At 38.1% G+C, this 72,089-nt stretch overlaps 2 long non-coding RNA genes across 2 annotated transcripts; one reads left to right on the top strand and one right to left on the bottom strand.

Annotated features, from left to right (window-relative positions):
* The first annotated feature begins 24,660 nt into the window (after positions 1–24,660).
* On the top strand, positions 24,661–52,435 carry LOC123866513. The gene is made up of 3 exons (XR_006796212.1): positions 24,661–24,676; positions 27,057–27,061; positions 52,340–52,435. It is a non-coding gene; the product is annotated as an uncharacterized LOC123866513 (long non-coding RNA).
* LOC123866507 lies at positions 25,756–38,054 on the bottom strand. The gene is made up of 4 exons (XR_006796206.1): positions 37,919–38,054; positions 36,011–36,020; positions 29,933–29,937; positions 25,756–25,766 (listed from the first exon to the last, which is right to left on the bottom strand). It is a non-coding gene; the product is annotated as an uncharacterized LOC123866507 (long non-coding RNA).
* Positions 52,436–72,089: the final 19,654 nt, after the last annotated feature.

A 72,089-nucleotide genomic window follows, 5' to 3' on the forward strand; every position in this document is an offset into this window, starting at 1 on the left:
ATCACCCGGTAAATACGAGTGACTCACGCAGAGTGAATAGAACATTGCTAGTACCCTGGGAAGGTGAAAACCTGCGTACTTCAAATGCTCAATGCTCAGACTATCGTGCCCAGGCGACTTTCCTCGTGTCATTTTTTGAATTACCTCTGACACTTGCTTGGTAGAAAAACGCAGTAACTCGTGGTCACGATTTATCCGAGCATCGCACATTCGAGTCGAGGGCCCCAGTGGCGATGATACCCTAAAGTGATCCCTAAACATATTGGCTATTTCCTTCTGCGTGCTACAACCCGCGACACTGACTGGAAGGCTCGGCCGAACGTTCAAATTGTTTGTCGACTTCCAGAATCTGGAGAAATCTTTAGCCGATCTGTGTGAAGCAATTATATCCATTTTTATTTGGTCCTGATGGTTTTGACACCACCTTAATCGACTTCTAAATATTTTACGGCTGTCACACATCTCGTCCCAAATTCTTCCAGACCCCGGTTTGTTATATGACAACCACGTTTGATACTTTGACCGAGCCTCACAGTGCGCGGCGCGTATGTACTTGTTCCATCCAACTATCGGACCCTTTTTGCAACACTTATTACCCCTGTAAGTTTCAGTCGCGGCATCAGACAGTACTTTCACTATTTCTTTGTACATATTTTCTAACCCTTGTCTGTGTTTAAGATCCGTACACATTTTACCTCCACACGACACAAAAATCTCAGGGAAACAAATAGTTCTAAGCTTACTGTTACAATAGTCGTAATACCTCTTAATCTGCTCTTCTGATCTATGACCCCATGTGATTTTATTATATAAGTCATCTCCAGAATATATTTTTGGCACGATTAAACTTAGATCACACTCTACTAAGAGCGGTAAGTGGTCCGACCAATAGGTATCATGACGTACGCTAACATTCAAAACAGTCTGCCAGGCTGACCGTGTTACTATACAGTGGTCCAACCATCTTAAACTACCATTTATATCACTTATGTAGGTAAATGTATTTGAGTTCACGCCCAGCTTTTCTACATCCGCACATAACCATGACTGTTCCTTACAAAAGTCGCAAAGCTCGCTCCAGAATGGCTGGTGGGGGTGGGAATTAAAGTCACCTAACATATAGATACATTCAACCTCATTATTTTCGATTACTGCCTTAATTTGACTTAAGCAGTCGGTAAATTCCACTAAATTTTCATTCTTATCTGTTGGCATATAAATACTAAAAATAATTATACTTCTGTTATTTGACAACACAGCCTTAATAGCACTTATTCTTACGCTATCACAGTTTATTACTGTCACCGACTTGAAAATACCTTTTTTCCACAAGATGGCCACTCCACCGTGGGGCCTCCCAGTCAAACCGTCAGATAAATCTACTGCAGACTTCCCCGTATAGTCAAAATCCTTGTGAACCGTACCTAGTAACGGCAGATCATACTGTAGAAGCCAGGTCTCCTGTATGGCTACGACATCCGCATACGTACATAAATCCCTTACACCACCTATCGACCGTTTTAGCGACTTACAATTAAAACTAACCATCTTACACACTTTTTTGTCCATTGTAAAATCTAATCTAACCTCACTAATCTATAAAAGGTATACGAGTAGCTACTTTTAATATTACTTTACTAGAGCGAGGGATTATTTGTTATTACTCGATTCAGAGCGTTGCTGCCTACCTGTATTATTAAACAATACATACCGCCTAAAACAGATACCTTCTGGCCAGATATTACTATTCATGAAGACATGTAATTTATTTCTCGGTACAGTCAACTTATACGAGTTATAATCCCTCTCTCTCTTGCAGCTAATTTTCTCTAATACTACTGTTTCACTCGTCTTATTTCTAATGTACTCTATAATATCACTCTCAACGGTTTGTTTACAGACGTTAGATATATACAATGGCACTAAGTTCGGCGCAGATTTGAATTTTAAATCCTGACTCGCATTCCCTACCTCACTAACAAACCTACTTCTCACTAAGGGCTTTTTTCTCTGAACTGTGATCCAATCACCACCTAAATCGCCTACTATTTGGTTGCAATCCGTACTTGCGCGTACGACATCCGCCATTGAGCGTTGTAGTCTACCCTGTCGGCTATTCGTGTCCACCTCCGACGACGTCGTCTCGGCTACTCGACTCGAGGCGCACGCGTTCGGCACAGGTTCGGTCTCCGATCGCGCCTGTGCTGTTATCCCATTCTCGCACGGTTGCATATTCGAGACAGAACATCCTTCAACGGTCTTAACCGGTTTTGCGTTCGAAACAGCAGTATGGGCCTTCACGTGTCGTTGCATTACTGTCTCGCTCTCACTATGCTGGGTAAGCGTGATAGCGCTCTCTTTAGTGCAGTTGGCCTCTACGAGCGGGGTCATTGAACTTTCCGTGCGGCCTTGTGCACCTGTATTTCTGGGCGATAAGGATATGTTGTTGTACTCTTCACTCCTATTGTCTCCATCACTGAGTTCAACCGACTCACTGTTAACATGACGTAATCCCATCGGTCCACTGTCATTGTTAAAACTATTTCTTAGGAATGCCCCACGCCTTCTATTCACATAATCGACGGATTTTTCTCGTGTAAGAACTAATGTTTCTTGCAGTTGCTTCTGCGTAACATACTCACTTTTAATCTCCCGCAGGTCTTCTCTAATTAAGTTCAAGTCTCTTAACAAACGAGTAACGTCAATATGGTCGAACGTTACCGGTGGCAACCGATGCAGCTCTCTTGCCACGAAAATAGGTAGTCGCTCCGGGTCTGTCGCGTCCGTCTGCTTAAGTAGATCAATAATATCTTCCAGGTACTTCTCAGACTTCTCCTCGTTTTTTCTTGTCCTCAACCTTTTGATTGGTACTGCTTCAAAAAGAAGTTTCTTCGCCGTTCGAATTTCCTCCAGAGTGAAAGCTGTACTGCTGATCCTAATGAGGGTGTCTTCATCGATGACCTTCAATTTGTTCCATAAATACGCCAGAACCTCCGAAATCAGAATACGACACCCCGAACATAACACAACATCAGACGCCATTGCCTTCCACTACTCGAAATTACGTGTCAACGACCTCACGCTAGCGCGGTCAGCTGACGACTGTAGTAATAACTACTATCTTTTAATAAATAAATAAATAAATATTTTCTTTCAGAGCATATACAAAATATACATTTAGGTGAGATAGTGGTCAAATGAAATCAAATAAAACAACAAGGGCCATTTAGTAGACCGATCTAGAAGCAACTACGAAGGTTATTTGAGTACACCAGGCAGAGTGACGTGTTACATTGTTAATCACGAGCCGAAGCCTCGGCGTAATTAAACTAGAGCACAGAGACATGCTAATTGTAGCCGGCTCGTGTACTTGTTAAATTACAAACTGCTTGCCGTCAAACGAATGCCGAGGCCTAAATACACGGTGTCTAACGACAGGTGGAGATGGCAATCGAGGTATGAGGCTGGTTCTTCTACCGTTGGTGTCCCAAGGTACTAGAATAGCGACCTCGCACGAAAAGCACAGTGTTAGAAGACCTCCCCCAATAGGTGGACAGAATATGACTTTAAATGATTCGCACGGAGTCGCTGAATTCAGGTGGCTCAAGGCCGTGGTGTGTGGAGGTCAGCAGCAGTGGGCGCCACTGAGATACGCAATTAGATCTGTTATTTGGTGTATTTATGAGCTATTATATCTATCTCCTTCATAATTTTATACGCATCTATAAAGCGACACTCCTTAGATTCAGGCTCTTTAGTTTTTAATATTTACTCAGTACTCTGCCATTACCCGGCCTTATAACAGCATTTCAAGGCTTTGTTCTGAGTCTCAGATGCCAATACAATTACGCCGAGTCCTTTCTTTAAGCCTTCGCTTCGTATCTTCGCTGATTCCATCACTTCACTTCTCTGTGTTTTCCTTTCTACAGGAATTATTATTTCATATTTCTCGAGAAGAGAGTAATAAAATTTCAGTACCTATTGTTAGATATAAAGTAATATTTTTGCGAATACTTTAATGATATTTTCAAAATTTGATTTGCTCGGAAAAGGTCTGTTTGGAGGAATTAAATTCCCGCTCTGTGGAAAGACTTTTTCAATTCGTTTTATGAAAAATATTATTTTGCAAGGGTGCTGTCAACAACCTTTTTGTAATAAAGGTAGGTAAGTACCTACTACGAAAAAGAAGCGTTACAAACTAAAATTTTTGTGGGTCACAACTCATTTTAAATGACTTCAAAAAAAGGAAGAGGTTCTCAATTCGTCGGAATCTTTTTTTTTTTAGCTAACACCAGTTGATATCCAGTATCCTTCTAATTTTGTCAGGTATTTGTTTGTAACTGAATAGGTGACAAAACATTATCTGCATAGTTCTTGAAGAAGCTAGGGAAACAATATTTTACTATTCATGTTTATCATTCTTTAAAAAACTTTTGGAATAATAACAAGAGCCTGGTCAAATACCGGGGCAGTTTGGGACAAAGAAGCTTAGGAGCTTACATTGTTTTGTACGAATGTTTAAAAAAAATCGCGGTATTTAATGAAACCTCACAGATTTTTAATTTCCCTGTCCATTGTTTTATTAACACAAAGCGTTCACATTCTACTGACTGTTTTACGCGTGAATTCTCAGTACACGGGAAAACCCATTTCAAATCGGTATGTACCATAGACTATATTCATGTAGAGATATCTAGCTATTTATTCCAAATCCATGATATACAAATTGTGTTTGTGGAAATTGCTGAAAAGCTTTTTATTTCAATTTTAGTTGAGTAACAACACAATTGGAAACTGCAAGAGAATAAAAATGAATTTAATATCGTAATCATCGAGACATGAAGGATGGACTTTGCTCACAATAAAAGTACAACCACATCAATAATAATACCTTTGTTTGTTTACGGATATTTTGATTTTTCGAATATTCCAACGAATGCTTTTACATTCTGGTTTAAATTTTAACGTGCAGTCGCAAAACTTTTCAAGCATCAAAAATAATATGGATAGTGGATACTGAATGTTAAAAATCACTGATGTTTACGAATATAAATAAGTATCTACGGATTTTTTAAATGTTTTATTTTTCTACCAATTCAAAAGGCATGCATTTAAATGATCGTTTTAATTTTCAAGACGGTCATTTTTTCAATGATTGATCCTCTTTTTTAATGTTTGATCTTCTTTCTTTGAATTTTTTTTCCTTTAAAAATCATACGTTTTAATTTTTGCACGAAATTCGGCACAGAATACCTTGCATCCTGGGCTGGGGGCGGGCTACTACAGGACGGGATCCTACTTTTTGTCCTGGAAAATCAAAAGTTCCCACGGGATTTTCGAAATCCTAAATCCACACAATCTAGCTCCAGCGTAAACCACGTGGGTTTATCTGCTAGAGACCTATCCTAAACTATGCCTACATAATTATACTGAATTTACTATTCTATATTTCTACATACTAATACATAATTGGAAATACTATACATACTATCTCATGTGTTATTCGATTCATAGCAACTCGGTCTTTTATTTCCATAACATGTCACATTCTCGCATCAAGTAAATGTATTCTCCATCTATTTTCCTCGAAGTGAACTAGGTAAGTGTATTGGAGTGTATTTTCGCGCGTTTTCCTTTGAGGCGGGCTTGATTGCGACAAATGTGTACTTATCGCGACGTTATGAAGACTGGCAGTGATTTATGGGACCCTGTTTGTTCTTTCGTTTTTTCGTATTAGGGTAAAATAATCAGTTTGAATGATTTATTCACGTACAGATCAAACAACTGACTCTAACAGGGCTCTCTCCGTCACTTACTACATACTATCGTAGTTCCAATTTCATTTAAATATTAAGCAACCAAAGTCCGTGAAATTTTGCAGAAATGTTTTAGAAACTAATATCTGTGCCTGTGGTGTTTTAGATTTTTCTAAAAATATGTAGTTTTAAAATTACAGGGGCTCAAATATTTGTATGTGAATTTTTAAGACCGCGTAACTTAGAAACCGAATATTTTAACAGAAATCTGGAAAATCACAGGCATAGATATTAGTTTCTAGAATATGTCTGCAAAATTTCATGGACTTTGGTTGGTTAATATTCAAATGAAACTGGAACTATGTTTGTATGGAGCGAGTGACGAAGAGACCCCTCTTAAAAACGTGAGATTTTGCGTGTACGTTCTAAATCTTTAAAAAGAGTTTTCTTAAATTGTAGCTGAGCAAAGCTGAAGCAGGTTACGTAGTTGCTTCTTAAAAGCACTTCATAATAATAGTAGTTTGATTTACTGGCATATATTATGGTCGTCTTCCTGCATCGTTCCCTCAATTTTGAGAATCTTGGCTCCCCTTCGATGCAACCTTTGCTACGATGTTCCTCCATAATTGCTCTTTATATCAATCCACGCGGCAAAAAAATAAATTATGGTACAGAAACAATAATAACTAATAAGTCGGGGTATTTTGGAAACCTCTTAAATTACTTCTTTATAATATTTCTTTTGGCACTCCCGTTACGAATAAAACAAATAAATAAAATAAATAATAAATAAATAAACTTTTATTTCAGGCCATTAGACCCATAATTTTGTTAGTATGACAAATCACTTAAACTATGTTAGTAGGTACTTATTTCTAGCTATAAAACATCTCGGGAAGCTAATCTTGCCTAAATAGAAGCGAATGTCATTCATGTAATGTAGCAAAGTGAATAAAATGAAACGTAGAAACACATTTCTAATGTAGAGCAATAAAACTGAATGGGCGTAAAAGTAGCTCGCGGGAAGTCGAGCGAATATTCCTCACTGAAAGGAACGTTCTAGAACAAAATGTACGATACAGTGTCATAAGGGCAACGAGAACAAATTATATGCGGTAGTATACACATCTATTTTTATGTGGGTTATATTATTATACCCCTACCACATAAAACGTTATGCAAGGTTTGAGCTATAATGTTACACAAAAATGCCAAAATATTGCTCAATTCCACACACAACCATGCCTTAATAGCGCTTTTTGTTTTGTATACTTTTAATAAAACCATGTAGGCAAATCAAAGGAGTATTATTTCCTTCGAAGAGCTTTCTCTATTTGTAGCGGAAAATTCAAAAGAAAATTCACGTCGTCGAGTTCGTCGTCGTCCGTTCAAGGACAAACCAACAAACAAACAATCAAACATATACACCACCCGCCCTCCCACTGCTAAACATGCAGGGAAAGCCAGCCACCAAGAAAGCAATTAATCTTCCAGAATAAAAAGTAACCTATGTCCGTCCCGGGATATAAGCTAACCCTGTACCTTTCACCAGAATTGGTTAACTGTTGGGTCTTGAAAAGGTAGCAGACAGAAAGACAGACACACTTTCGCATTTATAATATTTGTATGGATTAAGGCTTTGATTCCTTACACATCATAAATCGCCACGTTCTTACGTCTCAATATGGCGGCCGTCACGGAATCTTCGCCATTAAGCGGCCGAGGGCACAGTGAGGGGGGATTACGAGCGAGGCCCGAACGCGCGACCCAACCCTCCGTTGAGACGAGCGTTTTATGGAGATCCGCAATTTATGGCACGGAAACACGTATGACTTTATCATCGTACAAATTACTTTGATCGTGTTTTAACTTTTAAGTTAGAATATCACCATCATCGTCGTGATCACCCCGTCGTCGGCTCACTACGGAGCACGGGTCTCTTCCCAGAATGAGAAGGGCTTAGGCCAAAGTCTACCACCCTGGCCTATTGCATATTGGCATATGGAGAACTTTCAAGCATGCAGGTTACTTTTCGATATTTTTCTTCGCCGGTAAAGCAAGTGATATTTAAGTAAGTTACAGGTGCGTACTCAGAATTGAAGCCACAAGGCTATTGCCATTCATATCAATGTTTTCAAAGGTGTGGAAGTCTGCCAATCCACATTGGCTCTGCGTGGCAGACTATGGCCGAACCTTTCTCATTTTGAGAGGAGACCCGTACTCAGTAGTGTGCCGGGCGATGGGATGATCTTAATAATTATGTATTTTCAGCTAGCGACCACTCGCAGGAATTTCTTTTTATTTGTAAAGCACAAATTATTATTTGTTCTGTGTGATATTACCTGCATAGAGAAAAGCTGATTTCAATAAATGTAATTGATGCTACAGTTTAATGGTAGCTACGTATTAATGATATATCGCATTTCATGAATGAGTAAGCAGTAAGCTGTAATAACTGCTCAGTTGGCAATATCATCAAATGTGCTAATCGAGTTAAACTAACATTAAACTAGAATAATAAATAATTAGTCAGTAGTTTTATTTAATTTATATTATGAAAGTCCTATATGATGCCCACGGCTTCGCCAACGTTTATATAGATTTTTTGAAATCCCGTGGGAACTTTATATTTTTCGGAATAAAAAGTAGCTTCCTGGGATGAAACAGATTTTTTTAGGAAGTGTTAGGTACATTTAAAACTTTTTTTCTTATTTCGTTAATATTGTCCGGATGAAAAACTAACTAAAACTATTAGATTCCTTATGGTACTAAGACTATTACTGTAACTGGTACTTTTTACGAGTTTTAGATAGTTTAGGACCAGAATAAGAATCACACGCTAGATATGAGTGCCGAGAGTTTAATTTTCTCGGCCATAAAATAATTTTCGTCGGCGCAAATTATTAAATAATCTATTTTCATAATACCAAGAAAATCTGTGTACGATTTTCACAAATTGAAACCGAGGAATTTTCTTCGTGCTCGCATAACAAAAAGTTTCGAATGGAAAATATCACATAATCATAAAATTTTATAAAGCCAAGCAAAGAATGCGAGTGGATTATACAACAGGAGTTGTAAAATTAAACTCAAAATTGCATTTTGAGCTAGAAAGGAGAGAATACCCCGACAAGAAAGTTAAGAAGCAATTTTGTTAAGCTAAGATGGTATTTTCTTTATAAAAATGCAACATAACGATGCTAATTTGGCTGTATACAGGACTCCAACGGAACTAAATTCAGTAAATTATGCTGCAACCTAGCTTAGTACAATGTAAAAGGGTGGCATTAAATTTTTGTATGAAAATATTTTTTCTTTATTAGTAGGTACCTACCCATTTTACCACATTGATTTTCGCTAAAAGAACCTGCATGCCATTCTTGAATGGTTTTAGCGAGCACAGGCGAGTCACCTGATGTTAAGTGTTTGCCGTCACCCATGAACATTGCAGTACCAGAGGAACCGCAGAATGTTTTTTATTTAGTAGGTATTTGGCTGAAATTTTGAGTTATAGGTAGCTGTCCTCTCACTCATTAACTATAGAAACTTGATGGATACTCCATACTCCATATCCCTCTGTCCTATCCGCGAGGCATGTGAAGAGATATTTTACCTTAGTTTTCACTCTTAGTTTTCACTATAGAGACTTCCTATAAATTCCTACAAAGCAATCTGTTACTGAGAGTGTTTTATCAAAGGAGCCACAAAATCTGAATGAAGCCAATATCGTATGTATAGGCCCGAGGGGTTGCGATAAAATATAAAAAGGTCCGGAAAGCTGATAGTTGTGAATATTTGACACCACGACATACGGGGGAGATGCGGGGATAACTTACAGGAAGCGTCTTACTTACGACAACATGGGAAAACATTTAAATAATATCCATGGCCAAATGCGAAAACGTATCCTCATACCTACCTACATAAGAGCGGCTTTAGTACCGATTTTTGACTTATTCATTACTAGATGATACCCGCGACTTCGTCTGCGTGGTTTTTTAAAAAACCCCGTGGGAATTCCTTGATTATCCAGGATAAAAATCCTGTATCAATTTCCGGGACGCAAGCTACCTCTGCGCCAAGTTTGATATTAAATCGGTTAAACGGATAGGCATTTAAGAATGCCGTGGGAACGTTTTGATTTTCCGAGATAAAAAAGGCATATGTCTGTCCCTGGGATGTAAGCTAACTTTGTACTAAATTTCTTTAAAATCGGTTAAACTGCTGGTTAGTAAAAAGCTAGCAGACAGAAGACAGACAGACAGACACACGTTCGCATTTCTAATATTAGAATGGACCTAGCTATGCATATAAAAAGACCTGTCCTTGCTGCTGACTCATCTATCAACGCACAGCCTAAACCGCTGGGGTTACGTACCGTACCTACCTGCTTGAAATTTTGACCATAGGTTCCTTGTATTATGACATAGATGCCTACTTAGAGATTTTTGGAACTCTGGAAGTGAAAGTCCGCCAGTTTTCAAGTTATTTATACAAACTTACAACATGGGGTTATTCAAGGGCTGGACCAACCTGAAAGGCCGGCAACGTATCGGCCGCAGCTCTGGTGCTGCAAATGTGCGGCGGTAATCACTTAACATCAGGTGACCCACCTGCTCGTTTGCTCCCTATTTTACTATTTGAAAAAACTTCCCTTTATTATGCAGATAAAAAATAAGGGCGGATTTATTGAACGTCCCCGGGGAGCAAAGACTCGGAGGGTCGCTAGTGACAACTAAACTATGCGCAAAAGGAAATATTGACATAAACAATGTAGGCTTCCCCGCTGATGTAATAATCTAACCTTTTTTAGTGTAAGTGCTTTAGTAAATTCTTGATCGTGCCGATAAAGTGGCCTTGTAGAACGGAATTCGGTTCCACTATAAAACTGATATTAAAAGGGTACAGGGGCTCGTATACTATTTATTTTATGAGGTCATAAAATAAACAGCCAATGTATTTTCATGTATTGAGGTCACACGTGCCACGCTGGGTTGCGCCAAAAGCAAATTTTTAAGTGGAGTTAGGATGGGACCACACTAGCGCAGAATTGTCAAAGTGCACCGATTAGGTATGCCGATTATATTATGTAAACGTATTTTTTTTTGGGTAGCAAAATACCCGCGTATTTAACATTTCCCCGCATGTTTTTGCTCGTGTTTCTCTATCTACCTTGCTAAGGGAGCGTATAATATTTTTGTCAGTTTATCATTTCACGCTAAACTAACATTTGTCGAATGAGGTTTGGTTAGCATTGCTGGTGGTTTGGCTACAAGTCCATAATCCATAACATAAAGTATCTCTTGCTTTAACGGTAAATAAAAATATCGTAAAGAAACCTGCATACCTGAGAAATCTCTATTAGGTCTCAAAGGAGCGCAATTGGCTAGCGTAGTGAACTATGGCCCTTCTCAGTTTAATAAAGGACCCTTGTTCATTAACATGCCAGTAATAAATTAAGAGGATGATAATTTGAAAGGAGTAGACGAGAAGTCAGGTTTTAATACGTTTTGAACTTTACCTTGTTTGTTCTGAATAAAGCGGTATAAACTTAGAGTTGTAACATGGATAAAATACCAATATTAACACTAGTTATGTTAGGGCGAAAAAATATTCCAAAACTTAACAGACGAAGTAGGTATTAGCTTGTAATAACAGCTTTAACATGTACAAAACATTGAAATAACAAAATAGCGTAAACACAGCACACTTAATGCGATCTCGCCTTACAATTGTGTGTTTTTCCCCGTTTTCCTGTAATTCCATTTATTTCGACGCAAGATCAGAGTGTCATGATTGACGACTACAACAAAGGATCTATTTTCCCCATAATCGAGTTTCAAGCCTCCGAGGTATTTTCCAAAATTGCTTACTTATGATTCGGAAATATTGGATAAAAGCAGCCGATACTTAGTGGAAGATATAGAAAAAACAACAAGCATAATTCGCTGTAATCCGTCAAAACAAGCAAACCTCTGTGTACCTCTAGGTATGTATGTGTTTGGTAAGTATTTATAAACAAAAGTTCAAATCTACTAAAACACACTCAACGTACGTTCCACTCACCACTCAACACCGGAACATCCTCACGCCATCTGCATCCGTACAAATTAAAATCGATTCATTAGTTTAGGAACTACGATGCCACAGACAGATACACACGTCAAACTTATAACGGCCCTCTTTTTGGGTCTGGGGTTTTAAAACCGGTTAAACATCAACCTATCGCCGCGACGTCCACTTCTGAGCACGGCTCTCCTCTCAGAATGAGAAGCGTTTGGCCGTAGTCTACCACGCTGGAAAAGTTCAAACTGGCAGGCTTCACATGACGTATCTCTCTCAGGCATGTAGGTTTCCTCGCGATGTTTTCTTTCACCCCTAAACAAATTATACTAATTAGTTGCTCAAAACGGACATAGCTCCGAAAAGTTAGTAAAACTCCGACGGCTTAGGCTTTCACCACTTTTATTTGTATTAGTATGGATTAGTCTTCCCTCCCGATAGATGAAGCAATCCATTAGCGTTCTGTGCACTAGCGGTTCTACGATTTTCAACTAATTGTATGCTTATTAGAGCTACGCTAAACCCGAGCCCGCGGGCGGCTGTCTACAGCGAGGAAATTGGTTTATTCCAAACCACTACGATATGGAATATTAGATCGGATGTTTGGAATTACTCATTGGAATAGTGAATATTCATTATGTACACACGTCGTTGGTCGACGCTCATCCCGAATCTATGTTATTATGTATATAAAATTACGCCTTTAGCACAACTACGGTATGGCCGTGGATAGGTTCATAAGTTTTACTCTTTTTTTTCCGACTGCGGCAAAGCCAAAAAGAAGGGTTATGACTTTAGCAGTCTATGTATGTATGTACGTATGTGTGTATGTATGTGTGTATGTTTGTAACCAGATTCTGTGTGTTCCACCGTAGTGCCTAAACTACTGGGCCGATTTTGATGAATGAGATGTCAATCGATTTGTCGTACAGGTCCGGGTGACATAGGCTACATTTTAAACGAAAAAATTTAACTAACGGATGTTACATGAAAAAAGTGGGGTCTCCAAAAATTTTTTTTTGTTATTGTATCGAGTGGGATGTCAAATGAAAGAGGAAAAAAATCTGAGTTCATAAATGTAAATGTACTACAACATTAAAATATACCAAGTGACAGAAAAACAATTTTACTATAATATTTCAGCGTTTATTAACAGAGCTCTCTCCGTCACTTACTCCATACAATCGTAGTTCCCATTTCATTTGAATATTAAGCAACCAAAGTCCATGAAATTTTGCAGACATAGTCTAGAAACTAATATCTGTGTCTGTGGTGTTTTAGATTTTTCTAAAAATATGTAGTTTTAAAATTACAGGGGTTCAAAGATTTGTATTTTTCTTTAAAAAAAGGCCCAACTTTGTGCTCGTTTTTCTAGACAACGAAGCAATTTAATGAAATTTGGAAAAACCACAGACCTAGAAAATTTAATGAATATCATGCAGTAAAAAAATTATCGTTATATATTTTATATTGTTATAATTATGTTGGAACTACGAAAACCAGAAATTACACCCAGAAATCTTGAAAATTTCGTGCTGTCTCGATTTCTGCAAGAGGGGTGGTGAGGTGCGGGGGACGACCAACCCCCGACGGTGACGGGGGGCGGAAACTGACAGTCTAAACTGGTCTAAACACACGGGCCACATTTAAACTACACCCGACTCTAAACTTGTCGATAGGTCTAACTAAATACACTGGTACATTTCAACTTGCGTTAGACGTATGCGTTACCTACTCAGACGTTGCCTGTAGATAAAAATATGTCTCATGTTTGCTGGCAATAGCGCATGCATCAAACCCTGCAAGTTGCACCTATTCCTCACCCAATACGCAATTCCTCACGCAATACGCACAGCTTTAATATTATAATTTTTGACAATGTATACTATATGTAATGCCATATCACAGGTCACTCTCTGATTTATTGCTAACAATTTACTTCCAAATCAATTCCAAATGCAAAGAAATCTAAGTGTGTTCAATTCACACTGCCCAATACCAGGACCTTAAATGACATAAATTCATTGATTAATAATCATATGTTGAAAATAAAGGAGAACCCCGTGTTTCTCGGTATAATGTTAGATGCAAAGCTTCTATGGAACACCCACATATCAACACTTGATGGTAAACTCAACTCTGCTGTTTACACTGTTAGAAAAATTCGACAGGTACTGACGTGGAAACTGCAAAATTTGTATATTTTGCCTATATTCACTGTATTATGTCTTACGGACTCTTGCTATGAGATAAAGCGATAGATATTGAGAAAAAAATGTATTACAGAAAAGGACAGGACGTGCAATTTATAATTTAAAACCGCGCGCTGCCATACAATAAAAATATAAGGAAATAAGTACCTTATTTATTATCTTATAGTAGCTTTTAAATATATTTACAACTAGCTAATGCCCACAGCTTTGCTCGCGTGGATTTAGGTTTTTGAAAATCCCGATCCTTTCATTTCCCAGAACAAAAGTTGCCTCTCCGTAATAGCCCGTCCCCGGGATGCAACTTGTTTCTGTATCACGTAAGAACATTTAAACGGATGATCCTTTTCAAATCCCGAGGGATCACCAGGATTTAGGAATGCAATTTCTTACAGCATCAGGGTTGAGGTCAACGACAAAGTATTTACTTGGTATAGATACCTTCAATATCAATTAATAATCGACACTTTTTAAATCCCATTAGCTTTAGTAGTCAGGTCCCCTGCAACATCAGGATTGAGGAGTTGGAATCCAAATTTTTTATTGAACAATGTCGCAAACTTTCTTTATCGATTAAAAAAACTAGCCAAAATTACGCAGTTAGGTTACCTGCCAAATTTCATGGTTTTGAGTCAACGGGAAGTACCCTAGAGGTTTTCTTGACACACTCGACAGACAGAGAGATAGACAACAAAGTGATCCTATAAGAGTTCTGTTTTTCGTTTTGAGGTACGAAACCCTAGAAACGTAGGAACGGCATTCCGAACCAGTGGTAAATTTTTCTGACCAAAAAACACTTTGAAGTTTACCTAAAAGTTTACAGGAATAAAAATTTATCATTGTACTCCATTCCATTTCATTCTATTCCATTCTGTTCAAAGATAAATAGATTATAAAAATATTTGTCACCGAAACAATAATTTACGATACATCAACCAATATCAATTTTACTGATGACAATCTGACTATTACCAAAGTGAACGACTACTATAATATCTATTATATACGACTAACATAATATGTATTATAAATTGTGTGCCGTTTGCATTCTCACTAAGTTCTCATTAAGTTTGTTTTATTTGGTTAAACTTTCTGGCATTTATATTGTTATGACGTTTAATTGGCAAACAGTCTGTTTATTGGCTGAAACTCAAAAATTCAGCCAATCACAACAAATAAAATATTTTAATAATGATTGATGCAGCTTTCTGTAATCGAAAACAAAATATTTGACATTAACTTGAATGTGACAGTGATTTCCGAGTAGGGTTGCCAGAGGCCCCGTATTTTACTGGTTACTGGTTGGTATTTCAGGATACAGAAACCCGTAATTATGAAAATAAAATATGGGGCAAATAAAACTAAATATTTTTAGGGTTCCGTACCTCAAAAGCAAAAAGGAAATAGGATCAATTCGCTGTCTGTCTGTCTGTCCGTCTGTCTGTCTTTCCGTCTGTCCGTCTGTCTGTCTGTCCATCTGTCCGTCTGTCCGTCTCTTCGTCTGTCATGTGTTCATGAACAAATATTAGTATTTTCAATTTTCAAAGTAACTAAATATTAAATCAAGTAGGTTATTATATGAAAGGACTTTACCAGTACATTCTAAGACAGATTTTTATTTATTTTTATGCATATTTTTTTTAATGCATAACAGTTTTGATTTCTTGTGTAAAATGTCGAAAAAAAATACCCGAATACGGAACCCTCGGTGCGTGAGTCTGACTCGCACTTGGCCGGTTTTTTACAAATTCAGCCGGGCTGGCTTGCGAAACCAAACGCTGACGTTATGTCCAGTAGAAAGAATACATATTTTCCTTGTGCGACAATGCGTAGAATAATACCTGCGTAGCCGAAACCCACTCGATTTTGATCATGGCCGTAGCCAAAGAGGCGGAGGTTGGTTTTAGGATCTAAGCCTTTTTTTATACAAGTTAGCCCTTGACTTTAATCCCTCCTAGTGGTAATAGTGCAGTCTAATTTCTTGGCCGGTAGGGCCATACTAACCATATAACTAGCCATGACCCACCAGACCAGAAATTTAGAAATGGCCACTGCGTCTGGGAGACCGTCAAAAACCTAAACCTAAAATAATACTTACACTATTTCTTGCATTTGCTTACCAATTTTTTTTGGAAATATATCAAACATTTCGCGCTCGCTTCACTCGCGTTTTGAATTTGTATTACTTGGTGTATGCCCCGCAATTTCGTCTGCATGAATTTAGGTTTTTAAAAATTCCGTGGGAGATTTTCCGGGATAAAAGCTTATGTTCGTTTCTGGGGTGCAAGTTACCTCTGAATAGTAAGTATCAAAATTTTGGTAAAGAAGTATCTTGCTATGGCTAAACTCGTTTCCCTTTCACTTATTTTTTTCTGTATTGAACCAAAAACACTTACGCTCACTGCGCTGCTCTTTTTCATTGTTGTATTTTATTCCACTATCAAATTGAAAGGCGAAATTCAACTAACCAGGTAATTAGCCCATAAAGTTGAGCGAACGTATTTTTCCTCATGACAGGATTCAGTTCCGGCCCTGATAAAACCTCTCCCGAAATCAATTCCTGGCTACGGCCATGGTATTGATACTTTGAAGGTGGAATTACAAGTTAAATGTAATTTTAAGTTAACATGCAAAGATTGTATGCATGAAATGTATAACATTTTATTTTACAAAATGAAGAGTTTTTAAAAACTACTGAAATAAATAAATAATCTTTTATTTAAAACCACATTGTAAACACAGTTCACCGATCAAGACCCGGCAACATACAGAGAAAAAATACAAAACATACAAATAAACTGAAATACCTAAATAAGCTTTCAGAGAGAACCACCGCCTATTTCTTCAAATACAATAATAAACAATACAATAATACAACAATATATAAGAAACAATGTCTCCCGTAAACAAATCTAAACCCCGTATTTTTGATGGTGGTAGCCTGTAAATCTAAAAGAGGCAGGTGGCAACCCTACACCTACCCTACACCTAGACAGAATGAAAAATTTGTTTTCATTACTCGGCAGGCCTACTGCCAAAGTTTGACAGAAAGTGTGGCGGTAGTTGTGACCTCTGATTGGCCGACTCTCTTTCACTATTTGCTAAAATTGATGATTGCAACAACAATTTTTGCTTTTTTGTAATCTAAAACAGAACACGGACGTCAAACAGGTTGACTAATTGCAATCATTTCTGACCGGCTAACATTGTTCCGCTAGTGGCTCAAACTCACTGTCGCAGCAAGAACATGGTAAATTCAGCCAATCACAGCAATTTGAATTGGTTATCACAAATGTACCGATCTAGGAACCGAGAATGCACGAACCAGGGCAAATAGAGATAAGAACAATAATATCATACGTAGGAAATCGACGGGGGCTCGTTGACAAGTATCCTCTTAACTTGATTGCAGTCGGGTTTTAGTTTTCAACTTTATTTTTTATTCAGATACAAGTGATAATTAGTATTTGTTATAATATCCGTATATCGAAGATGTTTCTCCTTTAGCCTGTTATAACAAATAATGAAGGTGTCGAAATCTGTACCTCAAGATAAATAAATAAGTGAAAACAATATTATTATTAGCGCGGAACTGAAGTCTATTGAGCAGCTTACGACGTCTCATAAATGTTAATTACCTGCCTCAAGGAATAATAACTGAACATTATGAAACTAAGAAAAGCTTTATTATTGGATAGAATCAGGCGTTACTTTGCGGAAGTTCATATTTAGCAAGAAACAGTTAAAAATTATTTTGCTATAATCCGTCAACAGAAAAAATCTGTATGGTCAAACATGCAGTTTGCAAGCTAGTTAGCAAGCTAAGCACCGCTTACCTCCCCAACCAAGCAATAAAGCCAAGTTCCCAAGCAAGCACTGCCACCACCACTCACATGCACCACCACACAAGACTTTTCCACTACTCTCGACGCACGTTTCGCCCCGACACCGGAGCATCCTCAGGAGATTTCGACTTTACAATGTTGTATTGTCTAGTATTGTCCGAATAAGAGGCGGACGTCTATCACGGTCTTTGAAACGTATAGTAATTATTCTGTATTAGATAAAGTAAATCTCCTCCCAAAATTGTTTAACCCGATATCTCGACCAAGTAACAAACATCTCGAGTATTATTCGTTTAATTGTCCCGGGTCGTGATGTTGTAAGTGAATTTGTAAGTAGGCTCCATCCCGGCAGCATGTTACCCGGATTAATTACAAGCCGCCATCTTGGGAGGAACCCGGCTAAGTATGAGAAATGTCTTCGGAATTGGAGCATTCATGAATTTAATACCCAATTTTATGGTTGTAAATTGTAATAACATCACTAACTTACTTCCCTTACTACCTAAATTAGAATCTACACGTTTTCCAAGAAACACTCTTCTCTATCTTTAATCCATACTAATATTATAAATGCGAAAGTGTGTCTGTCTGTCTGCTACGTTTTCATGGCCCAACCGCTGAACCGATTTTAATGTAATTTGGTACAGACTTGGGATACATCCCGGGGAAGGACATAGGCTACTTTTTATCCCGGAAAATTAAAGAGTTCCTACGGGGTCAAAAAAACCGAAATCCACGCGGGCATCTTCTAGTAAGTACTTATTTAATTTCTAATTCTATTATTTTATTTTTGTATCAAGATGCTATAAATGTTATCATTTTCCCTATTTTCATGACAAAAATAGAAATACCCGTCCCAAATTCGACCCATTAACATTGTTAAGAATTCAGGGCAAAAACCTTCATATTTAGGCAAGAAATACGGCGAACCTAATTGTGATATACACAGAATTGTAAAACCCGCTCCCCGGGGTCTCAGAGAATACGACGCGAAATGTTCGCTGTGGTCTCCAACGTAAGCCCCGTGTTTATTTTGGAACGGAAAATTGGACTTATTCCTGCGTCTACAGTAAAATCTTACATTACGAATACGAAATTAGTACCCACTGAGGCAACAAGATATTTCTTTTTTTTTTCAAAAAAGGTTAGGTACGTGAAGAGCGCTGCTAGCCCAGTGGTTAAAACGTCGACCTTCCATTGCCTTCTACACCTGCATACGTGAGAGATCTCCATAATGTTCTCAAAGGCGTGTGAAGTCTGTCAATCCACACTTGGACAGCGTGTTGGACTACAGCTTTAATCGTAAGACCCTAGACCCACCGAATACAAGGCCGACGATTTAACTACCACGTTATCTCCGCTGTTGTGAATACACGATCGACAAAATACAATGGTCCGCGACCGCAGCTCTGAATGAGCGATGCATTCATTATCGGAACGAATTAAATGGTCGACCAATGCTGAACGATAGTATTTTAAAGGCTTAACATGGCACAGCCGAGTTTCGGGTAAAAAATAATGAGATTCATCGTCCTAACCATCGGGAACTGACATACGTCCAATGGTGGATGTAGGTCGATTGTAAGGATTTCCACACGCCATGGTCTTGCGCTACCAGAGTCCAGGGGCTTGATGTCGCCTGTTCACCCAATGGGGGTCTTCCGACACTGCGTCTTCCGGTGCGATAGCCATTCCAGCACCTTGTGGTCTGTCCACCTAGTGGAAGTTAAAAAGGTCCTTTCTAGATGGACAGATGACATCAAACGAGTCGCAGCTGGCCGCTGGATGGCGGCGGCGCAGTACCGTGGTGTGCGGAAGTCCCAACAAGAGTCCTAGCCCAGCGGTGGGCATCTATCGGTTGACGATGATGATAATGGTGAAGAGGTGTGTCCGCTGTTAAGACGTAGATTTAGCAATTATTTAAAACTAGATGATGCCTGCGAGTTCGTCCGCGTGGATTTAGGTTTTTAAAATCTTACTCTGTACGAAATTTCGTCAAAATCAGTTAAACGTTGGGCCGAGAAAAGCTAGCAGACAGACAGACAGAGATACTTTCCCATTTACAATATAAAGTGAGTAAGTATGGATAAATACATTTTCATGAAACAACAGACAGTTATGAATTGAATAAAACAGTTAGTTAACCGAGAGTTGTTCTCTTGTGTATTTACTGGTAGGTACTGGTAACTGTATTAATTTGTTTTGTTTATAATAAACCTCGGATTAGCAGCTTGTTGTCTGGATTTTGTGGATTTCTATTATTATAGTATTTTAAAAGCAGCCCCAAAGGGTTTGTATGCTTACGTAGTCTGTTTATAGCGTAATTTACCAGAAACTTGCAGTAACAAGTCTTAGTTAATATTTTCCACCACCACGCTGCACAAATTCCGGTTCACATACCTTTAAGAATACTATAGAGAGCTCTATGGCATGCAGTTTTTCTCACGTTTTTCATGTATTATAATGATTAATAAAAAAAAAAGAATTATAAAGTCTACGACGAGACATAATAATAATTACTAGTAAGGCAAGCTAGTATTCCTAATATGAGCAGGTAACGTATTAATCATTCATGCAGTTCTAGATAGGCAGACAATACCTATTTGATAAACATTGACATTAGGTAATATTTGATCCCCATTAATTAATCAGAAGAGAACATCGTCAATATGGAATAGGGTCATGTAGCATTATGTAGTTTGATGTACTGGAATATAGGCATTATTTATGAGTTGGATTCGAGCGGACTCCAAATTCCGATCAATTAAATACGAGAGCCGCGAGTGAGTGATTGATTACTGTGTCCCACATCCACTTATCACCGACCTTGGGGGTCGAAATAGAGTACATACCTACCTAATCGTTATTTTATAACAACATTTTTTTCATCCACCCATCCTGAAAGCATCCATCTTTATTTATCCTTATTTATTGAAAGTTTCCATCCTTATGTCGTCGACATTCCATCTACACGCACGAAACGTTTTGCGTCATCATTCCTCATACGCATGGTTTAGAATACTCTTCTGCAATCTGTGTTTCCTACTAATTACAATCCGGGTATCTTTAAAACAAGAGTGAATAGGCATCTTCTAGGTAAACGCGTCACGTCTTTGGCCACCAGTAATACCGGTTTTCCACGGTGCGTTATATTGGGGACGGTCGCGGACCAGCCCATATCGACGCTCGATAGAAAAATATGGTCCGTGGTAGCACAAACATGTCGTCGAACCTTGTGCGCGGTGCGTGTTAATCCACAGAATCACGCACCGTGGGAAACCAGTATTACAATCAAGATTTCATCTTAATCATGATAATTTCTAGTTAAATGAAAGTAGCAAACGATTGTAAGTGCGAAAAAATCACTGGTGACACAAATATCTCATGTGAATTATACACTGTGAAGAAAAATAACAGTTTAACCAAATGAAAATGATTTAAAGATAGCAGTCATTGCCCATCGCTAGTTGATAGTGTATTACTTATTGTATTTCTTTCATAAGCATGGATCTCACTACTTTCTGGTGTTCGGGTTATTTAATCTGCCGCGACGACAAAAGACGCTGTCGCCGATATTACGGGGAATAAGCCTTGGATATGGTTTCAATATCTATTCTGCTACGAGTATTCCGTGCCTCAGAAGATCTATACTATCTAATACGAGAACATAATTACTTTTGCTATGTTAGAGCAAAAGAACGAAAGCTTCTTATCTAGTACATTTCCAGAACTTTTTTATTCCATTATGTTGCGGTACATTAAGGGTCAATGCCCTATGTAGGTTACACACATTCTTATTTAAAAATAAAAGTTTGAAAAAAAGAAAAAAAACCTTCACTCAGATAATAACCTACACCCTACAACGCCATAATTATCGCGATAATCAACGCGTTAAACTGAGTGGCCACTCTTGAACGGTTAACGTCTTAATTCGGTTAAAATGTAGGTACAGACTCTAAAATGGCACTTAAATGGTAATTTTTAGTTACTGGATTGAATAGTTCATTAAACAAGTAATTGCTGAGTCCTGAAATATGAACGATGAACAGCACTAATGAGATGTTTCAGAAGGAAACCGAACAAGTGAGCTAATTAAACCGTTACACGATTTTTGTTAACTAATGTTTGTATATTTTTGCTGAAATGTGATGGTTCGACTAATGGTGTGTTCAAAAAAGTTGTGGATTTGGTGGATACGGCCAAAGCAACAAACATCCGGCGGAGTTTGTTGTGGGCTTTCTCTTCTTCTACTAGGAACGATGAAATCTGAAGCATGCTCGTAGGTGTCCACCCCGCACCAAGATCTATGTAGGCTACGTAGGAAGTTAGTCTGTGTCGCTTCGCGTATGTGCCACGCACAGCATATGGATTTGTCTTCACTGGTCTTCACTTTTTAAAATATAATTATATTATATGAACCCACCATAATCCCATAGTCGCTGATCGTTCCTCCCTGTGTTGGGGACAATACACAGAGAAACTTCCAGCTTTTATAAAATAGCGAAGGTCTGGCGCACGCTGGCTCTTAGTCCAGTTACATAACATTTAGTACCAGTCTAGTGCTACAGTGATTTTGTTAATCGCGGCAGTTCGCCGACCGCTAACGAGGCCCCATCGAGGGCTCATTATTTGCGAGATTAGGCTTTCGACTCCAATTATCCACATAGTTTAATGTGTATTACGCTAGTTCCATTTTCATCATTATCATCATGATCAACCCATCGCCGCCTCACTACCGAGCACGGGTCTCTTCTCAGAATGAGAAGGATTTTGCCACAGTCTACCACGCTGGCCAAGTGAGAATGCGCAGATTTCACTTACCTTTGAAAACATTATGAAGAAATCATCGATGTGGAATGTTGAGATGATGATCTTTTTTTTATTCAGATACAAATAAGCCCTTGACTTCAATCTCACCTGGTAGTAAGTGATGATGCAGTCTAAGTTGGAAGCGAGCTAACCTGGAAGAGGTATGGCAGTTTTTTATTTAACCCATATCCCTTGACACGGCTTTGCCGGTAGGATAGTAATTAGCCACGGCCGAAGCCTCCCACCAGAAAATGTTATCTTTGAAACCGGTTAAAGATGGCTACGCACGTAGGAAGTATAGAAAAGTTAAGAATCCCAATGAAAAAATACTGAATGGCGCTAAATGACTACGCAAGCCTGTGGATAAAACAAGGCCTTATAAAAAGAAGTCAGTAAGCAGCAAAATGACGTGGCTTTACAAGCAAAAGGCAGTAACCGGCAATTAGCCAGCGTAAATAGGTGAAACGTTTGTACTTACTAGTTTAGTATTCAGTGCGAACGCCGGCCGACGCACAGCGCTAATTGAATTTGCATTTCATTGTGTTAGTTTTACTCTTTTTAGCTTAGTTTAATTACTATTAGAATTAAAAAAAAGAATCCTACTAATTAATATTATACTATTAATATTGTAAAATATACGAAACCCTTTCTTACTAGTCACTGAATCCTCCTCAACCTAATTTCCTGGTAGAGATCACTTTATAGCGATAAGGCCGCTAATAAAATAATAAAAAAAGGTTTTTTGTTAGGTTGTCCTTTAATCACGCTGTAACGAATGCCTATACTTAGGTACTTATCATCGTCTTTTTGCATCAATACAGTTAAAATTCTAAATAGTGACCTGGGTTACTTTTTATCTCCGAAAATCAAAGAGTCCTCACGAAAACTACATACATGCGGACGAAGTCGCGGGCATCATAATATACCAGTAGTATTCAATTAGTTTAAGTTCAATTAAACTATTTTTTTTAATATTTAAAAAAGTAGTTCCCAGGATAAAGTAGTTACCGATTACGATGGAAAGGCAATTTTTTAAAATTCGCAGTAAAATCGGCGGAAAAATGGCAATAAGTGAAAAAATTCAAAATGCACGCCATATGTATCGTGTACGCTGAAAAGCTGAAAATATATTACTTGTGCCAAATTAAGTTATGCCCGGTCAGTACCTACCTGCAGTAATAAAATTGACTGCGCTATGTATGCTCTGGAAATTTTAATTAATTTCAGTTGTAAAAATATATTTTTCTCAGAAAATATTTTTTGGAACATAAAACGATATTAAAAATATTTTTTATTATTTTAATTCAATCAAACTGGCTAGGGGCTCAGACTGCGAATAAATTGAGCTTGTCAGGCTGTTATTATTTATTATCATCAACATCAACCCATCGCCGGGTAACTACTGAGCACGACTCTCCTCTCAGAATGAGAAGGGTTTTGACCATAGACATACACAAGACTAACAGTGACAGATTAACGGTGTTACAAAAAATGAAACGTAAATGTGTGCGTGAAATAGAGTTGTCCTGACTTTAGCATTTGTATTATCGATAGTCTTACTGGCGAAATCATAGGACACTAATGAGTTAGTTTAACGAAGTGAAGTAAAAAGCATCTTATAATCTTAAAAATCAAATACATTTCAAATACACAAATAGTAACAAAGCTAAAGCTAGGTAACAGATTATTATTTATTAATGAAATGACTTTAATATTTTATATAAATAATTTATTAATGAATTCTGAGATACTTATAGTTATTTTAACCCCTTATAACATTTTTTATTGATATTTCGATAGAAAACTATTAAAAGACGTTTTAAAAAAATCTTTTTTTTGAGAAATAGAGCAATTTTTGGGATTTTCATATAAATTACCGGAATTTGTTGGTTTTCTACCTTTATTTTTTTAAAGGGTGCAAGTAAATTTGATTTGATTAATTACAATAACACTCTGATATAATGTCTAAGTGACAAGTTAATAAAAATAAATAGTATATATGGCGCTCAATTCATAGCTAATGACCTCCCCGATAAGCACTTAAATACAGTAATGTACGGGTTACCCTTAACCCTGTATATGAAATCTAAGTCACGCTAAATAAAATAAAAATTAGTGAAAATATTTATTTCGTTCTTTTCTTTTATTGGAAAGTACCTAGTGTTTTATATTGTATTTTACATACATCACATTAAACCTATCACATCAAACCTACCGGTAGACACGATTATCGACTATCGATACTTGTGACGTTATTACTTTGTCAATCCCTATCGTAAACAAACGTTTTTAAATTTTACACAAAATATCCAAAAATTCTTCATTTAGCAATGTAATTTGATGATAAGTCTTAAGGGAAACCTATCATCTAAGCTTCCAATAGCTATTTTGCCTAATTTTCAAACAACAAATGATGAAATAATGATTATAAACAATTAGTATAAATAATCAGTAATTACCTGTGAAACGTGTATTTACGCGGATTATAACGTCTTGTAACGTCACATTCGCTCACTGAACAAGACACCATGGTGGCAGGACATAGATTTTACGTTTTAATCGTAAAATTATTTAGTAAATGCAAAAAATCACCTCGACTTGGAACAGGCCGAACTCTTACGGACCGATACTCACGTAAACAATGACTTATCGGCATCTTGTTTCGCTATCTCGCTTTCGCTCGCGGCAGTGTATCTTATCTAACTACTCTCGCTCCCTCGCTTTGTCAGTCTTTGAGCGTAGCGAAAAATCGTATGTCTATGGTTTTGACCATGAGTCCACCACATCGACACATTGGCAGACTTCACACAACTTTGAGAACATTATGGATAGTTGTCAAGCATGCAGGTTTCTTCATGATGTTTTTCTGCACCGTTAAAGGAAGTGATATTTAATTGCTTAATACGCACAACTCCCAAAAGTTAGTGTTGCGTGCCTGGCATCGAACCCCGACCCACTAGGAGGCCAACGTCTTAACCACTAGGCTTTTACCACTTCAAGGAACTTTGTAAAAAAAATTGTAATATTCTCTGACTAAGAAAAGCAGCCTCACGATACTGCCACCAGTGCGCGATCGGTATAAACTAGTTGCTACATTGCCTCGACCGAGGCAGAATACGTGCCTCGGTCGAGGCTCGTCTACACAGGTGCAAATCTACACCTCGCATTTCTGGCACACTCGTGACAGATATGCAGCCAGAAATCTAGTCACCTTTGTGTTAACAAATCGATAGAGCTCCTGTACAGTACTGATACACACCGAATCAATGACAGTTTTGTAATACTGTAGAGGCATGCTCAAAGGGAGGTCTTCCTTTGAGGCGGTCGAGCGTTTATTACTTCCACACAACCTACAGCCTCTCAAAGCCATACCCCTGTTATGAACAATACTGACTCAGCTTTCCTTGATCACTAGAGCAAACTTAAGGCCGAACCTACATTCCTTAGACGCTTCTCCATACTAACGTATTTTACCGAGTGATGTATTGTTTTCTAGATCTGAAACTAACGGACTAAGAGCCAGCGCGTGCCAGAGCTTCGTTATTTTATAAAAGCTGAATGTTTCTCTGCATATTGTCCCCAGCACAGGGAAGAACGATCAGCAACTATGAACTTTGGATCGTGGTGGCTTTCTTTAACATCTATGCCACACAATAATAAATAAAGTAAAATTATATCTTTAGAGAAAAAAGCAATAAATAAATGATTATTATTTATGTAAGGAACGCCTTTTAGTTTGTGAAAAAAGCAATAAATGAAAAACTCTTAAATTACATAGAATAAATTCCTCTGATCCATAAAGAAGAACATTTTCGGATATAAACATACTTATTCCATAAAATAAGCTAAGACCTAACGGGAAATATATTTCGTTTCAAAAGCTCGAATATTTACGACACCCCGTTTCCGTTTTATACAAGCATCAATTGAGGTAGCTCGATAGAGGTAGGGAGGTAGCGGTAGTGCTTTAGATATCCGTAGAGATTGTCGGTATGGGTACCTACTGTCGCTACATAACTGTCGTTTCTAGAGACATTACAGTCTCTTTATTGTAGAATTCTCTTTATTTAAAGTGACACCTTCACGAACAAGAGTATCTATGACTTCATATAAAGAAAAGCATTTTAGAGTATACTTTAGTTTTCCTTTGTTTGTTTTAAAAATATACAAATCGTAGAAATCTTCTCTAAGAAACGCGTAAGCGACGCGATTTGCGTGGCGCTTTAGGGCTTCTGGAAATAGGTTTCAGCCGCAACAGGGCATGTTATTGTCAGTTCGGGATAACAAGTTCGTATGGGCGTATAGTGCGCCTCTTACGCATTTCAGTGAGAAGCTAATTATTTAAATTTTAAGTAAAGTTAGGTAAACTGAAGTAGAGGTACAGAATTCCATGTCATCAGCTTGTATGCGTCCACTGCTAGACATGGGCCTTTTCAAGAGAGCGCCACCGAATACGCTCCTCCGCCTTCCTCATCCACCCGCTTCCCGCTCCCTTCTTCAGGTCATCGGTCCAACGGGCTGGAGGTCGTCCCACACTGCACTTACCTGTACGCGGTCTCCACTTCAGAACACGTCTGCCCCATCGGCAGTCGGTTCTGCAACAGACATGGCCTGGCCATTCCCACTTGCAAGCTATGTCAGTCGCTTTTGTTCTTCCCTGACTTTGACTTTGATTTATCTCTCGTGTCAAAAGCAATAGATATCTCTGATATAATACCTACATAGTAAAGATAAAATTGCTTCAAGAAAGAGAAGAATTTTCCAGCAGCTACATTTAAAAGAATCCCCTAATAAATAAAACTATTCGATGAAATGGAGTACCTAGCTAGCTAGTGAAAAAGTAGAAAGTTTTCCTCGTACTAACAAGGCTGGATTTTTTCGCCACAATTCGTTTCGGTTTCAAGAAAGCTTCAATTCGAGGTAATTCTGATACTTTTTCAGATAGCCGGGAGATGGGCTCCACAGACTAAAGAAACTGGATAGACAGATAACGGCCACCAATAAATGAAACCACCCACTACTGTGCACAGATCTCTTCTCGGAATGAGAAGGCTTTAAGCATTATCCATCACGCTGGCCAAGTTAGCAGACTTCACACACCTTTGAAAACATTATGGAGAACGCTCAGGCATGCATGTTTTCTCCCAATGTTTTCCTTCACCGTTAAAACAAGTGATTTAATTGCTTGAAAAGCACATAACTCCGAAAAGTTAGAGGTTCCGAATCGAACACCCGACCCCATTGGAAAGCCGACGTTTTAACCACTAGGCTTACCATCGCGTTTTGAAGTCGATGTCGAGTAGGAAGCTGAAATATACGGTCAAAATGTATTAGATTTCACAACAGACATGAAAGCTAACCTATGAAAGCTAACAGACATGAATAGGCACCTTCTAGGTAAACGCGTCCCATCTTAGACCACATCATCACTTTCCATCAGGTGTGATTGTGGTCAAGCGCTTGCCTATAGTGAATAAAAAAAAAAGCTATGATTATGTAACTATTGAAATGAGATTACTTTCATTTAAAAAGTTCCATACAATTTTATCTTGATGCTGACGTAATCAGAATACAGATCTAGGTTCCCAAACAGACGAATGTTTGCTTACGGAGCTCAGTGTTTGTTCATAAGTTATATCCACTGGTATTTGCTTTGCCTTGCACATACAGAGCTTGCATTTCTCTGTGAAACACACAACTGAAAACGCGACATTGTTCCTCTTGACCGAATTTCGGACGACATGACCAATTTTAATGCAGCTAAAAATACAGAAGATATTATATTGCACAAGTGTTTAAACACAGGTATACTGTCTATAGCTCATTTTCATAGTTTGGTTGTATAGTAATCCGATACGACCGGACAGAGTCAGACGAAAACGGCTTCACGTGCTCTTCGACTTCCGACGCACAAGGTTGTACGCCAACTTCCCAACTCGGGGCTGCTATTTAGAATTTGTAGACAGAAAAACTCAAATTTTAATAAGTTAGGCTAAAAAGTTGGCTTCCTAGTCGGAGATCCTCTTAAAATTTTCGGAGCCTTATATGTTTTAAGCAACTAAGTATTTTAGCGAAGAACGAAATAATCATGAGAAAACCTGCATACGTTAGAGAGCATAATGTTCTCAAAGGTTTGTGAAGTCTAGTAATTCGCATTTGGCCAGCGTGTTGGTATATGGCCAAACCCTTCACATCTGAATGATACTCGTGCTCAGTAGTGAGCCGGCGGTGGGTTAATTATGATGATTGTGATGATGCACCCTTATGTAGTCAGTATCCAATCTTTTCTTTCACACCTTTGAAAACATTACTCGAACGAATTTTTTTGTTCCATCTTCTAGGCAAGCGCGTTCCAACCCAGACCTCATTGTTGCTTTTTACTTGGTTTGATTCTCGACAAACCCAAGCCTATCTCACAATAAAAAAAGACTACACTAAAAGCAAGCTTACTAGGCACTAAGCAGTTGTTGCTAACATATTATTATGAACCCGTCTGTTCGCGAGGGATCCGTCTATCTTTTCCATTAGTCTGTGCTGGGTAGATGGTCGTGGAGATAGTCGCAATAAAACTCCCGTTTCCGCCGACTTTGCTCGTTACGGCGGTGTGCTCATCACTTAATCCGTCACCAGTTACGAGCCGCTGCTATTGGTTTAATGCTGCACTTACTATTTAGAGGCCAGTGCTCTAGACGAGGACACTTTCCAGTTTCTCTTACAAAATAGGTTCTAAATTAAAGCGTTTCAAAGGTTAAAACTGTTCATTGTATAGTTTAAACAACAAAACAACTTACAATAACTATGAGTCTTTATTTAAATACTAGCTGATGCCCGCAGCTTCGCCCGCGTGGATTGGTCAGATCCCCTGCAGCATCAGGATTGAGGAGTTGGACTCCAAATTTTTTATGAAACAATGTCGCAAAGTTCCTCTATCGATTAAAAAAGAAATGACGCAAATCGGTTCAGAAATCTCGGAGATTTCGGTGTACATAGGTAGAAAAACACAACTCCCTTTTTAAAAGTCGGTTAAAAAAGTAGCCTATTTTACGCCCTGGTCAATCCTCTACTTGCCTGTGAAAGTCCCGTCAAAATCGGTTTAGCCGTTCCAAAGATTAGCCTTTTCAAACAGACAGACAGACAGACAGACAGACAGACAGACAGACAAAAATTTTAAAAACGTGTGATTCAGTTATGGTATCGTTCAAATAACCATATGAGCTTAATATGAGGTAGTTATTTCGAAATTACAGACAGACACTCCAATTTTATTTATTAGTATAGATGTAATTAAAAGATATGAAGTGATGAAAATATGTGCCTTTGCACAGCATAAAATGTACCTACCTATGAACAGCTACCTACTATTTAAATTTTACATATTATTAAAAAAAATCTTCATTTCTATTTTATTTTTGAACAAGCAAGCACATAATCACTCCATTTGCGTCAAAAATCAATTCATTTTTAACCGACTTCAAAAAAGACGAGGTTCTCAATTCGTCAGAAACTTTTTTTTATTTATTAAACAGTAGATTCTTAACTAGACATGACATATTTTAATACAGTGGGGTCACTAAAAATTGTAAAATAAAATTTAAAAAAAAAACTCCCCACTGACGGATGAAAATCATGAAAAAAGTCATGGGGGTGATTTGGATACCCCTTGATATAATGTATTTAAATTTTTCTTTTAGACATCGCATCGCCGGTCAGCCTGTATAATAATTTTTTAAATTAAAGCTGAAATGGAATAATAGTCAGGTTTTCATGTAATTTTACACGTTGTTTTATATTCACACCGCCGTCACGGTATGGTAATAAATATCCCCCCCCCCCCCTCTCCCCTCAAAGAGACGGGGAGGAGCGGGGCGAGGGAGCAGCATCAGCAGATTTCCTCAAGTCAAATCGTGCGTGCTCCCACATTTGTTCGCCGCAAAAATTCCTCTAACGCCCTGCATGCTAATGCGATACCGTGCGAAGTTATACGTGTCTGTACCTTTGTTAGTGCAAATTGGGATTAAAAGGGCTCTCTCCGTCACTTACTCCATACAATGGTAGTCCCAATTTCATTTGAATTTTATTTCACAAAAATCTTAGTGGCCCCCCACTACTAAAATATGCTATAGGTACATGGGTGGACATGTACCTATATGGGACCACCTGGAAAGTATACCCTTTCAAACAAAAAAAAAAATATTTTCCAAATCAGTCCAGGCGTTTTTGAGTAATTGGGAACATACATTAAAAAAAAAAGTTCCGATGAATTGAGAACCTCCTCCTTTTTGAAGTCGGTTAAAATCGTTTTGTGCGTGTGGGTTGGAAGTGCCAACCACATAAGGATACCGACGTTCACGGTGTTTCATTGTTCTGTGGTCAAATGGCGAAGGAGGATACTTTCGTCGTCGGCAGGTGGTGCATATCGTATTATACTGCACGGCATGTTACACCGAACAGATTTGTCCGTTTCAGTGGATTTTAGCAAATTAAGCTTGTGGTCCCTTCTAAATCAGACGAGTGTACAGCAAAGAACCTCCCAATCTGTCTATTTTAGTGAAAGAGCAAGCTCCGTGAATACTCTACGAGCAGAGCATTTGCTCATTCTTCCGCGAGCAACCATAAACAAACTGAATGTTCAGCACCCGACCTACTTCCATGAATTATTTCGAGCGGAATATTTATGCAAATAACACTACTATGTTTAAGTTGTAACTTCTACCGCAGTGTTAAAACTTAAACATAGAATAGAAGTATTTTAGCAACGCAATCAGTGTAGTAGACATAGTTTGAGTGTTGACACTGCAACTTGTTTGGGTATTTAATAAATAGATAGAAGACTTTATTGCATTAAAAAAAAGAAAAACCCAAAACAAAATAAGAAACTATAAACTAAAAACAGTATGCAAAGGCAGCCTTAATGAAAGGAGAGACGAGGTAGGGCGCAATAAAAAGTGAAATTGTGAAATGGTGATGATAAAAAGAACTTTGCAACTGAGTTTGTTGTGGGCTTCTTCTCAAGTACGATAAAACCAACGGTTACGTATAGGTAGCAACTAACAGCTGCTTCAGTCGAAAATTCTCGGATTCGGCCATGGAATTCGGATTCCATTCTCGTATGCAGTTCGTAAAGAGCCTTGATAACAACAATATTAGCTGACAATATTGGTGTTCGTATCGTTAACAGCTCTTTATTATTCCGTGTACTGTGATAATGAGGTAATCTCGCGAAATAATTACAGCGCCGCGCCGCTTCCAACTTTGATATCGAGCCTAATAATGCTTAGAACAACATTTAAAATTTATATTAGGTATAATGAGTATTTCCTTCCACTTCCTAAAATAAACTTTCATTGAACTGAGACAGAGTCCCTCATTGGATAATGAACTCCATAAAATATAAGAGCCTTGTTGTTCAAAGACTCTATGTAATATTATAAAGGCAAGTTTGTGTGTATGTATGTGTGTGTATGTATGTTGCTCTTTCACGCAAAAACTACTCGACGGATTTGGTTGAGATTTGGAATTGAGCTAGATTATACTTTGGATTAACAGAATCTATTTTTCATCCCGGAAAATTAAGTCCCCCCAAGAAGTCCCCACGGGATTTTGAAAAACCTAATTCCACGCAAATAAGTCGCGGGCATCTACTATGCACAAAAATAAATAAAAATCTGTTTTAGAAAGTACAGGCAAAGTCCTTTTATATGATACTAGCTGATACCCGCGACTTCGTTCGCTTGGATGTAGGTTTTTTAAAATTCCCGTTGGAACTCTTTGATTTTCCGGGATAAAAAGTAGCCTATGTGCTAATCCAGGGTATAATCTATTGCCATTCTAAATTTCAGCCCAATCCGTCCAGTAGTTTTTGCGTGAAGGAGTAACAAACATACACACACACACATACAAACTTTCTCCTTTATAATATTAGTGTGATCCTACTTGGACTATACCTAAATACTAATTTTATTTGTTCATGAACACATTATTTTTGTGATGTAAGTAAGTAACCACAAATTCACGGTTTTCGTGATTCAGATATTTTCCTTTACTTGTGCTGTAAGACCTACCTGCCTGCCTTTCATGATTGTTATAGGTCAATGTTACGGACAGACGGACAGATGGGCAGACGGACAGACCGACAGACAGCGAGACGGACAGATGGATGGACAAAGTGACAACAGATCCTATAAGGGTTCCTTTTGAGGTCGGAGCCCTAAAAATAGATAAAATAGACTTTACGACCATTTCCAAATTGTCCGTCCGTAGCTCCTCAGCTACGCATGCGGAAATGTCGTTACATCCTGCGCGTGATATAGCACGTGATACATCACCTCGCGCCTCTCGTCCCGGCAGTTACGCGCCTCATTGTTATTCATCCCCACCTCAGATTTATACTCCACTCCCCTCCACTCCCCTCCACTCGGCTGTAACGGCTGCAATTTTCTGGAAAATCCCTTATCATTTAGGAATCCCTTTTAGTCCACGTACTGCCTACTTACTAGGAGGTTTCTTATTACCGTCACTACACTCAAGTATAAATGCCAGTGTTTGTTTATTAGTCAATTCAAAGTTAAAGTCAAAATCATTCAAATTCAAATTTAAAATATTTTTATTCAATTAAACTACCCATAGCGCTATGGTCTTATTAGTAAAAGTTGTGGGTTCGATTCCCGGCGGGCAGGCAAGGCATTCTAAATTTCTGGTCTGGTCTGGTGGGAGGTTTCGGACGTGGCTAGTTACCACCCTACCGGCAAAGCCGTGCTGCCAAGCGATTTTGCGTTTCGGTACGATGCCGTGTAGAAACCAAAAGGGGTATGGGTTTGATAAAAATTGCCATACCCCTTCCAGGTTAACCCGTTTCCATCTTAGACTGCAGCATCACTTACCACCACGAATGCAATCAAGGATAAAAAAGTGGTTGTTTTCGTAAACAAATAAGGATTGATGTATCTAGGCCCTTTTAATTACCGGCGTACTTTGTGATGGAACAGATGTAAAAATGTAACATTATAACATAAATTCCCTTTGGACAGTGCCATGATTTATTGGTCCCCGGGGAGCAGTAGGTATCTGACGCTTCAATTTATTGCGCCCTAATTCTTGCGGCGGACGGGAAAATGAGATTATCCATCTTTTATTGCAATATGAATTATAATTCAATAATAGTTACATAATATCTACCCAAGACGGATCCTTATCTATCAAAGAAGAAAAACAAGATTAAATAAAATACACTACTTAATATATTGTATTTAAGATTTACCAATGTACGGCCGGCCTCAAAATTCGAGTTGCCATCAAAAACCTGTCGCACTTATGACCTTTTTCTATAAACAAGTCACACACACCTAACGCTTGTGCATAACCGTGCCACGCGAATATGATCATTAAGGTGCTACACGACTTACGGCCTTTGACTGTACGTCCTAGTGCTAAAATTACGCAACTTTATATCTAGTGTGGTGTTTATTAAGTCAATATAATTGAAGATTTTTCATATTAATTGAGAATGGCACCATACATCCACCATATTGAATTTTTTCCAAAAAATTAGAGCTAGTTTTACTAGAGATTATGTAAGTATTCTTATGATACGCCATACATCTAAATCTACTCTGGCATTTAGAAGTTATAGTGGACTTAAAGAGACTCACATGACATAGTACGTGAACCATGAAAAAATTATACTTCTTTATGGGCAGCCGTGGAAAAAGAGCCCAGCATAAACAAGCTCGAGTAAAGCAACGTAGGTTACAACATCAAGTTCCGAGTTTACTTCCTTTCAAAAACGTACGTGAATTATCTGCGGAATTTATTACGGACATTGTGCGGAAAGGAAACGGCGATAAAATCTGCGAAATTATATCCGCATCCGCGAAACGTTACACCCGCACTCCGATCCGCCCTTTTAACAACATGCCGCGCGTAATTCTAACGGTTATAGCCTTTTATTGTGTAATTTTATGATGTTTTTCGGGTAAAAGTGAGTAGGTGTAGCATGTAGGAAGAGAGAATAACATGTTCTGAACTAGAAAGGGTAATTACTGAAAATGGGCCATATTGCGTCACTCATGCGTATTAGGTACTACTTCTATATGAAAAATCTTTTTTTAACTTATCTATAGGTATGTTCATTATTTTTTTGGGTCCGAAGCAAGCAGTGGTTTACAAGTTATCAAAAAAGTATTCGAAATTATTTTGTTGCATTTTTTAACCCCCGACCCAAAAAGAGGGGTGTTATAAGTTTGACGTGTGTACCTGTGTATCTGTCTGTGGCATCGTAGCTCCTAAACTAAAGAACCGATTTTAATTTAGTTTTTTTGTTTTAAAGGTGGCTTGATTGAGAGTGTTCTTAGCTATAACCCAAAAAAATCGCTTCAGCCGTTTGAAAGTTATCAGCTCATTTCTAGTTACTGTAACCTTCACTTGTCGGGGGTGTTATAAATTTTCAATTTACACTTTCGTTCGTAAACTGCCGTAAATAAATTCTAATGTCACGAGGTAGCTGCACCAAAATAAAACGTCAAATTGTAAGCATATTTGGGTGTGTTATTGATGCGGCCAATTTTTCTCCTTCATAACTTCCTGCTAAGCTTGGAGCTTATGAGTCAAAGAATAGGAAAGAGTATATTTATCAACGTATTTTTTACTTTTATCCTCTTTAGAATATTTTTCAATATTATATACCTTATGGAAAAGTAAAAAATAATAAGTGCATCCTTGAGATTTCTTCGGAAGTTTCCGATTGAATTCAAACTGGAACTCCGATATGAAAGTTGTACAAGTTTTTAGCTTATTTTCGCAATTTAATGTTTATTGAAACTGCTACAAAACTTAAAGTTTCTTAATTTGATCCTTGCATGAAAATGAAAATACTATCTAGGTATACTTAGACTGCCTTTCTGAGATGTGCTACGCAACTTTGATATGTATGTGTGTGGTGAAAAAATAGCAAGCAAACGAGCAGGTGGGTCACCTGATGTTAAGTGATTACCGATACCCATGAACATTTGCAGCACCAAAGGAACTGCCGCCGTTGCGTTGCCGGCCTTTCAGAAATTTGTTGGTCCGCCCCTTGAATAACCCAAGTGTATTGTTCCACATAGCTTAGCATTGGTGGAAACGGGTTTATCAAAACTATGTTTTTATGTGGAGGGATGCGTGCTATTGATGAGAGTTACGATGGGAGCTACGGTGGTGTAGCCCCGTAGCCTCTGTATCGTCGTCGATGCATCGCGTAGCTCGAGCCGCACAGCTACCTTGCGGCGGTGCATCTTCGTAGCACATCTTACCCGCTCCGCTACACAGCTGAGCATCAGTGGAACGGGAGTACAGATATTATCCTTGTATCAAGGCCAGCTCTCGCCAAAACCTCCAAAAGTTTTGTATGACGTACACGATCGAAAGCCTTTTCGTAGTCAATAAAACAGACATAGAGATCACAACTTATGTCTATAACTAATAATTCTAATGTTAACTATGTCCAGCAGTGGACTTTTCTCAGTTGACAATTATTGGCGTCACTCAGAAAAGCAGGTATTATTTAAATATTTTTATCGAATTATTGGAATGTCCTCTCCAAAACCAACACAAAAAAACACAAGTTTAATGTGCAAGGTTATCCGAGAGTTTTAATCTAAACAAACTAATGCCAAAATAAATAATTCAATTAGAGCGTGATTGCTATCACAACATCTAATTATCCAGTTCACAACCCAAATACCGAAAATATGCGATATCGTTCCGAATCTCAGAAGGAGACTGAACTAAAACCTTCAAAACACCCGTATTTATGCAAGTTCAATCTTGTTGGCCTCCTAGCAACAGATTGTATGACATCGAGTGAGCCAAATATCGATTTTATCAAACTACCTGCATTAGATAAATTAATAATTTTATATTATTGTTGACAATTCAAATCAATTTTTAAAAGTAACCTTACACAATGATGATGACGATGAAATAATTGTGAATAGCTAATAATAATTAATCATAACTCCATCACGTCATGTCCTTACTCTGTGACTCCATGGTCCATAATAAAAGTAAATATTATGGTAATTGCACAACCGAAGCAATTCCATATCGAACTATCCAATTACAGAGAACTTCGTGAGAAGCCAATTAACGTACGAAATTGTGTCACCTACATACATATATCTACATACTTAGCAGAAAACGCTTTCCTGTTTTTGCGATCAAATGGAAAATTCTTACTTTTCCTTTGTCTTACACACGACCTATTGATATTAGCAAATGGAGAAAGCAGCGAGTCAAGGCAGCTTAAGCTGAGGCCTAATAATTCATACTAATATTATAAATGCGAAAGTGTGTCTGTCTGTACCGAGGTAGTTTAGTCCCTGTAATTACATTAACAGTATCCTCTAGTATCCTAATAATGGGGAACATAATTCTAAAATTGTTGCACAAATAGTTACCTACCTGTACCACAGGATGCTTAATATTAAGTAATTAAGTACCTACTTTTTGCCTAAAAATATATTATTAAAGCTCTTGTAGGTAGTTTGATTATTTGTGCACGTCTAACAGTGGATCGATTTGGATGAAACTTTCGCATTTCTTTAATTTTTATTTGATCCTGTTTTAATTGAGGAGCTAGAAAAAAAATGTTGCACCTAATTACATCACAATCGTAATACTTTTTATTCTAAACATTAAATATAATAAATATCCACTGAATAGAATCTAAATTCATTTCCAAGCAAAACGTCCTAAAACTGTATTGTAACTAAGTCCAAAATTCTTTTCGATAAATGTATATAAAATCAAACTCATTTTCAAGCAAAACAGCCTAAAAATGTGCTGTATTTTTTAAATTTAAAAATTGAATCCAAAGTTTGTGATTTCGGTACAATTATAGCAAAGTATCAATAGCTTTCATTCAGTTGTTGCTCCCTCTGCAAAATTTACAGTTTCCTCAAATGTATACAAAAATTCTTTATGTACCTATGTAGTCGTATAAAAATCGTCGCCTTTTACTTTTTGTGCTTTCATCTTTTTCAAAGATCTTATTCAATTTGTTAGCACAAAGAAAGCTTTAAGCGATTTCAGTAACATGTTTGATGTTAGTCAGCCAGGGAGAAAATTGTTGGGTTCTTATTTATTTAGGATTTTTTGGGTCACCTTGATTTATTTTTGAGGATTACGATTACTCTTCAATTTTGGTTCATTGGTATAATTATGATTGCGTAAAATGGAAATCAAACTAAGAGCGGGGCACACGATGCGTTGCGGCGGCGCGGCGGTGCGGCGTCGGAGCGGTGTCGCTGCGTCGTTTTACATAGAAATATCTGTGGCATGTCACACGATGCGCTCCGGCGCCGCACCGGACTTGCGACCACCGAGACGAGGCGGGGAGGGCTGAATGCGTTGTGACGTCGGAGTGGCACCACTCAGTTGTTTACGAATACATACATATATTATATGGAGAAAACGAACACTGCTACGGCGCCGCTGCGACTTAACAACGGTGCGGCGCCGCAACGCACCGTGTACCCCCAGCCTTAAGAAGTTTTAGGTCTTCATCACACACAGGTATGCAGGTTTCTTTCTGATGTTTTCGTTCACCGCTACACCAAATGATATTTAATTGCTTAAAGGGCACATAAGTTGAAAAGTTAGTAGTGCATTGTTGAACCCAGGACCCCCCGAATAAAGGCCGAAGTCTAAACACTAGCCTGTCATAGCTTTTTGAATCGAACTCGTACTCTCCCAATAATAAAACTCCAGCACTCACTTCCTTCGCCAGGGAGGACTTCAAATCCGTAAAATGAAAAAAAAAACCTCTGCTTTTTACACTAGTTTTAAAAAGAACGACTTCCGCACATTCGCAAAGAGCTTGCAAATAAATCGAGCTTATCTGAGATCTACGAAGCAGATTTGGTTAATTTAAGTAAATCCCATGTAGGCGCAGGGAGTGGTAATGCTTATGAATTCCAATGAGCCCGTGCTTTACTGTACCTAATGGCTTGGCTTAGTGCTCAGTTTGAATTAAATTGTATTACAATGTCATTGAGGATCATCAACATATAAACGTCCACTGCTGGACATGGGTCTTTTGTAGGGACTTCCACATGCCACGGTCTTATGACGCCATCATCCAGCGGCTCCCTGCGAGTCGTTTGATGTCTATTCAACTAGTTGGGAGTCTTCCACGTTCTGTGGTGCAAGCTCACCATTGTAGCATCTTGGGACCACAACGTTTATCAGTTTTTCAAACAATGTATGTGCTCTGCCCACTGCCACTTCATCTTCATAACCCGCTAAGCTATGTTGGTTACTCTGGTCCTCCTACGGATCTTCTCAATTCTCCTTTCTGATTGATGAATAAACTATGGCTATGAATGTTAAAATGATAAATCAATAAACAAACACAATACTTTCACATTACTATCCATATTACAAATACGAACGTTATGTTTGTTGATTTGTCCCTCAATCACGTCGGAACGGACGAGATTCACCTCCTCAATCACACGGATAACGGATCGGCGTGATTTTTGCGGGTATCATAATGAGTGGAGAGTGTGATAGGCTATTTTTTATCCTGGAAAATCAAAGAGTTTCCATAGGATTTTTAAACACTTAAATCCATGAGTATGAAGTCGCGGGCATCAGCTAGTTTAGATATAACAGTGGATATCTAGATAGAAGAATTCTAAGATGAAGTCTGGACACATTAAGATATATGTGGCTTCATGTCCCAGGGCAGTAGCGTGGTACAGTATCTCGAGTCAACGGTAAAGGATTTATGGGCGGGCGTGGTAGTGCCTCTTCCACTGACGGTACTATATTACCGAGAATAATGGAGTTCCGGTATTTGTATTTTTCAAAAGTCACTAACAGTTATTTATATAACTAGGCAATATGTCTTTAGTATTCAGATAGAAAGTTTATTGTCTATTACTATTTTTCTACGGTTACTGATGTTACACACCAAGAAATTCGACCACCAAATTAAGACCATCAAACTCTGGTTACTGACTTGGCATCCTTGGCATGCAACAAAGACATAATAATGTTATAATTTTATTAATGAAGATGGAGTTGCAACGTTATGCCGTCCTGAACTGCTAGTACAAACAAAACTAGAAAAGAGCTGATAACTTTTAAACGGCTGAACCAATTTTTTTGGATTATAGCTAAGAACACTCTCGATCAAGCCCCACCTTCCAAACAAAAAAATCTAAATTAAAATCGGTTCATTCGTTTAGGCGCTACGATGCCACAGACAGATACACAGATACACACGTCAAACTTATAACACCCCTCTTTTTGGATCGGGGGTTAAAAAAGGAATTTCTTTGTATGTATTTGTTTCTATCTTTATAATGATGGTGCCGGTGTTCCATGTGTGATACATCACATCGCGAGAGCTATCTCGTAGACTCTAAATTGCTGTCACAAGTAAAGGATTTACGGTCACAAGGGCCATCGGGTTAATATGTATGATCAGATTAAACGTCTCTTTTTACCGCAAAAATACGCATATCTGAATACTTTTTCGATATAAAAATTTAATCAGTATCTTACGTAATCGACAATCAAAAAATGTACAGAGGTACCCAATTTGAATAAATACTTTGGGTTTGAGTTTGAAGAGATTTAAGTGTTTCTGTATTTTGAAAGATACTTGCTTGTCTACTTGTTTCGGGATAGGACTGTCATATATTAAGTATTGTATTAAAACCCTGTAAAAATAAATAAAGATAATAATAATATTTAGCTTGAGAACTTGTACTGGTTTAAAATACGGGTAGGTAAGTGGGTTTCCGCAAATAGCAGTTAACATAGTATTCCTTAAGTTAACTGCAGTTTTTCTTCGCTTCCCGAGTAATTCGGAACTAAATGTGTTCTGCTTGTAAAAGATAACGGCTAAGTCACGGTAACACACGGGCAAGTTAAAACGTTATTCTAGTTAAATTATTTTCTGAAACATTTTAAAAGAGTATAAAATAAACACTTGAAAACCCAGTTCTACAATGTAGATTGCGTGTTTCATTTTCATAGAGAAAATATTATTTGGAAATTATTTTGTAGAGCCATTGAAAATAAAATATGAATTTTATTTCAAACTTTTAATGTTTGTAGACGTTAAATATCGTAACATTTTTAATTTATGAGCTAAACTATCCAAAAAATACATAAAGATAGATTTCATGTTTCCAAGCGAATACCAAAATAGTTTTATTCTTTCTTGCTTTGCACGGGTGGTAAAAGTATCCATAGATTTTCACTTGCAATTTAATGATATCTTATGATATGATGATCTTGTCTGTTTGTTAGTTTGTTGTGATAAAAAATTGAACAACTAAGTTTAATAAACTCGTAAGATGAAATATGAGCGGGCAACATTGTACGAGATAGTCGTAGATCATAAAAGATGCAATCTCCAATAAACGGTTGCGTTAAAAGCGATGGTCAATAAACGCCGTCGTATATCTGGACACGCTACATTGTATACCGTTATTGTAAAAAACCGCTACTAAAACGTGATCAAATGTCAGAATAAAGTTAGAAATTGGGGGATCCGTAGGATAACCAGAGTAACAGACATAGCTCAACGGGTGGTGACGCTTTAGGCAGGGTACATAGTTCCAAAAACCTTTGGAGTCTCAAGATGCTAGAATGGCGACCTTACGCCGGAAAGCACAACGTTGGAAAACCCCACTAGGTGGATAGACAATATGAAATGAGTCGCCGGGAGCAACTGGATTCAGGCAGTGTAATGTCCCTACAAGAGATCTAGTCCAGCGGTGGTCTATGGGTTACTAATGATGATGACGATGAAGATAAAATATGAACTGGCAACATCGAGCCGGATAGCCGTAGATGGTTATTTTTGAAAGATGCAACTGCTATATTAGTAAACGGGTGCGTTAAAAGCGATGGTCAATAAACGCCGTCGTTTACTCGAGCACGCTATATTTATATCGTAAGCATAAAAATCTGCTTTCCGAGCAAATTGTCAGCGAATATGTTTATTAAAAATACACATATTCACAGTTACATTACATACTTACATCGAAAATTTGGAAAAAAACCAATAAGTTTCTTTTTAAATAATAAAACTCAAGTTAACAAGTGATTTGAAAAGTTTTCAAAACCTGACTGTGATCTGCACAGCATCAGGTCTGGTGTTTAATAAGTAAAAATTTTAAACAATCAGCTACGTAGGTACGTCAGTAAACTAAACTTTCTACGAGAATTATACAGATCCGTGGTTTTAATGTAAAATTTGTGTTTTTAATGGAATGAGGAAAACTTCTATCCCCTTGTCTTATCTTCTACGCATTGGACCGAACAAGACCGGACCGGACTTAACTTTCACCGAAAAATGCACAGAAAGTACCTATTTCAGGATTTTTGGAACTTCTACCTCCGCACTGATTTTTCCGGAAAATCCACTCAAGCAAAGCCAGGCCGGGTTAACTAGTGCTTAGATATTTTCCTCTGAATCCAATATGTACATTTCGTGAACTTACGCATGGAAAACGTCAAAGAGGACTGCTAAAAATAAAAGGACATTTTGCTTTTGTATTCCTAAACAATGATTATTATTAAAAAAACTCGTGATAAAACGCGTTTATACACAAGTCGTAAAGGTCGCGTTGTAGAGATGCTGTGATCCGGATCATAGCGCCCTTTGATCGTCCTACCAGAGCGAGCACTAAACTAATGATACATAGCTACCTATACATATACCAACTCGACTACTTCAATACACATTACCTCACACAAGACATACGAGTAGTCGGTGTAGTGGCTAGCTTATTGGACTGCGAAGTACAAGGTTCCGGGTTTACGTCCCGGGTCGAGCCAAATATTTATATGACATAGTGTCTAGGCTCCATTGATATTGATCATGAAACTCATTATTTTAGATCTCTACAAGTGGAACCAAATCCTTAATAGTTAACAAGTGTAAATTAAAAATTTGTAACACCCCCGACAAGTGAAGGTTACAGTAGGTAATAGCTAGAAAAGAGCTGATAACTTTCAAACGGCTGAACCAATTTTCTTGAATTATGGCTAAGAACACTCTCGATCAAGCCACCTTTCAAACAAAAAAAAACTAAATTAAAATCGGTTCATTAGTTTAGGAGCTACGATGCCACAGACAGATACACAGATACACACGTCAAACTTATAACACCCCTCTTTTTTGGTCGGGGGTTAAAAATGTCGGACACGGTTAAATGTTAACAATGCCTAAGTAAATCAGCCGAGGTTGAAAGATGAGGAAAAATTTGTACTCCCCCTTTTTTTAAAGAATTTTCAATGTCATTTTTCAAATTAAACTCAGCCGACTCCGGGCTTAATCCAGGCTTAGAGAGTAAAAAATACATTTCGAGTACCTACAAAGTACTTAGTTATTATACTTTGTACCTGTGATGTTTCCAATTGAGTGTTTTCAAACCCCCGTCTCAAAAAGAGAGGCGTTTTAAGTTTGACGTGTGTATCTGTGTATCTGTCTGTGGCATCGTAGCTCCTAAACTAATGAACCGATTTCAATTTAGTTTTTTTTTTGATCGAGACTGTTCTTAGCTACAATCCAAGAAAATCGGTTCAGTCGTTTAAAAGTTATCAGTTCTTTTCTAGTTATTACTGTAACCTTCAGTTGTCGGGGGTGTTATAAATTTTTAATATGTACACTTGTTGAAATCATTTAGATCATGCGGATTAAATTCAAGTGCTACAATTTTATTAATGATGATTAAACCCAATTGCACACAAAAATCAAACATTTTCTCGTTTTATGGTTCCGTATCCGAATAGTGTTAACTAAGCCTCCTACTCTACTACTAAGCCCTGTCTCCACTATCCATCCGTCCGTCCGTTCTCTGTCAACATGCTGCATCTCATAAACCGTAATAGGTAGAGGGTTGAAATTTGCAGTGTATCCGCCATAACGATAAATAATAAACAAGTGTAAATTAAAAATTTATAACACCCCCGACGATCCAAAGTATTTGAGTTTTCCAAAACATCATTTTCAAATAAATAATTATGTAATTAGGCAACGTCCATCTTGACAGCTTGACATTTGTCTATTGACATAATATTATGAACCTAACGGTTATCTAACCTTCTTTTCTGCAAGAAAACTAGAAAAGAGCTGATAACTCTTAAACGGCTGAACCAATTTTTTTAGATTATAGCTAAGAACACTCTCGATCAAGCCACATTTCAAACAAAAAAAACTAAATTAAAATCGGTTCATTCGTCTAGGCGCTACGATGCCACAGACAGATACACAGATACACAGATACACAGATACACAGACACACAGATACACACGTCAAACTTATAACACCCCTCTTTTTGGGTCGGGGGTTAAAAACCAAACAGTAATCGATACGTTGCTCCATTGCGATGTGATTGAATTCAAATCAATAAATAAAACCATTTTCGCATTTGTTATATTATTATTAAGTAGGATGGTAGTCCATTTTAATCCGATTATTTTTGAACTCTACTAATGATAATAACCAAGCGCATTGGAACACGTAGCTTTAGTTTTCAGTTTCAGAGTTCACATAATTAATCACTAATAGGTATACCTACTACTATTATTTAGATGTTAAATTCAATAATGGACATTGAAAAAGTCTACAATGTTACTAATAAAGTTCAATACACTTTGATTAACACACAGCTTTGACTTAAACGAAATTTCAACAGTTAAATTCACAACATTAATACAATTTACAAACTATAGTTAACATTGTAAAGGCCATACAGCACCGCCAGGAGCATACAAGCAAATGAGCTCAGAGCTGAGCGCTAATTTTCACGAACCACGTAACTTTGAACCAACATGCCCGTTCACGCTAATCCTGTGTTACGAGTACGTCGCTAGAGCTACTTGAGTAAATGTAGGTTGAAAACTTGGGATTGTTACTGCTAATATACGAGTACCTACACTTGCAAGTTATTCAAGCTTCGCTGTCATTAATGGAGTCTATTTTAGTTTATTTTCAAAATTTTAACGATAGCATTCGTGTTTGACGTCATCTTTTTTGAAATAGAAGCCTTTTGTAAAAAGACTTTTCATTTTTTAGCGGGCTACTTAATTTACAGTCAAACGACCAAATGTTTCCTAAATTGAACGATTTATAACTGTCCTTAAATAAAGAGAGAGAAATTTTTAGATGTACAGACATACCCAAAGAAATCGAACGATAACGAAAAAATGTGAAAATGTGTCTGTCTGTCTGCTATCTTTTCACAGCCCAATCCGCTTGGCCAATTTAGACAAAATTTGGTACCTATCTGTCTCTATTATAGGTAGATTCCATACCGAGGATGGGCATAAGCAACTTTTGTCCCAAAAATTCCACGTTTTTTGGGATAAAAGTTGTCCACGGGATTTTTGCAAACCTACGAGTAAATGGGCTTGGACAAAGTATTATTCTAAAATAACGAGCCTTTTCTAAACGAAGCTCCAATAAATATAAATTAGGTAATCCTGCTCTTATTTCCTTTTAATTAATTAATCTCTTTAACCACGGACTGTTGTGTAAAGTTTGTATTGCTTCTCAAGCGTACACTTGTTATGTCTCTGCTAACAATTGTTCTGAAATGATATTATTTAGCGATTCCGTAAGCGGGTGCGGCGTCTGCTTCGGACTACAGAAATTTAATCAGCAAAGTTGTGGCTCGCGCTAACTTTAGAATCTATTTAAATACAAGGATTTATGCGCAAAAAGTACCGAAGCCCCGAACTGGAAGTTAAATAAACGGCAATTACTTGCAATGGGTTTAAAGTTAACGTTTCAGCGAAATTAATTGCTTTTCTTGTTTAGTTCACGAGTACCACTAGTTTGTACAGAAATAATCTAGATGTTTCACAGTTGGTATTGCTTCTTTAGGGTTAGGTTTCTACCCAAATGGTAAAACGAAGCCCTATTAATGTCACTCTGCTGTCCATCTGTCTGTCTGCGTGTTACGTGTTTCTACTCTAGCTCGTAGACGAAATGAGTTACAAACCTAAAATTTTGATATTTGGTTGGTTGGTTGCGCAACTAAGTGGGCGTGATAGTCTCCTAGACTGGAGCGGCTGCGCTCTGCTAGTCTGGTCTTCTTTGCAACTATATAAAAGCCAGGTTTTTTTTCTTTTTAATAAAAATTGCGAGCAAACGAGCCGGCGGGTCACCAGATGTTAAGTGATTACAGCCACCCATGAACATTTGTAGCACCAGAGGAACCGCCGATGTGTTGCTGGTCTTTCAGGAATTTGTTGGTCCGCCTCTTGAATAACCACATGCTGTAATCTTGTGGGAAGTTCGCTGATGGAAATCAGGGGGCACGGCAGTGCCCCCGCCAAGACGAGCCAAACGGCGGCCGGGGCGCTACGTAGTACCTTTTTCTCGAAGTGTTTCGCCGTATTTTCGACCCGTCATAACTTCGGTCTGGATGACGCTAGAAAGCTGAAATTTTCAGTATAAGGTGTCCTCAGCAAATTTACCAAATATACTAAGTATCAAATATCTAGCTTTTATGGTTACAGATTTATTGATACCTAAAATACGCCGTTTTCGTCCCTCACTGATGATCATCACAATTCATAGTCTGTAATTCTAGGGTACTTCCAGAAGTCCTAGAAGGCTGAAATTTGGTATGTAGACTAGAAATTGCATACAAACTACAGGAAAATTAAGAAATTGGCAATGCCCCCCCTCTACGCCTCTTATGAGTAAAGCAAATCTGTAAATTCTGTCGCTAGAATTCTGATATTTTCAGGATAAGATGTCCTTGGCAAATTGATTAAACTCATTGAGTATCAATTGTCTAGCTTTTATAGTTTCAGATTTATTGACAGTCAAAACTTCTAGTCTGTAATTCTAGGGTACTTCCCGAAGTCCTAGAAGGCTGAAATTTGGTATGTAGACTAGAAATTGCATACAAACTACAGGAAAATTAAGAAATTGGCAATGCCCCCCCTCTACGCCTCTTATGAGTAAAGCAAATCTGTAAATTCTGTCGCTAGAATTCTGATATTTTCAGGATAAGATGTCCTTGGCAAATTGATTAAACTCATTGAGTATCAATTGTCTAGCTTTTATAGTTTCAGATTTATTGACAGTCAAAACTTCTAGTCTGTAATTCTAGGGTACTTCCCGAAGTCCTAGAAGGCTGAAATTTGGTATGTAGACTAGAAATTGCATACAAACTACAGGAAAATTAAGAAATTGGCAATGCCCCCCCTCTACGCCTCTTATGAGTAAAGCAAATCTGTAAATTCTGTCGCTAGAATGCTGATATTTTCAGGAGAAGATGTCTTTGGCAGATTGATTAAACGCATTGAGTATCAATTGTCTAGCTTTTATAGTTTCAGATTTATTGACAGTCAAAACTTCTAGTCTGTAATTCTAGGGTAATTCCCGAAGTTCTAGAAGGCTGAAATTTGGTGTGTAGACTAGAAATTGCATACAAACTACAGAAAAATTGAGAAATTGGAATTTTCCCCCCTCTACGCCTCTTATGAGAAAAGCAAATCTGTAAATTCTGTCGCTAGAATGCTGATATTTTCAGGATAAGATGTCCTTGGCAAATTGATTAAACGCATTGAGTATCAATTGTCTAGCTTTTATAGTTTCAGATTTATTGACAGTCAAAACTTCTAGTCTGTAATTCTAGGGTACTTCCCGAAGTCCTAGAAGACTGAAATTTGGCATTAAGTACAAATTTCAAGAATTATGAACAACAGATAAATTAAGAAATCGGGTCCCCCTTCATGCCCTCGTATATGAGATGCATATCTGTAAAATTTGTTGCTCGAATACTAAAGTTTACATGATAAGATGTCCGTGGCAGATTTATCAAACGTACCATGTATCTGTGTTTCCTGAAGTCCTAAAAGACTGAAATTTGGTATATCTGCTTCAAAATTGAGTTGCAAGATTCCACCCGAACAAATATACTTACATACGAGTACATTGCAAGTTGAATAAAAGCTTTTAAAAAAAGAGGTAACGATAGAGAGTGGGCCATGAAAATGATGTACCTACAAGAAATAGATCCAAAAAAAATTTAGGGCACCTGCCAAAAAGAAATGAAATCCCACCAAAAACATTTCATGTAAAAAGTTAGCCAAGACTCACAAGTTCATAATATTTTCACTGTTAAAAAGTTATGAGATCTCTAGTAGAGCCAAGCCCCTAGCTGATCTTAGATTTGTGCTGGCCATGGGACCTATCCCAAGTCCAAAGTAATATAGCTCTTAAATGTTCTTGACTATATCACATTTATAACAATAAATAACAAATCACTCTACTTACAAGCTCTGATTCTACAAACCCTATATCTTGGTAAAAAAAAGTACGGCTTGGCCGTTTAATGTTCGTAAAACTATTACATGACATAACATATTAAACGTTAAAAGTTATTAAACGGCCAAACCGTACTTTTTTTACCAAGATATAGGGTTTGTAGAATCAGAGCTTGTAAGTAGAGTGATTTGTTATTTATTGTTATAAATGTGATATAGTCAAGAACATTTAAGAGCTATATTACTTTGGACTTGGGATAGGTCCCATGGCCAGCACAAATCTAAGATCAGCTAGGGGCTTGGCTCTACTAGAGATCTCATAACTTTTTAACAGTGAAAACATTATGAACTTGTGAGTCTTGGCTAACTTTTTACATGAAATGTTTTTGGTGGGATTGATTTCTCAGTTAAGAGAACATGAAGGTGAGCGGTTTTTTCGTTACTTTTACGTCATTTTGTAGATTTTTCTCGACCTTTCAAGTGGATTTATATCTACAAAGCATAAAGAAGTGACATAATGTAAGACGTTAGGAAGTCACAAAAGTAACATTACTCTTCGTCACGTATCAGCCGTTAATATTTCCTTTAGGCCGAGTCACGCCATATTGCGTTACTTTGTTTGCATTTCTGAGCGTGATGGATGACGCGCCTTATATCGCGCACTACAGCAAATTGCCCCTTTTGCTTTCACAGTCATAACTCACAAGGTAAAGAGGCATTAGACAATATAAATAATGATGCCTTTTGGTGCTGAAACGCTGAGGTCGCGAGGCAAGAATTAAGGATCTATCATCCATAGGTGGCTGTGATAGCTTAATGGTTAAGTCATCCCGATTCGAAGTTCGATCCCGGGCACGCACCGCTAACGAAGTTTTTTTTTTAAATTTCTATACAAGTTAGCCCTTGACTGCAATATCACCAGATGGTAAGTAATGATGCAGTCTAAGATGGAAGCGGGCTAACCTAGCAGGGGTATAGCAGTTTTCATTAAACCCATACTCTTTCGGTTTCTGCATGGCATCGTATCGGAACGCTAAATCGCTTGGCGGCACTGCTTTGCCGGTAGGGTGGTAACTAGCCACGGGTGAAGCCTTCCACCACACTAAATTTCGTTATGTACCTACGTTTTAATTACTTACTTGTTTTAACGGTAAAGAAAACCAGCATGCCTGAGAATTAGATAAGTATTAGTAGTATATCATTACATTTAATTTCATTTCAAGAAAGTCCCTTTGTAAGAGCTTTTTAAAAAGTTATGACCCCTCTCACTTAACTTTGGCAAAACAAGTTGTAAAATCTTCAAGCGGTGAGATGAAGGCATACTTACCCTTTATCACATAAACGGCGGATCTACATAAAGTATTCGTCGCGGGCGGAGGGATAAAGCTGAGTATTTGGGTCTAATCTGCCCCTTCTTTATTGCGGTATTGCCTATATTACCAGCTTTCGTAATATTTAGTCGGCAATGCCTATAGATGAATTAAATCAAACAATTTATAACACAAATTAGTATCACACTAATATTATAAACGCAAAGCTTTGTATGTGTGTGTGTATGTTTGTTACTTTTTTACGCAAAAACTGCTGGATAAAGCTGCTGCTGGAAAATCACCACCTTCTTCAATTCGCCAGCAACTCGAAAGTCATCCTACATTACACTTTCCAGTACGCGGTCATCGATTCAGTAGTAACAATTAAATATTGTGTGAAAACTGAAAACATAAAAACTTGAAAAGCTTTATCATCAGCATGATCATCTCATTACGGTCTCCTCTCAGACTAAGAAGGATTTCCCATAGTCTACCACGCTGGCCGAGTGCGGATTGGCAGACTTAATATACCTTTGAGAATATTATGGAAAACTCTCAGGCATGCAGGTTGCCTAACGATGTTTTCCTTGAACATTAAAGCAAGTGATATATAATTTCTAAAACGCACATGACTCCTGTTAGCATGTTTTATCTATCGTAACATGTAAACTAAATTGTATTATTATTATATTATATCTATGATATTTGGGCTTTTAGTTAAAAAGGAAGAGATACGTATTCTAGAATTTTTGGAAATTCCACCCCATACCGATTTTCAAAAACTTAACTCGAGCGAAGCTGAGGGCGATCAGCTAGTCAATTCATATGCAAAGTTAGCAGTATTGAAATAGGAGCTATGGTTAGCGGTACCTATAGTGCGGTATTATACCGCACTATAGGTACCGCTAACCATACCGCCGGTATAACGTCGTTGGCTCTCATAAATCACTGTCAACCATGAACGTCGCGATAAATACACATTTGTCGCGACTCAAAGGGAAAATTGAGTGAAAAAATACGAAGACGGGGAAGCGTTCCGAGTGAAAGCGACGGAAGGCGTCAATAACTAATTCACTTCATGCAAATGAGGGAGATGGATTCAAGTGAACGGAGAACTGACACTTCATGCAAAGTAATTTCGTGTCGAGTGTTTTTTGTCGACTCGAAAGCAACTCGTGTTAAAATGCTTCCTGCCTACAATATCAACCCATACTATCCATACTTTAATATTACGAAAGTGTGTCTGTCTTTCTGTCTTACATCCCGGGGATGGACATAGGCTACTTTTTATCCTGGTAAATCAAAATGTTTCCAGGGTATTCTAGTAGTAGTAGATTCACTAGTAGGAGGGCTTCCAGCGCTGCGTGTTCCGATGCAAGGTCGTCATTCCAACACCTTGGAAACCCCAACGCTTACCGGTTAATAAGCACTTCAGCTTTGCAAACCGTTGTGCTCTGTCGGTTAACCTGGTTCTGCTACGGACCTCCTCATTTCTGATCTAATCAAGTAAACTTCAAGCATAGCTCTCTCTATCGCCCTATATGAGACCCATAGCGACTAGGCTTGTATCGGATTCATATGTCATCACTGGCAACACGCACTGTTCGAACACTTTGGTCTTCAAACACTGAGGAATTTTGGACGTCGTGAAGGCATCCTTATTTGCTAGAATAGAAATTTGTTATTTGAATTATTGAAGAAAATAAAACAAAAACACTTACACTGAAATGTACGAGTAGGTATCACTTATAAGCTGGAGTTTGCAATCCAAGTTTGGAATCCAATTTGCGGGTGATCCCCGCGCCGCGCTAACCGCCGCGCTGCAAACTTGGCGCCACAGTTGCAATCCAATTCACGATTACTTTCCTGTTTGCGATCCTGCTGCGGGAGTTCTTGCAAGTGTATCGCATCACGCATGGCCACGCTTCCAACACGATCGTACCTACCGCGGAATTCTGTGAGGACGGATATCTTCCAATATTAGTATTGTTTAGAGGTATTTCAGTACCTACTTACAGATAGTTACAAGTTGATGTGTGTTTCAATTGTCAGACAAAATGTAGATCGAATGTTGGGTAAAAGCCGAGTATTTGGCGGAAGTAGATATCAATTTTTAGAAGCTTACAATGTAACTTTTTCGTAGGGGTATCCTCATGGATACCACCGCGCCCGAGGAGGCACGGAGGTTAATGTCGGATTCTTCCTAAGCTAACCTAAAGCTTAATAAGTTGCACGCATTGTGCAGCTGTTTTTGAGGCTTGTGAGTACTATCATCAACAACGGGCAATTAGCTAGTAAATAATGAAAAAATCAAACATGGGATCTTTTTACTTGCAAGGCTGCCAAATTCATCGTCAAATTCCCGTGGGAGTTCATGAATTTTCCAAAATAAAAAGTTGTCTATGTGCTAATCCAGGATCTTATCTATCTCTTTTCCAAATTTCAGCCAAATCCAACCAATTTCAGAAAAAAAATGCATGAAAGAGTAACAAACATACGCACACACACACATACACACATACATACACACCAACTTTGGCCTTTATAATATTAATGCGACGTAATCTAAACGTAACTTGTATAAATGAGAAATTACGTAACATTCATGTTGCGGTGAGCGATATTGCTTTGGCAGTGATATAACAAAGCTAACTTTAACGTGAACTTACCTGTCTCACGCGTCGTATTCCCAGAGGTAAGCAGCAAGAGTTACTATCATAATACATAGTTTCTGCTAAGATTAATAGTAAACTATTTAGTAACTCTTACGTTATCAACTTACAGAAATTCTTGTGTATATTAGTTTTCATTGTTTTCATTGCTACCTTGATAAGGAATCGATTCGATTGATTGTATGGCGACTAAGATAAAACTATTTATTTATTAGTGGTCTAGTGGTTAAGACGTATACGAAAGGTAGGTAGTTCGATCTCGGGCACGCAACGCTAACTTATCGGATATCACTTGTTTTAACCGTGAAGTAAAATATCGTGAGGAAACCTGAACACCTGAGAGTTCTCCAAAATGTTCTCAAGTGAACAAATACATCAAGCCTAAGTATGTTACTCAGGAACAATTTAGCTTTCTACTGGTGAAAGAATTTTCAAAATCGGTTCAGTTGTTTCAGAGATTACTTCCTACAAATAAACTTACAAACTTTACATCTTTATACTATTAACATAGACAGATATATTCGATTACTATTAAGTACTATATTCGCCTATCTTGATTTGAATAACTTCTGAAATGGCAAACTACGCACAGGCATATTAGATGACAAAAACAATTTGTAACAACATCATAATTTCAATGCTCTGACCTTTCTAACCGAAGTAGATAGAAAACAGACGTGCCCGGGCTACTGAACTACAAACCACGGAGCCCCGCGCTGATCCGGGTGTGATTTATTGCTCCCGGGATAAACAATAACTATCAGATTGTGCCTGACCCACGCGGTTCTAACAAAAACATTATGAAACTTGATATTTCTATGTATGGAAAAGGTTCTATATCATTTAACTAGTCGCTGTACTCTATCCACGGAGCGAAAATAAAAAGGGCTCTCCCTGTTACATAAAACCCTATACAAATAACAAAGACAAAAAGTCAGTAGTCGTTAACAATTTTGAGTGACCAACCAATGACAAACATACCCTATGACTCTGTAGTCTGTACGTCTCAGAGTAGTATGAGAACCAACCAATAGTAGCTTTAATATTGCCCACCACACACCTTTGAAAACATTATGGGGAACTCCAAGCATGCAGGTTTCGTTACGATGCTTTCCTTCACCGTTAAAGCAAGTATTACTTGTAACGTAACCGGCAACAATGCACAAAAACGAGCAAACCTGCATGCCTAGAGTTCTCCATAATTTTCGCAATGGTGTGTGAATTCTGCCAATTGGCAGTTGGCCAGCGTGGGCTGGCCAACGGGCATCAATGGGCTAATGATGATGACTAGGTCATCATAAAACTAGATACAAGATGGCAGCTGAGACATACGAGTAAGCGGGATATACAGGATGTAACCAGAACGCTAGCAAAAACTTAGCTATACTACCTTAACACAACACAATGCCAATAACCATTTGCTTTATCTTGTAGTTTTACAGCCGAAATTAATAATAATCTGTACCTAATCTGTCGATAAGTTACTTAGCAATGTTGCTATTCGTCAAGTCCTTTTGACAAATAACAGCGTTGCTAAGTAACTTATCGACACGTAAAATATAGAGCATTAATTTTGGCCGTTAGTGATTTAGTATCTTTCAAACCCACATTGTATAGCGTGCAAAACTCGGTTCAATGCCCCACCTACGACGCGGCATTCACTTCCAGTGGCCTATTTACGTAACGTTCGTTGACCTCTAGCGTCAGTCAGATGTTTTATTTGCAATATATTGTCAACTTTAAAAAATACAGGATTTTATTTAATTTTTTTTCGTATTTTTTATACTACTTTAATTGACTTTATCAGTAATCTTCAGTACTTTCATCTGTCTTCGTTTTTGCTAGCGTCCTGGTCACACCCTGTACTAAACCAGTTTGTCCTGGGAAATAAATCTGATCAGCAATTTATTCGGGGCTCGTAACAAGTGTCGCATTACGAAGGGTTGTCGTTATTTACGGCCGCAAACAGAAGCCCCTTATTTCAGCAGCCATTTTGTCATACGCTAGCGATTTAGGCGAAGGCTAATTTTCAGTATTTTTTGTTTATTTATAGCATCAGACAGTTTTATTGTAGATATCTTGTTTTTACGACCGTGAGATGTGATAAAGGGTATATTTTAATCGTATCTCTGATGGTCTTCCAAAGATACGTTCTGTTATAGACAAGCGCTTAGCTGCAATCAGACCTGCTGGCAAGTGATGTTGCAGCAAAGATGGAGCCTAGAAGATGTCCATTCATTCTTGATCATCTCCAAACTATTCAGATAAGAAACGGGGAGGCAAATCGTTTCGTATGTGTCCTGATTTTATGCACCTACGGTTGCAGACCTTGTAGATCTGTGCTGCAGGTGGGGTAATAGATTAAAGATTTTATTTTAAGGACAGTTCCAAAAACCAAATCATCGCCAACAGGAAGTCAGATTCAATTAGGAGTTTTACTCTTGTTAGTAGTTGGGAAGTTGTAAATAGAAAGACACAATTGAAGTTAATCCCTTCGGGAGGAGGCTGGAGGGCGCCAACAGATTAATCCTGTAATGAATTCCTTCGTGACGAGACCTGTTGAATACAAATTGTCAAACTTCTCAGACAAAATCCGAGACAAAATATTTGACTTCAGAAAACCAATTTGTCTTTTTATTTATTTTTATTCCGTTACAACTTGACTGCGATTTCACCTGATGGTAAGTGATAGTGCAGTCTGAGATGGAAATGGGCTAACTTGGCTTGGATAAGGCAATATGGCAGTTTTATTACACCCGTACACCTTTATCGGTTTCTACACGATATTGTACCGGAATGCAAAATCGCTTGGCAACTTGGGAAATTCGACAGCAGCAGCCCAAGCAAAACCAATGTGACATGATTTCTCGGGACTCTTACAACGTTCTGTTGATACGAAATCCGCGAAAACACTAGGCCGCGTGAAGTGTGATTGGGCTGCAGGATGATACATAAAACCGTTGTGATATCATTAAGGAAAACTAGCCAAGAGCGAGTCAGACTCGCGCGCCGAGGGATGCGTAGGTACTCGGGTATTTTTTCCGACATTTTGCACGATAAATCAAAGCAATGCATAAGAATGTACAGGTAAAGCCCTTTCATATTATAATACGCCACTTAGTATAGTTATCTTATATTGAAAATTGTAACACATTTTAAATGTTTTTTGTGATGTAACCACAAATTCAGGGTTTTCGGATTTTTTCCTTTACTTGTACTATAAGACCTACCTACCTGCCACATGATTCTAGGTCAACGGGAAGTACCCTATAGATTTCTTAACAGACAGACAGACAACAAAGTGATCCTATAAGGGTTCCATTTTTCCTTTTGAGGTACGGAACCGTAATAAAACTGTTGTGATATCATCTAGAAGATTCAAGAATAACTCAGTAATAATATCAAGCAGAATAACAGATGATAATATAAATTCATTATATTGTACCCGCTGTCAGCGCGAGAGGCGCCGGCTTAAAGAATGGCGCAGGATGTAATTGTGCAAGATGACGGAAACCCGACGCTGAGGAAATTGCAAGCCAGCGATATAGATGTTCCACTAGACGGGGCGCTTCATTAGCAACGCGCTTCAACGAACATCGGTGTCCGCACTCCTATCTGTTAGTATAAATTAAACTTGCAAACTAATCAAACTCTTAATTATTATTCACGTTATCATATTTGACTAGGTATAGGTTGTTTAAGCTTTACTTGGAAGTTTTTGTAATTACTTATCAGTATATAACATCTTACAATAAATTACTTCTATTAATTTCATCTTACAAATGCGACAATTGACAACCAAAATGCCCTAAAATCGCACTGCCATGGGTCTCTGGTAAAGATCTCTTATAAGTGCTTCCCTGTCCACTCTTTCTTTCTATTTGCCTTTATTGTTATAACTTTCTGGTACAAATAAATAAAAAAAATGTCTACAATTTTTACAAATGATTTGAATTTTAATAAGTAGGTACTTTCAATCTGTTCTAATTTATCGATGTTCACAGAAACGGACTGCGTCTAAGGCGGGTTGTGAAGACGCTTGACAGGAGTGTGAACGCCGATGATTATAGAAACACTAGCCGATGCCCGCGACTTCGCCCGCGTGGATTTAGGTTTTTGGAATCCCGCGGAAACTCTTTGATTTTCCGGGATAAAAAGTAGCCTATGTACTAATCCAGGATATTATCTATCTCCATTCTCAATTTCAGCCAAATCCGTTTAGTAGTTTTTGCGTGAAGGAGTAACAAACATACACACACACACATACTTTCGCCTTTATAATATTAGGTAGTGTGATGTTAATACTATGAATCGCCGCATCTAGCGGAACATTTATATCGCTGTTGCAAGCCGTGCAATAAGGAACGAGGTATACATTAATTTCGAGTTAATAAATACGGCAGTTGGGATCACGACCTACTTTCGCTGCATTCAAATAAGAGAGACATGAAAATAAGCAATGTTTTCATTGTCTGTCCACCAGAGCATCCCCGCAACATCGTCTGCTTAACTTTCTTTATGTTATTTGCAGTCTATTTTTGTACAGAGAAAAAAGCAAGTCAATATTTAGAGAATCCATAATAATTTTTGTCCAAAAAACCAGTGGAAACGATCATAACTCTTGAAAAACAGAAATCTTCTAGATCAGCCAGTTAGGGCCGACTTGTCACACACACCACGCTATCGGCGCAGGCTAAACCAATGGGGTTAAAAATGTAAAATTTAGCCAGTCGGGATATAATGTATAAGAAAATATAGGGAATGAATATTTTTATGAAAGTCCGTCATTTTTTGAGTTATTTCCATGAAAATTTATACTTAGACTTTCGATTAAAAATAAAGAAATAAGTACGTGTTTCACGATTTTTGGGGAATTTCCCTCAATGAGTGAATTGGGGATGAAAGTTGTAAATATGCTGTACATTGTGAATATTGTGAACAACAAATGAAGATCTTACATCTTCATACTAAGTAATAGCCCGTCATATAAATAAAAAAAGCTCACAATTATTGCGAATGATTGATTGATTTTGTGACAACGTACTGCCCACTAAATGCTTTTAAGAAGAGTATGTTGTACCGTACATTCCAAAACCCATGTAAAATCAAATTCGATTAGGTAAAATGTATAATCATGATCCATTTGCTGGATAGAGTATTCTATGTACAATGTTGGCAGACACTGTATGAATATTCAACTGAGAGTAAATATCCTGCTGTACCGATGTTTCCTGTTTCCTGAACACCAGCCCAGCGCTCTGTGGCGACCCTTTGACCTTTGACAAATTATGCAAACACCAATGTATTGTATCCGTAGATACAGGGATTGCATTGTATTACTATTGTTACAGAATGGAGAAGGTTTATGAATTTAAAAGCATTGCGGTTTGTAGTGGCTTCCAACCTTACATGCGAAAGTATGTCCGTCTGCCTGTCAGTTACCTTTCCAAGACCCATGCACTTAACTGATTTTGACGAAATTTGGCACAGAGATAGCTCTATCCAGGAGACGGAATTTTCATCTCGGGATATCAGATTCTCACTGGATCAATAAACTTCTTTAAAATATATAGATAGAGAAATAGAAGAATTTACTGCGCACACATTATCATATTTTGTCAAGTGGAAGGCTTCAGCCGTGGTTGGTTATATCATAGAGAGTTTCTTTAAGTGACTTAGCATTCTGAATTGACCAGGAATTAACCCCAGGAACTTCAGCAGCATATTTGTCGAAAATTGCATTACTGGGCAATGAAAACAATGTGAAATTTATGAATTTCCTACAAATTACTCATTGAATTTGTTCTTTGGCGATATTCGGGTGATTAAATCGGGTATAAATCGCCCTGGGGGACTTTAAAGCGATAATGATGGAGCAATTCCATTGGACCGCAGTGTACACGAGTAATCGATGCCGGCTATAATGCGCTTATTGCTTTCGGGGATTACGCGGATGAGAATTTATAACAATTTATTAAACGCGTAAATTATTCATAGTCATGACCGTAAAAAAGCTTTGCGTGGAGCTGATTTTCATAATGTACCTACCTGCCTAAACTGTTGACTTCACCCCCGTGAACCTTTTATATCACATCACACTTCACACAATCACACTATCACATTAATAATATTATAAAGGCGAAAGTTTGTGCGTATGTGCGTATGTTTGTTACTCTTCCACGTAAAAATTACTCGATGGATTTGACTGAAATTTGGAATGGAGATAGATTATACCCTGGATTAACACATAGGTTAGTTTTTATCCCGGAAAATGCAAGAGTTCCTGAGAGGCATTTAAAAAGCCGACTTATTATACGACTTTATATACGACTATTCAATTTTATCATATTATGTACGTGAATTTAGATGTAGTAAAATCTATTAATAAAAACACATTAATAAAACAGTACATGTTAAACTCCTTTGATTTGTTTCACAAAATCTTTCAGTATGTGGCGTCCCTGCTTGAGTGTTACCTTCCAATCATAGAACTCTACGGGTAGAATCGCGCGGTTTTTCACAGTTTGAGCTTATTTTTAAAGTTACAGTTAACTTTTTTTTAATAATTAAATAGCGAGCAAACGAGCAGGTGGGTCACCTGATGTAAAGTGATACCACCGATATGCGTTGCCGGCCTTTCAGGAATTGGTTGGTCCGCCCCTTGTATAACCCCATGTTGTAATCTAGTAGGAACACCGCCGATGGGAGTTGATTCCACAGTTTGCATGTGCGTGGAGAAAGTATCTAAACATAACAGAAAAGTGTTACTAGGGCCTCTATTCTTATTAATTTTTCATTTTCCGATTTCAGTCAATGAATCAAGCGAGTTTAAAATTCCATAACGCTTCGGTGCGGTCGGTGCGGACATTTAAAATATTCACGAGGAGCTGCGACCGTGTGTTATCTGTGGAACGATGGTGGCGCATGATCCTATAAACGTGGTATTGACTTTATTGATATTGCTTTATACGGGAGCGGAAAACCTTTATAAACATCGCGCCGCACTCCCAATAATATTACGTTGAGTGTTGAGTTTGATTTATTGTATCATAATAAAATGTGACTTACCTTATAAAGGAAATTCCTTTATCCTGAAAATATGTAAGGATTTTGGAATCATGTAGGTTATGATGTCTCAGGGGTTTTTGCCAAGGGTTACAAGTTGGCCAAATGTCAATTGGCAAATTTCACACATCACTGCAAAACATTGTGGAGAACTCTCAGGCATGCAGGTTTCCTTAAGATGTTTTCTCTCTAGGTATTTAATTTCTTAAAACAAACTAAACTGCAAGGCCAAATGTCTATAACCCAGCAGAATCCGTGCGACAACACCTTCTCGCAGCTTTTGCAAAGTTTTGATGCATAATCATGAAGATGAGTCACATTGATTAGATCATGATTATGCTAAGGCTGTCACATACTAATTACTCGTGTTTATATCAGCGCTATCATTTTTATTCCGCGGACGAAGTGATAAACAGAGGGTGAATAATTAATTTAAATGACGCCTCCCGAGCGCTGCATAATGTTCAAAACGGATATAAAACAAAATGTGGACACAAAAACAAAATGGCTTTTTACTTTGAATTTGCCTCACGTCGTTGTTTATAGCTTGTACGCGATTAAAGATGTGCCACCTCGGTTTAAACGGACGACGAGATACACTACCACCACCACACTCAGTAGCGGACTCCCAGGAGCGAGATAACCGAGTGTGGTAGAACCACAAGAACAACGTACATGGACTGCTCTGAGTGACCGACTGCAGTGGAATTACTAACAATTTCTCGAGCAGTTGATGATTCAATCAACTACAGTCGTTTTACATTCTATACATTGCGGGTTCGAAAAGTACTGAATCACTAAAACTACAAGTATAAAATAAAAACGTTATTGGAATTGGATTATGCTTAGGTAGTATAATAATAGCGCTAAGTTTTTGCTGGCTTTCTGATTACTTTCTGTATTAGAGGAGCAAGTTAAGTCGAGATCGTTGAAAATAATTATGATTGATCTTAAAAAATGAATATTAAGAGCGAAGTTTCTATTGTTGGGATTGAATCTTACGAGCAATTAGCACATTATGGTGCGCTCATGCCGCGTCGCGATGAAAGACTTGCGCCCCACAATGGACCGATCTAGGTCAATGAGTCGCGATGGTACACTGGAACGGAACATTTTCGCAATCGCTGAAGACTTAAACAAGAATTTGTTCTATTGCTGAATTTTATAACTTACTGTTTTTTGTCATCAAAAAGGTTGCGGGCTCAATACACGACAAAACCAGTATGATTTCTAAAAAATCGGTCTAGTGCAAAAAGACACGCACAGAAGGGTCTTGTTTCATGGCGGTTATTTTGAAGTTGTTATTATTTGTTATTATAGCGGTAATAAAAATACATATTCTGGGAAATTTCCAACTTTTTTCCTATCACGGTTCAGATACAGCCCACTAACAGACAGATGGACTGGTGTACGACGGACCACGGAGGCTTACTAGGTAATAGGGTTTTGTTGGCACCCTTTGGGTATGGACACCTAAAAATGTGGTGAAGAAAACATTGTCAAATAAACTGCATATTGCAACTGAATTAACAGACAGACAAACAACAAAGTGATCCTATAAGGGTTCCGTTTTTCCTCTTGAGGTACGGATCCCTAAAAAAGAAAAATATACCTACCTAATGAATTACTATTATGAATACCTTATGAATACTTAAATCTACCTAAAGATTACGCTCTTAAAATATTTCTTTAGAGCAGCATGTATAATCCAGCAGTAAGACCCTTTAAAAGATGTACTGATTCAAGAACTTGTAGAGTGTCAGAAGTAATGAGTTCAAGAAACGACTCTCACTAATTTGTGACCACTTAGGCAGAGTGCCTTAGATACGTTCGTAGCTAGAACGTCGGTCTACGTGCTAGCTACGAACGTACAGTCAAAGGACGTAAGTCGTTTAGCAACTTAATAATCATATTCGCGTGGCACGGCTATGATGCGTTAAATGTGTGTGGCAAATTTATGTTATAGAAATAGGTCATAAGTGAGACAGGTTTTTGATGCAATAGCTTCGCGGAATTGCTACTCGAATTCTGAGGCCGACCGTACCTAGATAGATATACAACGAATCTAGTAAACTTTACAGTCTGGTTTTGAGATACATAATATTTTTGTTTACAAAAGTAGGTATGATAAATGAATCCCACATGACAAAAACGCTCGCAAGCACAATTGAAAAAAAAAGACTATAGTTCGTTAAGCTTTCGCAGATTTCAGTTTATCTGAAAAGCTCCAGCATCCGCGACTCCGCTGTCGGCGGCAGACTCAACACAGATTCACTTTGATACACGGAGGAAAAATGCTATTTTAAATAACATTGTATTCGTATGTAAAGTTAAAATATTTTTCGTATTTTCATTATGGACATTTTTGTATGAACAGTGAGCAAACGAGTAGCTGTGTCACCTGAATTGTTTTTCGGGTTCCATATTATCCTTATTTCGTTGACTATTAATCTGTCAGTCGAGACCCACAAAGTGAATCAAAATCTATAGGGCTTCCCGTTGACCTAGAATCATTTTTGGTAAGTAGCAATGTCTTACAGCTCAAGTAAAAGGAAAAATCCTAAAACCGTTTTGTGGTTAAGTAAGTACATTACGAGAGAAATTGAAGTGTTATTCCTTGTACGATCCCTTTTTCTCCTTTTTTTAATGCTAAAAATGCTTACATGTGAGTTAGTCAAATCACAACGTTTGTCCGTCCGCATAAGCTTATTAGGATCCTATTAGGAACATTAATTTGTTTAATAGTTTTGTGGTCACAATAATTGAAAATACTTTATGGTTAGGATAGATGCAATGAATAATAACTTGTTATTAATGAACTATTAGCGTACATAATTATTCAAAATTATGTACATTACCTATCTTCTTCATTATCATCAACAGATAGACGTCCATTGCTGAACAAAAGTCTCTTGTAGGGACTTCCACATACCACAATCTAGTGCCTATACCAGAATACTTTTGAACTGAAGATGCAATACGGTATTTGCCTATGTCAAAAATAAACTATTTCTCGGTGATTATAAATAGAAGGTCTTCCAAAATACGTAAATTCTACGTTCTTTGTAAGTTTGAAGTATAATAACCATTTTAAATTATCGAATAAACTAAAAAAGCACGTCAAATAATTGTAACGTCACATGCCATTCCATGCTTGCTTGCATGTGCTGTGCATGCCATGCTTTTCATAGGAGCTCACATACTAACAGCATGTTTTTGATAAGAAGATACTGATTTGACTAGTTGTCAAACACCGAATTGTTCTGATTTACGAGAGAGCACTATCTTGTTAGGGTGCTTTATACATTCCCTTGTAGCAAGCAGCAGTGAATTATTCAGGTCGGAGCTGGCCACCGGAGCTTCCACTGCAGCGGTGCTATACGAGCGAGTGTGTGCAACACAATTGAATCCGATATTTTACCCCTGTACGAGCCAGTGAATTGTGGACCACATAAAATTCTAATTCAAGTAGGTGGAGCTTTATTGTTGGGATATACAAGGGGAAACTATAATAATGCTGGATGGAAGAAATAGAAATAGAATAATTTTTAGGGTTCCGTACCTGAAAGGTGCCAACGGAACCCTATTACTAAGAGTCCGCTGTCAGTCCTTGCGTCCGTCCATCTGTCTGTTTGTCTGTTAGCGGGCTGTATCTCGTGAACCGTAATAGCTAGAGAGCTGAATTTTTAACAGAATGTGTATTTATTTCTATTGCCTCCTTAACAACAAATAATAAGTATTCCAAAATAGCTGCCATAAAAAATAAAAAATTATACCTAAATGTGTACTTGTGCTATAAGACATACTTAGCTGCCATTTCATGATTCTAAATTAACGGGAAGTACCCTATTTCTTGACAGATACGACAGAGGGGCAGACGGACAGACAGACAACAAAGTGATCCTACAAGGGTTCCGCTTTCCCTTTTGAGGTACGGAACCCTAGAAAGCAGTAAATCATTGTGTGACAAGTAGGTAGAATCATAGTGTTCAAGATATCATAGATTCCTATAGTATCGGAGAACTGTCTCAGTCGATATCGCTTTGTCGTGTGGCCGCAAACAATCACGTCCCTGCAGTTCTATTCCACTGTGTTACAACGTTACAACGGGAATGAGTACAATATGGCCGCGCGGAAATAAAAATATACGTGCTGAAAAGCATACAACTTTTTTGCGTTCAAAAGTAATAAATTCTTCAAATATTTTTTGACTTGGACCTCCATTGTTTTTGTGATGATTTTCTATATCTTATTGAAATAATGGTTATTGTTAGTATATAGTAGGGTATAAAGCGTAGATGAAATTGTTTTCATATTTATCTAAATTGGTTACAATAAAACTCAATCCAGTTTAAGATATCCAAAGAAGTGGGAAAAAACTTGCAATACTATAATAAAAAGGCTTTCATACAGGATAATGTTATAATAAGTGAGCTTAAGTATGTATTAAAACTTTAATAACGTTCTTAAAACTTGCTCCAAGTTGCAGCTGCCTACAAAATAAGTTTAACTTATTCATGTGAGCACGTTAGTTCGCGCGAATAATTTAAAAGTGCTTAAGCATTTGCCAACTTTAACAGCCTGCTCGGGCTTTATGGAAGTAATATTATGCCCTTAGAACATTGTACACCGAGACTCTACTTTTTAGGATTCAGTAGCCAAAGGGTGCCAAACTGCTAACACCTTCAACTTCCACACGCCGCGGTCTTGAGCTGCCTATATCTGGTGGCTTCCTGCGACTCGCTTGATGTCCTTCATCCACCTATTGATGGAGCTTCCAACGCTGCGCTTTCCGGTACAAGGTCCAGCACCTTGGGACCACAACGTCCAAATTATGTTCATGGCCATTAAGTACAGCTTTACAACATGTTGACTGTTGAGCTATGTCGGTTACTTTGGTATCTTCTCATATCTGACTTGATCACCTTTGCCTGATCTGTAGCCTTTTCTGTCGGGGTAAATCCTCATGGATACCACCACGCCCAGGGAGGCACGGAGGTTACGTCGGACTCTTGCCAACTAAAACCTCACGGTATTCCACGCATCGCCTGGTGGCCGGGCTACGTTCGCTCAACCCAGCCAGCGGCAAATGCTGAGGGCTCTCCTTAGGGGACCAACATAGTCCCTACATACCGTCTGAGGCGAGGACTCGAGAACTGGGTTCTTTGATGATAGACTCTCCGTGTCAATCGCCCGAAAGCGCGCGGTTAGAGTAATAAATAACTAGGAATGATTTTGAGACATCTACGAAAAGTACAAGTGTAAATTAAAAATTTATTACACCCCCGAAAAGTGAAGGTCAAACGGCTGAACCGATTTTCTTGGATTATAGCTAAGAACACACTCGATCAAGCCACCTTTCAAACAAAAAAAAAAAAAAACTCGGTTCATTAGTTCAGGAGCTACGATGCCACAGACAGATACACAGATACACACGTCAAGTTATAACAACCCTCTTTTTGGGTTGGGAGTTAAAAACAGCCATAAGTTAGAAACAATACTACATTACACTTGAAGTGTCTGTGAGGGGTAAAGTTCTGGCCTACAAAGTTGTGACATGCAGACATCTGTCGGCTGTCGGCAGAACTTGTAACTCCTGAGTAATTTAATTTCGTTCGGCATTTAGTTAAGACAATTGTATTGTTACGTTGTCTATATCTAGACATTTTCATATGCGTAGACTTCGTTCTTCCGTAAAAGTCTGATATTTTCCACGGTAGGTAGGTACTAAGTGGGTAAGCTATTCAAAATGTAAGCTTTTTTAAAGAATATTAGCCATTTTAATCATGAAGAACATTCACCTTTCCCCTCCAACTAAGCGTAAAGCTTGTTCTAGAAGCGGGTACGACAATAGTGCAACGGGTGGGGTTTGAACCGCTGACCTTTCGGATTTCAGTTCGCTCCTATAACCGTCGAGCTATTGAGGCTTGGTATTTTTTTGTCATTTTCGCCATAATTAATTTATCGTGATATCATATGGCAAGCCAATGATATCTCCAACTTATTTTTTCAAGACTGCCCAAAATAGGAGTGTAACGTTTTCAAGGTTCATGTAGATATTTATGTAAATTTTCTTTATTCCATCATACTTCTAAATGCCTGAACAGATTTGGATGTACGAGGTATCGTTAGAATCTTTACAATATTCAGAGCCTCGATAGCTCAACGGTGGAGGAGCGGACTGAATTCCGAAAGGTCAGCGGATCAAACACCACCCGTTGCACTATCATCGTACCCACTCCTGGCACAAGCTTTACGCTTAATTGGAGGGGAAAGGGTAGAGTATTAGTCATGATTAGCATGGCAAATATTCTTTATTAAAAAAAATATATCTCGAGTAACACTGGCTATACAATCTTTGAAAAAACATCAATATGGCAAGGCAGTTGTGTTTTTAGTTTTAAGTGGAACAGACTACAACAAAGAAACACTATCTCTCCCGTAGATGGGTAAAAGTAGGCACTTTAGTATGGTAATAAGTAAAAATATTATCTTTCGTATATTATCAAGCAGGGAACATTAGAAAGGTTCCGTTAACACACTTTATTATTATTTCATTAAGCCCAAACAACGAGGCAATTTCGCGAAAAGTAATTATTATGGTGTAAAGCGTATCTGTATAATGTTGTGTTAAACTTAATGGTGTTTGGAATATTGCGTGCTTTAAGATTCATTTTTAACTAGCTGCTGCCCGCGACTTCGTTGGCGTGGATATAGGTTTTCAAAAATTCCATAGGAACTCGTAAATTTTCCGGGATAAAAAGTAGCCTATAAGTTAATTCAGGATACAATCTACCTCCATTTTTTTCAGCTAAAACCGTTCTGTAGTTTTTGCGTGAAAGACTGACAAACATACACACATACACACCAACTTTCGTCTTTATAATATTAGTGGGATAGTGTGATGTGATTATTTTTTATTACACTCTACATTTTTACTGTAATGTCATGACAACAAAAAGCAACCAAACAATGTTTTAAATAAAAGACTAGCCCACCTTTTTTGTTTTAAAAGGTGTTCTGTGTTTAAAAGATAAGTGAAACGTTAGTGATCGACATGAGTCTCACATACAGTCCAAGCACAATCAATACGACTAGGTACGCTTTCTCGCGGCTGTAGATTGACTAAATGGAGCAAAATTCACAAAAGTTGCTGATTGTAGAAATTTACCTAAATCGCGTTTATCAAGAAAAGGTTTTTTAACTCTGATATTTTTAGGTAACTTTTACAGAAGAAAAGGTAATAGCAGCCACAGTTTAACTATTTCAAATGGGGCATAGTACCAAAAACTAAATGATTTGGTAGTAGTTAGGTAAAATGGTTCAAATAATGACGGAAAATTTAACCGTGATTGAAATTATACAAAAGCTAACTTAAACATCCACTTTGAATATTTTTACAAAGTTTTTAATACCTATCAAGTTACATTTTCCGCTAAGTTTGACACCCTTCGATTTCTTAGGGGTTGGATTTCATAAAATCCTTACAAAGAAAGTTTACCTCGAGCAACTTGTGGGTAAGTGTCCGGTTTCTCACTTCAATAGTTGGCTTCGTATTAATGAGTCATCTATCACACTAATATTATAAAGGCGAAAGTTTGTATGTGTGTGTGTGTGTGTGTGTGTATGTTTGTTACTCCTTCACGCAAAAACTACTGGACGGATTTGGCTGAAATTCGGAATGGAGGTAGATAATATCCTGGATTAGCACATAGGCTACTTTTTATCCCGGAAAACCAAAGAGTTCCCACGGGATTTCGAAAAACCTAAATCCACGCGGACGAAGTCGCGGGCGTTAGCTAGTTATAATATATCTACAACTTTTTCATTCATTTCATTTCATTTCATTTCATTTATCAACTAGCGCTTGGCTGCAATAAGACCTGCTGGCAAGCGATGATGCACGCTCTTATACCTAGTAGGTAGGATGCCTTTTCACTCCTGACGTGAAGGATTTCTCAAAATTCCTCTGGAATAGAGAATATTATGGAGGATTCATATTTCCGCCAATCGAAGATTCAATTTATGCTAGAGCTAAATTAAATTGTACCACTGCGTTTATTCTTTAGTTTTTACTCAGGCGAGCAACTCAAATAAATTATACCTACAGCAGTAAATACCGATCGTAGAATAAAAGTCAAAGGATTTTCAGCCAAAATCACACTAATATTATAAAGGCAAAAGTTTGTATGTGTGTGTGTGTGTGTATATGTTTGTTACTCCTTCACACTAAAACTACTGGACGGATTGGGCTGAAATTTAGAATGGAGATAGATTATACACACAATCTGAATTAGCACATAGGCTACTTTTTATCCCGGAAAATCAAAGAGTTCCCATGGAATTTTTAAAAAACTACATCCACGCGAACGAAGTCGCGGGCATCAGCTAGTAATAAATAAAAATTAAAAAATAAGTGATGTCAGTTTTTGCTTGGCTAGCAATAACATAGTTGTGAAGTATTCAGTGAGTCGTGTATCGGGAGCTGCGGTTATTGAAGCGAGCTTCGACCGCATTGCGCTTTTGTTCCATGTTGGAGGATTTTTATTTTTTATTCTTCGATTTATACCCCTTTATATTTAACATTTAAACACTATTCTAATTGTGAAAACTGCCCTGCCCTTGCGTTGTATTTCTCCTATATTTTTAAGTTACCTGCTCATTTTTGTTACACCAATAAATTTTCAATAGTAGGTATGTTTAAAGTGAATAAGCTGAGGTTAACGGTTGATAAAATAAAAGAAACCGTGCCTCGGCGCCACTCTGTTAGCGTTACGCCTAAGACAAGATTATCATATATTTCACCCAATAGAAACCGGGGCAAGTTAGCTAGTCATGATAAACCTCATCGAAATTAGGTCACACTATCCTACTTTCTGCGATGACGAATCGCTTTGGAAGTCACCACCCATGTAGAATGTAGATAGGTGATTAAAACTAAAAGTTCTCTCGCTCTCATTTCACAGTCGCCCGGACACCAGCCGGGCATCATTTCCGCGCAATATCCGGGACCGCATCCGTGCCATATCCGCACCGCGAATGCCTTGCTAATGCTGCGATCTGTGACATGTACCAGCTTTTTAACCGGGTTTTTCTATTTGATTTATTCTGGGAAATTGACTTCTGGTAGGCCAACGCGTCATCATAGTAACAACATAGCATTTGGGTTCATCTAAATTCAAACAAAATTCTTCAAACAGTGAGTGTTGCAAGATGACATGTGGATCCGAAACTTGGTCGCTAACTGTAAGCCTCACACGAAAGCTCAGAGTCACTCGGTGAACGACAAAATGGAGAGAGCTATGCTTGAAGTTTCTCTACGTGATCAAATCGGAAATGAGATCAGAAAGTAACTGACATAGCTTAACAGGTTGCGAAGCTAAAGTGACAGGGCACATAGTTTGAAGAACAGCTAATAATAGACGTTGGGGTCCTAGAACGTGGCGTGAAGGTACTACGCACCGAGAAATGCAGCGTAGGCAGGCCCGGTATTAAGTGGACAGACGTCATCAAACAAGTTGCAGAGGGCCGCTGGATTCAGTTGAAGGCCGTTCAGTGGTTGAAAACCGTGGCGTGTGAAAGTCCCTACAAGACACCTATGTCCAGCTGTGGGCATCTATCAGTTAACGGTGAAGATAATGATGATAAATAAATTACTAAATCTGACTAGTTGTGGAACAAAGAGCTGTTAGCTCAGCCTATTAGTCTAGAAATCGCTCTACACAAGCGTATCTAAGTGGATTTAATTTAGATGCTCTATTTCGGCAATTACCAAATACGGATAACGCTATAGCGCAGATAATAATACGATACGATAACTTCGATAACGTCGGCAGTAATAGTCGACTGCCATAATTACCGTACCATTGTATGAGTTACGTTGTTATACTGCAGTACTACTAATGTAGATCTCTGGGGTAACCGAAACTGGTGGTACTTTGGTCTGATCCATAATCATGATAACCCAACGCCGGTCCACTATTGAGCACTGGTCTCCTCTCAGGGGCTGATTGTGGCTAGGATATTCTGTACCGTCGATCAGAAGACTGCATCATCACTCACAATCGTGAGCTAACAGTAATAGCACTATCTCAGTAGAACATCACTAGCAGCGCAACCAGTCCGCGTTGCCCACAAAATGCATGTACAGCTAAAGGAGTTGCCTAAAAGATACCCTAATTTTTTTAAGGATTTTATTTTACCTGCTACCCTTATCTAATCAACCTGTAATTAATTTTACTAAGCTATATTTTTATGGTCGAATATCAACCGAGTGTCGTCATATCAACAGTTGGTAGCTTTACCCAGTTACATAGCTATTGGCTTAGGACGAGTCCTTGCGGTCGAGTCCTGATTGAATCAACTAAGTCGGCACGGAGCTATAACCGCAACTCCGATGCCCTTCTGACCGAATTCTGTCACTGTGGCTAATCCCAACTCTCAGTAGAGCCTAGCCAACTACGCGGGAGATATTATGTTGTGCAAATACAAGTTCACTCTCCATTCCTTCACTCTCACAATCCAATGGGGTGTTCATCCACGATATTTTCCTTCACTGAAGTAAGTGATAGTTGCTTAAGACGCACATAGCTCAATCGAGTATGGGTATGGGTTTAATAAAAACTACCATAGGTACCCCTTCCAGGTTAGCCCGCTTCCATCTTAGACTGCATCATCACTTACCACCAAGTAAGATCGAAGTCAAGGGCTGACTTGTAACCACTAAACTATCACCGCTTTTTAGTGTAGATTGTAGATATATTAAGGTAATAATTTGGTTGGAAAGCAGTATCAAGCAGGTACAAAGTATTAGTATTCAGCAGGCTAGACCCTCGAGCAGTTCGCAAAGAGTAATGTGGGGTATCCGCGAACATATGGCGGCTCTGCGGCAATTTACGGCCGAATAACACTACCGGCCTTTTATTTATTCACCAACATCTAACACATCGCGTTAGAGGCTATTTTACTGCAGCACTCAGGTACAGTGTATTGGGTTTATAGTTTTCAGCAATGCTATATTTCTTCATAATAGGATTTTTGTGTCTAAAAGCTGTGATAATGTACCTCTTTCATATAAAATCTGTAAATAACTGAGCCTATTACACTCTATATGCGTTACACTCCGACACCGGAGTATGCTTAGTACATTTTGATCTCATCACCATCCATCTGCGTCAAATAAAAAACCGTCAAGGCCCTTAAACCCCTCGTATAAGATTATGTTCTTTTTTAATTTACATGGCGGCCATTTTGAAAATTGTATCATCTGTTGTTATAGAAAATTTCAACTCTCTAGCTAGCTATAACGGTTCATGAGATACAGCCCGCTGACAGTCAGACAGATGGACGGACAGTGGAGGCTTAGTAATAGGGTCCCGTTGGCATCCTTCCGGTATAGAATCCTAAAAAGGCAAAGCGACACTCTCTCCCCTCTCTCCTCTATCTCTAAATTACCATCAAAAATGATATCAAAGCAGTTCCAAAAATCTTATTTCCTCAGCCACTTCACAAACACGGGCGCGGTAACATCTGCATAAAAAGGGCACGGGGCAAACTTTAATAAGCCCTTTGCTTAGTTCGGAGCGGCGCGGAGCTGCCAACCCTTTACCTGGAACTTTCTCCAAGTTCTCGCTCCACGAGGTCGCTGTAATTGGATATTTTCACGCAGCGGAGGGAATTCAAAGAAAATTTTAATAGCTTGCAAAAATCTTGCGCACGAAACATAAAACTCTTTAGAGTGTTTTTATTTTTCCATACTCTTACTATGTATTGCAAATATTAGATTTTGCCTGCTATTTTAGCCGCGTGGATTTAGATTTTTAAAAATGCCAAGGCTACTCTGATTTTCTAAATAGATGATGCCTGCACTTTCATCAAGTTTAGGATAAACAATTTAGGTTTTTAAGAATCCCGTGGAAATTCTGTGATTTGCCGGGATACAAATTGACCTATGCCCGACTCCGGAATTAAAGCTCTCTTGTAACAAATAGATGATGCCCGTTACTTTATACCCGTGAATTGAGATTTTTAACAATCCCGTGGGAACTCTTTGATTTCCCAGAACAAAAATGCACGAAATAATAGGAAACGCTATATAATATTGTAACGTATTGTCTCAATATCTCGCTACTAAACTAAAACTAAATCCTATTGATGTATACACGTATGTTTGTCTCTTTTAAGTGTCGCTTTTTCGTTCAATTGAATTTAAAATCATAACGTAGGTACTAAGGAAGTTTTTACTTCGAAAATATGAGGAAAGCTTAAGAAGAAACGTTAAAAGCATATTTATGAAGCTGTTAGGATCGTTCAAGCGCCTCGCCGAGTGGCGCAAGACATGTTCTCACAAAGTCATCCATTGCAACCTTCGATCGGTCTGAATAGAAACGTGTTTAGAACGGTTCGTGCTGCTTGCATCTTCCGTGTATTTTATCTGGAAAATCTGTTGAAATAAAATTGTTTGCAGAGTTTATATCCAGAGGAAATCCAATTTTGAAGTTTCGAATAATATGGAAGCTAAAACATTGGGATTAGTTTATGCATATACCTTCTTAAAATAGACTGCATTTGAATACAGTTAAATTAAGAAATTCTGATCAATATTATCCATTAAATATTGTTTAATTGTTTTTAATTCAGATACAAGTTTCTTTTATATTATCCTTCCAAGATAGCTCGCTTCTCTCCTAGACTACATTATCACTTACCACCAGGTGAGCTCGAAAAGATCCCGGGTTCTATAACCCTTCTATAACCCATAAGTTCTATATATAACTCTTTATAGAATACTTTAACTATCCCGCAAAATCAAAGAGTTCCCGCATGATTTTTAAAAAGCTATATTCTTAGGATAACCACCCGAGCTATACCCATGTGAAGACGCGGGCATTGACTAGTCTTTGATTAAATTGCAAACTAATATCCGAAGGCCACGTTACTGCATTATACGCCGGTCGAGTTAACGTTAAGTCTATTTCCTCTGCGCTAGTTAGCGAGCTCGATCCCGTTACCGAGTAATGGTACGAGCTCATCGCCGCAGATTCAATATCCGCTCGCTCGTACTTGCCACAT

Source organism: Maniola jurtina, chromosome 6 (assembly GCF_905333055.1).
Source record: "Maniola jurtina chromosome 6, ilManJurt1.1, whole genome shotgun sequence".
NCBI lineage: Eukaryota > Metazoa > Arthropoda > Insecta > Lepidoptera > Nymphalidae > Maniola > Maniola jurtina.